Raw genomic sequence first — 68,996 nt, forward strand, 5'->3', positions numbered from 1 at the left:
ACACAATTCACTGTCCTTGGACCAAGCTTGCGCTTTTTATTAATTGGTACATTGACTTTCGCCATGCACCCCCAAGTGCGCAAGTATGAAAGTGATGGTTTTCTCCCAACCCACTTCTCATAAGGGGTTTTCTCTTCTTTGCCCATAGGAATTCTATTCAGAACATGACATGAAGTCAGGACTGCCTCCCCCCACCATGCCTTAGATAAACCACAAGTGTCTAACATGGCATTCACCAGGTCAGTCAACGTACGGTTTTTCCTTTCAGCAATCCCGTTTGACTCGGGTGAATAGGGAGGAGTCCTCTCATGAATAATGCCATGTTCTGCACAGAAATCGTCAAAGACTTTGGGAAAGAACTCGCCACCACGATCTGATCTAAGACGTTTGATCTTTCTCTCTAGTTGGTTTTCAACTTCAGCCTTATAGATTTTAAAGTAGTCTAAAGCCTCATCTTTAGTTTTTAGCAAGTATACATAGCAAAATCTAGACGCATCATCAATCAATGTCATGAAGTATCTCTTACCACCTTTTGTCAACACACCATTCATCTCACAAAGATCAGAATGTATGAGTTCTAGTGGTGCCAGGTGTCTCTCCTCAGCAGCCTTATGAGGCTTTCGAGGTTGCTTCGACTGCACACAACTATGGCACTTAGAACCTTTGACTATGGTGATATTCGGAATTAAACTCATGGTTGCAAGCCGAGACATAGAGCCAAAATTAATATGACACAAACGAGAATGCCAAATACTCGCAAGATCATCAACATTAGCACAAATATGGTTCACAGACTTATTATTGAAATCTAACAAAGAAAAGCGGAACAAGCCTCCGCAATCATAGCCTTTACCAATAAATTGTCCAGACTTGGACACAACTAATTTATTGGACTCTAAAACTACCTTGAACCCATCTCTACATAGAAGGGTTCCGCTAACGAGATTCTTGTGTATAGAAGGGACATGATGCACGTTCTTCAGCTGCACGATCTTTCCCGAAGTAAACTTCAGATCCACCGTGCCAGTGCCATGAACAGAAGCATGTGACCCATTCCCCATTAGCACGGAAGAATCCCGGGCGCCCTGATAAGAAGAGAACAAGTTGATGTCAGAACACACATGAACATTAGCACCAGTATCAAGCCACCAGCTAGGTGATTGAAATACTGAGAAGATGAAAGGTAAATTACCATACCCTTTGTCTTCCTCATTGCTAGCGACCACTGTGTTGACATTGCCCTTTTTGCCACGGCGATCCGCTCGATCGGGACAATCCTTGGCAAAATGACCCGCCTCGCCACATGCGAAACATGTCAATTCAGCCTTGTTCTTCTTCTTCTTGAAGTTGGTAGTTTTGTTGGGCTTGTTAGATTTTGGCTTTCCTTTGCCCTTGTTGTGGTTCTTCTGAACCATGTTGGCGCTGGAGTGGCCCTCGCCTCCTTTAGATCCCGTGTCCTTAGCCCGAGCTTTCTCCTCAACATCCAGAGACGCTATCAGATTTTCAACTGATATCTCCTGTCTCTTATGTTTCAGAGCTGTGGCGAAGTTCCTCCATGTAGAAGGCAACTTTGCAATAATGCATCCGGCCACAAATCGGTCAGGAAGGACTATCTTAAGGTGGTCGAGCTCCTTGGCTATACACTGTATTTCATGAGCTTGCTCTACAATAGAGCGATTATCAACCATCTTATAATCATGAAAGCTCTCCATGATATACAGGTCACTGCCAGCATCTGATGCACCATACTTAGTAGTAAGTGCATCCCACAACTGTTTCCCGTCTGTGTACTGCATATTCGCATCAACCAGACGGTCAACAAGGGCGCTAAGAACGGCTCCCGTGAACATAGTATTGGCATGGTCGTACTCTTTCTCCTGTTCAGGAGTCAGTGGACCCTCAGGTCTGCCTTTACTAACATGGAAGACATTCATAGCAGTAAGCCAGAGCGTGGCCTTGACTTGCCATCTCTTAAAGTGCATACCATTAAACTTTTCTGGCTTCAGCGCGTCGGCAAAAGCAGCCATAGAAAAACTAGGAAATTATCTACAATAAGGTTTTTGGATTGTTGAATAATTAGACAAATTCCAAATTAAATTCCGAATATAAATCATGACCAAATCAGAAGAACTGAAACAAAAGCCAAATCAGATGATGCGTACTGATTAGACTTACTGATTGTTGGCGCGCGCCAGGATCAGCTGGGTCGACGATGTCAGAAGATCACGAGCAGTCGCGTGAAGACGCTTCCCAAAAACCTTATTCGCCCTCTCCCGGTGCAGGATCTAGAAGACGAAGGGTTCCGGAGACCTGCTCTCCTGATCGCAGATGCACCTCTGCGGTCGGGACGAAGGGAACTAAAAGGTGGCTCAGCTATGAAGAGAGGCGAAAGCGAACTGGGATCTGGGGATGAATTGGAGGCTGGCTGCCGGGCTCCTTTTATAGGGCCGAGTCCGCGACCCCCGTGCTTATCCACCCACGAAAATCTCGCAATCAGTTGAGATTTTGTAGCGATCGGTTAGGATAAACGTAACAGCCAAGAAACCAAAAAATCAAACGGCAAAAGGTAGCCGCGCCCCCGCAAGGCGAGGGGCCGGATTTCGGCGGACCATTCACGCGCATGTCGTGCGCCCGCGCCCTTCGCCCCGCCCCGGCCCGGCCAGGCGAGCGAGCGCGCGCGCGCGTGTGGCTCTCCACACTCTCTCCTCTCATCCATGACTTGGTGAGTGAGTGTGGCTTCCATATTTAAGTTAGCTCTACTCCACAAGAGCTAGCAATATGGTGCTATTGGTTCCACCTATCCCTTTGCCATCCACTTATATGGGCTTTTGAGATTTTCCTGGGATTTATTTGAATAACTTAATTGGGCCAAGCCCATAAATCCTAACACCTTCGCCGCCACCCCCAGTCCGAGACCGAGGCGAATCCTCTGCCCGTCGTCCAGAGCCTCTTCTAACACCACCACGACGGCGCACGAACACCCTAGGGGCTGTATGCGGCCATCGACACGAGTGCGCACCAGCTTCACCATCTATAGCGCTTCGCATGAGACCTCGGCCGCAGCCATCGACTCCCGGCCAGCAGCTTCCTGCCCTCGACACGTCCCGTTCCCTGAGCTTAGGACATCACCGCCATGGACAAGGACAACAGAGGGGCCCGGCAGACCGCCAAACCCATTCTGCTTTCAGGCCCTAGCCTCGGCGCTGCCAGATCGTCAAGCAAAAACACCACCACCAGCTGCAGTGAAGCCGGCGCCGGTGCCTGTGCCTGCACGGAAGAAGGTACTGGCTAAGAAGGGAGCAGCGGCGGCGATGGGAGGTAGCAAAGATGCGGGGAAGCAGGAGGATGTGCACAGGTTGCGGATTCTGGACAATTGCTACATGCAGTATAGATTTTTGAATGCCCATGCAGAGGCTGCGGCGATAGCCAAGAAAGATGTTGCTGAGGTTTGAACTATTTAATATCTAACTAGTTCCGCTTTCACTATTTCACTTTTATTGCAAGGTCGAGTTGCAGTGATCATGTCATTTTATTTGTCATTTGATATATATACAGAAAACAATATATGGACTCTCGGAGAGGATTGCTAATATGCAGAAATATGTTGCACAAAAGAAGGCTGAACTGGAGTGTCTAAAGAGGATGGAGAAGGTGCACTTTGTTGTTGATAGTCAGGTATGACAGTGTTGTGTTCATATGTTTTTTTTTGAAAAAACCCACATGCTTGTTCAAAACCTGGAAGTATTTTGATTTACCTCATCATGGAGGAGAAGACATGCAATGGACTTTTGTTTTTCAGAATACAGAGTTAGTCACACACGTTTGTCTAGAACATATGGTTTAAACTTTAAAATCCATGCTTAGCATAAATGTGATCCAAACCAACTAATATTACTGAGAACTTTAAATCATTTTTTGTTGAGTCTAGAGGGACAGCATGCACTCATATAGTCATATCCCTAGTTAATCACAGCTTCCTCAAGTCATGTAACACCTTACTTTCTCCAAATTCAAGGATCGTAAGTAAAATTGTTGTGGTTTGGATCAGCAGTTGCACATGAGGCAAGCACACTGTGGGCCTTGCACACCAGGAACATAGCTAGAGGGTTTGCTGAGGAGATAATATGTTGATATTTGCTTTTTGGTTGGCAGGGCTTTGGTTTACTTGATTCTTTGGGATCAAGATGGTTAGATGTTGAACTTGTTTTCTTATACCTTATGCGCTTGTGAGATAAAGCAAGAATGAACAAAATTTTATAGTTTCTCCCTTGTTTTTTTTATTCTATTCTATCGAAAGTCGCACTTTATTATCTATATCAGCATTTATAGGAACTTGGCCGATACGGAACAAGATTCCCACGAGTCTGTCTACTGCCAATATTCTTACTATCAACTGCATATGTAATCGATAAACCTATATGCATCTATCACTGACTGTAAAGTAAAAGTTAAATCTAAACTAAAACTTACTTTTAACGGCTAGTTTCATGCCATAAAATTGACATCAATGTCTTCTGGAAGGCTATAAATTGAAGACTTCTGCATTTAAGTGGTAAAACATCTTAATTTGTCATAGCATATTAAGTTAATAACTTGTCCTTTCTAAACCATCAGGTGCCTTCTTTACAACAATGGTGTGAACTTGAGAGAGAACATATAAGTTGCCTTTCATCAGGAACAGTTGCCCTCTGTGATGCTGCATCACGTGTACCGATCCTAGGGAACATTAAAGTAAGCTTTAATAGTTACTAAGGGGGTGTTTGTTTGGGATTATAATCTGGGCAGATTATAATCCCAAACAAACACTCCCTAAGTAACCGCTTGGCATTTTAGTTTGATCCAGTTTTTCTATTTTGGTTCAAAATATCATCAATTGTTTCCTTGTGTTGTACATGGTCTGTCGGCTTATCCTTGTGACAACATTTCAGGCCAACACTGGAGAAGTCAAATTAGCTCTTAACTCCGCTATGGAGATTATGAAACAGTTGTCTCCCTGTGTTGATAAGTTGTCAAGAAAGGTAAATATATAAATCTATAACTTTGATGTAGCACTGCTTCCTATGCTGCAATTTTTATTTAGCTTCCTTTGCGAGAACAAATTGATGTAGCCTATGTCAATATAGTATAATAAAAAGGCTTTTAGTATCAACCAAGTTAGGGTAGACATGAAATCAAACAAGAGCCATCAACAAAGAGGATATGAAGTAAGAAAATAAATGAAAAATATTAGTAGTACTACGTCAGTAACATAAGTAAAAGAGCATCAATAAATTAGGTCTTGCGAATATGGATTACACATGCTCAGTTACTCCTACACAAGGATAATTCTTTAGGTATATTGCGCTCTTTTTTTTAAGTCATTCTTTATTGGCTCCTCCATGTCTCTATATGTGTTCATCTTTACTCAGATTTACTTGCTAGGACTAATTGATTATCTTGCAATGAAGGTTGGAGAAACTGAGGATGTGGCTTCTGAACTCAGTAATGTGGTATCAGACGAGCAAGTGCTACTTCAAGAGTGTGCTGACCTCTTACATCAAGCGCACGACATACAGGTGTGGTTTCACTATTGCTTTGATCTGGGTAAACTTAGTTAGTTCTGTTCTATCGAAATCCTATGCGAAGAAACGCTTAGGTTTCTCGACATGCTATGCTGAACTGACAGTGTTAGGCATTCCCCAACTGTGTACGTAGGCGATGGAAGACAGCCTCAAGAGCCAAGTGATGCAGCTGACCAAAAACAAGACATGAAGGCAGTGATCTTGTAGGACAGTTGACCAGTGGAGGTACATAATGGTTTAGCTTGCAGTGCATATTGGATGAGGTGCAGCTGTTCTTGGATATTTTGGTATAAGGAACAAAATAGTTGTTGATGGTAGTTATAATCAATTTTAGCTGATGTAGAGGGGCGCATATCATATTGATATACAAGACTGAGAAAGGGATTGGCCGATCAAGAAATAGTGATTTGGCTGTGGTAGGGCGTTTGTCTTGTCTATAGTATTTGTAGTGTAGAAGCACATGTAGTTTGCTATATAATAAAAGAATAAATAGCACAGAGATGTTTATGTTAGAAACCAAACGATCCTCACACTTCGAAGCGTATCTGAAATTCTTAATCATGCGTATGTTCTTGAAGTACAAAATTGGACGATATATGAATAATGTTCGGGCATTTTGGAGCATCAGTAGTAGACGTAAGAGTGATTGTGAATTGTGATTCAGCTAGCTCCCAGTTCATCAGTCATTCAGTCTACCTTTGTGGCCTGTCCGTGATGGAGACTTGGGGAGTATTTAGCACAAAGCTTCTCGTGTACGTACCTACCGATAGTATGCGGTTTTTTTTTCTCTTGCAGGTTTTTATTAGACGAAAAAAAGAGCAAGTGCCAGCCCAGTTTTGAAAAACGAAAAGCGAATCCAAAAATCATATAACTGATGAAAGTTGGTCAAATCGACCTCATCACTAACTCAATTTCTTACTTACACCGAGCTAACCTGATCGAATCTAAAAACTCAACTAGTAACTTTCTAGACGGAACCCAAAACGTTGATGGTGAGCACTAGGGTTTACTCACGCGCATTTCAGGCCATGCTCCGTGCGCAGTTACCTGGGCTTCAATTCTTGCATAGCCCAAGGATCAAATCAACAGTTGGGCTTCTATATAGCATTAGATAGTTCTCTTGAATTTTGAAGGATAATGCAGAATATTAGGGCATGTTTGTTTGGTAGTTCAAAATAAGTTAGATTATATAATCTGGATAGATTATAGTCCCAAACAAATAAGCTCTTAAACACAGCCATTAGTCATAGTTAACATGAGTTTTGAACCATTGCACGCGTCAAATCATGTTGAGAGAAATCGCACTAATATAAAAAACATCGCACACGTCAAATCATCTTGAATTACTTGATCAAGTTCACTATAAAAATATCAATATTTTTGTTATCAAATAAGCATCATTATCATGAAATAAAATTTATAGTTGTATCTATTAAATGTCATCAATATTAGTAATTTTATTTTTAAATCCGTCTGAATACATGGTGGTGCAAATCCAACCGGCTGTCGAGATACTTTAAGCCCTTTTGGAACGTGGGATATTTTCATGTTTCCTGTGTTTTTTCTGAGAAAATGAACCGATTTTTATAAAATCTCTATATAGTTTCTATGAAATTTATGAGTCCCAAAGGACGCCTAAACATTAACTAGTACCACGCACATGCACTGCCGGTGAAAGCCTGAAAGCAAGCGTACTAAAGAGCATCTCTCCTGGAACATCAAATAGTCCGTACCTTATATAATCTGTACTTGTTTTTTCAGGATGGAAAGCTCAGCGAAACATGGCGAGGAAGCCACACCATTCCCACTTGTTTTGAGGACGGGGCGGCAACAGGCGGCAGCCGCGTCTAGAGATGGCAATGGGTACCTGAAACCCAAAAATCGGTGGGTTTTTACCCCATTAGGATACGAGTTTGGATCAATTTTCATACCCATGAGTTTATTAATGGGTATAAATCTATACCCGGCGGGTTTATGGGTACGAGTTTGTTCCTATAGTACCCAAACCCGTGAACCCGTGATTTTTTAAACCCGACCAAACCTAGTGCATATTGTCATTTTATTTTATAAACGAACAACAAACTTGTTGTCGGCGTTTCGAGACCGGGGGGTCCCTAAACCGACGAGTGAAATGTCGCCGCGTGCCCCAGCCCAGATGGGCCGGCGCGAGGCCGAGCGCGAAGGGGGAAGTGAGGTGGCCGGAGATGGGCGTGAGAGAGGTGGAAATCCCGCGGCCTTCGTGTTCGTCCCGCGCCCAGGTCGGGTGCGCTTGCAGTAGGGGGTTACAAGCGTCCACACAGGAGAGGGAGCGAGCGGCCTCGCGCGAGCGCCTGTCTCGTCCTCGTCCCCGCGCGGCCAACCCTCTCTAAGAGGGCCCTGGTCCTTCCTTTTATAGGCGTAAGGAGAGGATCCAGGTGTACAATGGGGGGTGTAGCAGAGTGCTACGTGTCTAGCGGAGGAGAGCTAGCGCCCTAAGTACACGCCATCGTGGCGGCCGGAGAGATTTTGGCGCCCGGTTTGTGTGATGTCGTGGCCGTCGGAGGAGCGCCGGAGCCTGGCGGAGGGACAGCTGTCGGGGCTGTCGAGTCCTTGCTGACGTCCTCTTGCTTCCGTAAGGGGGCTGAGAGCCGCCATCGTCAGGGAGCGTGCGGGGCGCCATCATTGCCTATCTGGCAGAGCGAGCCAGATGGGACGCCGGTCTTGTTCCCCGTAGCCTGAGTCAGCTTGGAGTAGGGTAATGATGGCGCCTCCCGTTGACGTGGCCGGCCTGCGCCCTAGGTTGGGCGATGTGGAGGCTCCTCCGAGGTCGAGGTCGAGTCCGTCTTCCGTGGCCGAGGTCGAGTCCGAGCCCCTAGGTCGGGCGAGGCGGAGGCCGTTGGCTGAGGCCAGAACGGAGTTCGAGTCCTGGGGTCGGGCGAAGCGGAGTTCGTCGTCTTCTGGGGCTGAGCCCAAGTCCGAGCCCTGGGTCGGGCGAAGCGGAATTCGTCGTCTTCTGGGGCTGAGCCCAAGTCCGAGCCCTGGGTCGGGCGGAACGGAGTTCGCCGTCTTCCGGGGCTTAGCCCAAGTCCGAGCCCTGGGTCGGGCGGAGCGGAATTCGTCGTCTTCTGGGGCTGAGCCCAAGTCCGAGCCCTGGGTCGGGCGGAAAGGAGTCCGCCGTCTTCTGGGGCTTAGCCCGAGTCCGAGCCCTGGGTCGGGCGGAGCGGAGTTCGCCGTCTTCCGGGGCTTAGCCCGAGTCCGAGCCCTGGGTCGGGCGGAGCGGAGTTCGCCGTCTTCCGGGGCTTAGCCCGAGTCCGAGCCCTAGGTCGGGCGGAGCGGAGCTTCCTATGGTGCCTGCGGCCTGGCCTGACTGCCTGTCAGCCTCACTCTGTCAAGTGGCACCGCAGTCGGAGCGGCGCAGGTGGCGCTGTCTTTCTGTCAGGCCGGTCAGTGGAGCGATGAAGTGACGGCGGTCACTTCGGCTCTGTCGGCTGAGGGGCGCGCGTTAGGATAAAGGTGTCAGGCCACCTTTGCATTAAATGCTCCTGCGATTTGGTCGGTCGGCATGGCGATTTGGTCAGGGTTGCTTCTTGGCGAAGACAGGGCCTCGGGCGAGGCGAGATCCTCCGGGGTCGGCTGCCCTTGTCCGAGGCTAGGCTCGGGCGAGGCGTGATCGAGTCCCTCGAATGGACTGATCCCTGACTTAATCGCACCCATCAGGCCTTTGCAGCTTTATGCTGATGGGGGTTACCAGCTGAGAATTAGGAGCCTTGAGGGTACCCCTAAGTATGGTCCCCGACAGTAGCCCCCGAGCCTCGAAGGGAGTGTTAGCACTCGCTTGGAGGCTTTCGTCGCACTTTTTTTTGCAAGGGGACCAGCCTTTCTCGGTTGCGTTTTGTTCCGGTGGGTGCGCGCGAGCGCACCCGCCGGGTGTAGCCCCCGAGGCCTCGGAGGAGTGGTTTGACTCCTCCGAGGTCTTAATGCCTCGCGCAATGCATCGGCTGGTCTGGTCGTTCCCTCATGCGAGCTGGCCGTAGCCCGGGTGTACGGTCGGGTCCCAAGTTCTCGGGCTGGTATGTTGACGCTATCAACGGTTTGGCCGGAGCCGGGTTTGCGAGAGCAGCCCCCGAGCCTCTACACAGGGCGAGAGGGCGATCAGGGACAGACTCGACTTTTTTACATACGCCCCTGTGTCGCCTTTCCACAAGGAGGAGGGGGGGAGAGCGCCATGTTGCCCTCGGTGGGCGCCGAACATGGTGTCTCGGTGAGCTGCAGGCGGGTGATCCGAGCAGACGTTCGTGCCCCATTCGTTAGGGGTCGGCTAGAGGCCCAGAGGCGCGCCCAAAAGTACCTGCGGGTGATCTGCCGGACCCGGTCCCCTAGCGACGGGGTCCGAGGGCTCGATGCCTCCCTCTGATGGGATTCCGTTACAAGATCGTTCCCGCTGGTCTCGGAAATGTCCTAGGGTACCTCGGGAGCGCAGCCCGAGCCTTGGTTATGTATCGAACGTACCCATGGTCATCCCTCGCTCTGTGTCTGAGGCGGCTGTGAACCCTTCGGGGGCCAGCCTTCGAACCCCTGATCAGTAGTGGGCGCGGAGCCCGAGTAGCCTGAGGCGGCCGTTGAACCCTTCCGAGGGGCCGGCCTTCGAACCTCTGACCAGTAGTGGGTGTGGAGCCCACGTGCTCTGAGGCGGCTGTTGAACCCTTCCGAGGGGCCAGCCTTCGAACCTCTGATCAGTAGGGAGGCTCGAAGCCTGGTTCCTTCACGGGGAAGGATCCTTTTCGGGGTATCCCCCTTTCCCGGTCCCTGTTGCAAGAGAGAGAAAGAGGAAAAAAGGAAAAGGATACGAAATCGAACGACGTGGCATACCTTTTTTTGACGCGGTCATTATGGCGAAGGCGAAGCGTCGCTCGCTTCTCCTGCCAGAGGCGCCGCCTGTCCCGCCGCGGAGTTAATGCGACAGGGCGAGTGGTTCGCGGGGCGGCCGTTGCGCGTGCGCGAGCCATTCGAGGAACGGCTGTTTCGCTTCGTGTTTTTTGAATCCCGCGACCGGTCCGGGCGGAACGTTGAACTGGTCTCGCCTTGGTATTTATATACTCGGGGGAGGGTCTGGCGATGGTTCTTTGCTCCGCTTCCTGCCTCCCTCTTAGGTTTTCGCAACTCGAGAGACTTAGCCAGAGAAAAGGAAACCGCCCACCCTGTCCTTTGCGCCGCCACCCCTTCTGCTTGGTGATGGCCGACCGGGTGACCATCATCTCGCCGCGTGACCCATGGCCTTTCTCCATAGTGACGACGGGTGATCTGGAGGATCTTGTTGCTGAGGGTTTACTTCGTCCTCTCTCTGATGAGAGGCGGCCGGAATGGATTCCCCCCGTGAGCGGAGCCGCTCCGTCCCCACCGCCGGGGTACATCGTGAGCTTCGTCTCCTTCCACGAGCGAGGATTTGGTGTGCCGGCGAGCCGCTTTATGCGGGCGATCCTGCACCACTACGGGGTGGAGTTGCACAACCTCAGCCCCAACTCCATCTCGCAGGCCGCCATCTTCGTAGCGGTGTGCGAGGGGTACTTGGGGATCGCCCCCCACTGGGACTTGTGGACTCATCTCTTTTTCGCGGAGCTTTTCGCTTCGCCGACGGGGGAGAGAAAGGTCCGCGCGGCAGTGCGGGCCGGCGGCTGCATCCTTCAGCTGAGGCAGTCGCGGGCGTCGCTGTATATTCCTGCCATCCTTGCGTCCTCGAACAAAGGGTGGCAGCGCCGGTGGTTCTACCTCCGGAATGACGGCGAGTTGCTCCCGCCGTTTTCCCAGCGAGTAGTCACCGTCGCTACCGATGCTTGGCGCCACGGGACCCCGCACGAAAGACAGAAGAACCTCGAACCCCTTCTCAAGGCCTTGGAGGCGTTGCGGAAAGGGGAACTCACCGCCGCGGGAGTGATTGCCGCCATCCACCGCCGGAGGGTGCTTCCCTTGGCGGAGCGACGGTTGCCGCTCTGGGAGATGACACCGGAGGCTAACTTGGAGGGCTCGCGGATGTCCTCGGATCCTCTTCCCTTCGACGTTCTCCACGGGCGGGTGGTCGTCGCGTTGGGGAAACCGGACCCCAGCGCCTTCTCCCAGCCTTTGATGCGCCCTGACCAAGGGTGCGTGACTCTGGTGAGTGTCCGCTCCTTCCTTCCTCTTGCATCGGGTTGCCCCTGGTTCTTACGGTCGGGATTTCTATCCGTCTTCAGGAGGTAGGGTGGCACAAGCCTTCCCTGCCATGGGTCCCGCAGGATGCGGTGGACCGAGCAGCGCGGCGGGTTGCCGCGGAGGAGAAGAAGAAAAAGAAGGACGCGGAGAAGGCCCGGGCCCGTGAGCGGATGCGGGCTCGAGATGCATTGGAAAAGCTCCATCGTCGGCAGGAGAGGGAGGGGCTCCCGAGGGAGCCGTCGCCGGAAACGCCTGATGACAACGACGATGATGAAGATGATGACGAGGAAGACGACATGGCTGCCCGCCTCGGCTTCAGCCCTGGCTTGAGGTTAGGCCAGGTCAGTCCCCGGAGTCGGGACGCCGAGGTCCCGGCCCGAAGAGCGGGGGCAGACCGAGAGGGTACTTGACCCCTCGGCTGGGGGAGTTGAGGCGACCCCGGGGAGCCAGGCCGAGGCGTCTGTTCCCCGAGAGCCGTCGCCCACGCCGGCAGCGCAGGAGAGCGACCCTCAGGTCGCCGTGGCGGTGCCTGGGCAGTCCGCCTCCCGGGCGTCCAAAGCACCCAAAGCAAGGGTGGTGCCGAAGCTGCCGGCGAAGCGGACCTCGGCGGCGGCTTCGGGGGTCGAGATCCGAGAGACCTCCCCTCAGGCACGGTTGATCATGGCCCGGAGCGGGTAAGTATCTTGGAACGTCTTCGTCCTGGCTTTTCATTCGTATGTCCCGACCGTGATTTTTCTTTCCTCCTCAGCAAGCGAAGCCATGGCCTGACCGATCTGGCTCCCCGAAAGGCCCTTAAGACGGCGTCGGCTTCCGCAGCCGGCGCCGCTCCGGGCCTTGCCGTTCAGCTGACCTTCTCGCAAGGCGCTCCACAGCAGGGGGCTCAGGCGGCACCAGTCGCCGTGGAGCGAGTTCCCAAGGTCGGCTCTTCTGCCGAGGCGGCCATCGTGCTAGGGGAGGCGGCTGACGCGGACGTGGCCCCGGCCCCACCGGACGTGCCGGCGGTGCTGGCACCTGTTGCTACTGAAGCCGCTGCCGTCCCAGTCGGGGAGCGACCTGTCGCTGCCGACGCTGAGACGACCGAGGTGTCGGCGCTTGGTGCCTCGGAGGAGGGGGGCGTGGAGACGCGATCCGTCCCGCCGAGCGGCAGCCTTGTCGCTGCGCGGCGGAGCTCCAAGGGTCGGCGCCAGTTGCTCCGGTTCCGGACCCGCGAGGCCTCAGATCCCTTCTTCGTTCTCGACGATGAGCGGGAGGAGCAGTCCTGGGACGAGCTCCGCGAGTGTGCCGAAGCAACGGTGGGGTCGCTCCAGTCGTCGCTGGAGGTTTTCTGCAGGGACGTCCCAAAAATCCTCCAGGTAACGGTTTCAGGCATACCTTTTCTTTTTTGTGACCAAGGCGTCTTTCGTAATGCCCCGCTTCCTTCCCTCAGGATCCGACGAATCTGAGCGCCGCCAAGTCGTCGTTCATCCGCCACGAGGTCGACGTCTGGGGCTCGATGCGATCCCTAAGGACCTTGCTCACCGGGGCTACTGCGCGCCTCTCTCAGCAGGGCGCCGAGGCGGCGGACCTTCGGTTGCTCTGCACCAATCTAAGAGCCGAGGCGGCAGCGGCACGCGTGGAGGCGGCAGCGGCGCGCGCAGAAGTGCAACGACAGCAGTCGGAGTTCGACCGGATCGTCGATGAGCGGGACCAATCTCGGGGCCGGGCTGCCGAGGCCGAAAGCCGGGCTGGAGCCCTTGCACCCGACCTAGCCGTAGCCCAGGTCGCAGCCTCGGAGCAGCGTGCTCGAGCCGGAGGTACGCCTTGGCCATTTTCGGTTTTCGTTTCAGCTTGTTTCCTCCGCTTGTGTTTGAGATCTTTCGTTCTGGCTGTTCGCAGAGCTCGAGTCCGCCCTTGATGAGTCTGCCAAGGCGCTTGCCGAGGCGCTTGCCGGGGCGGCCGAGCAGAGGGAGGCCGACCACGCGGCCATGTCCGAGGCCGTCTCGGACTTCTGCCGGGTCCTTGGCTCCGGCGACGTCCCCTCAGGAAGCTCCCCTCAAAGTCGCCTGCAGGCCTTGGGCGATCATGTGCGCGGCAGACTCCGCGAGGCGCTACACCATGGCGTCAGGCGGGCCTTCGCCGTGCTCGCTTCCCACTACGTCGTGGACCTGGAGCGGGTCAGCGAGGGGTATTGCCTTCCTGATGAAGATGAAGCCACCCTGGCAGAAGTCCAGAGGCTCGATGCGGCCGCCGCGGGTCCAAGCGCAGTGCTGGCGACCACCTTCAAGGCAGAGATCCTCCCGCCTGCGCCGTCGTCCGAAACTGGGATGGACTTTGCCGAGGGCGGGGACGAAGCCGAAGGCGCGGCTCCTTCCCGTGGCGACGCCTAACTCTGTCGGAGCAGCTTCTGTTGGATGCACGTGTGTCTTTCTGCGGCCGCTGAGGCCTGAACACTTTATTACCGTTGCATAAAGTCGTGCTCCTTTCCCTTTCATTTTGTGTGTCCGGCCCCGCCTGTCAGTAGCAGGGTGGCTTCCCCAAGTAGGGGTCACTTTTCGTGGTGGGTGACGAGTGAGGTGTCCGTAACCCGGAGGCATAGGAGTCCCTCGGCTCAGTCAGCCTTGCCACTTACATGCACCCGCGTTCGCTCCTTGGGGTCCTGCTTCCGACATAGCCGGGGGAACGCAAAAGCCTTTTCGATTGAAAATTTTGACGCAGAGGGGTTCCCCCCTTTTTAGCCCCCGAGGGAGGGTCGGGCTCTGCCGAGGCAAGGCTGACCCTTCCTTGATGACTAAAACTTGCATGGGGGCAAGGTAAGCGAACAACTTGAAAGCATCTTAAGGGTAGAGGCGACGTAGCTGTTAGACGTTCGAAGTGTTGGTGCAGAACTCGCCTTGACTGTCGGTCAGTTCGTTTGTTCCGGGCTTCAGAACTTTGGCGATGACAAGCGGCCCTTCCCAGGGGTGCGTGTAGCCCCCGTGTGTCTCCAACAAGGGCTCGGGGTGCGGTGGTGGAGCTCCTTCCCATCCCCCAGCAAGACGAACGACTTGGCGCGCCACGCCAACCGCCGAGCTTTGGCTCGGTCGAGGGGTAGCTCTCCTCGGTGGAGATATTGCAGGTACGGGGTCTGCCAGCTTCGATTAGGCGTGACCCCGCTTCGCTCTTCCTCGACGCGCAGTGTCTTGCCCTCGGGTGCCGAGGGTGCCTCGGGCCGAGCTGAGGGTGCCTCTGGCCGTGCCGATGATGCCTCGGACTGAGCCGAGGGTACCTCGGGCTGGGCCGAGGGTGCCTCGGGCTTGGGCGTGTCGTCGATTTTGACGGAGGGTTGATGCAAATCTCGGGAGAAGACGTCCGGGGGAACCGTTGTTCGCCCCGAGGCTATTTTAGCCAGCTCGTCCGCAGTCTCGTTGTAGCGCCGAGCGATGTGGTTGAGCTCGAGCCCGTAGAACTTGTCTTCCAGGCGCCGAACCTCATCACAGTAGGCCTCCATCTTCGGGTCGCAGCAGTGGGAGTTCTTCATGACTTGGTCGATGACGAGCTGCGAGTCACCGCGAGCGTCGAGGCGTCGAACCCCTAGCTCGACGGCAATCCGCAACCCGTTGACCAGAGCCTCGTACTCAGCCACATTGTTGGACACTGGGAAATGGAGGCGTAGCACGTAGTGTAGGTGCTTCCCGAGGGGCGAGATGAAGAGTAGGCCTGCGCCGGCTCCTGTCTTCATCAGCGACCCGTCGAAGAACATGGTCCAGAGCTCCGGTTGGATCGGAGCTGTTGGTAGCTGGGTGTCGACCCATTCAGCCACGAAGTCCGCCAAGACCTGAGATTTGATGGCCTTCCGAGGGGCGAACAAGATTGTTTCGCCCATGATTTCCACCGCCCACTTTGCAATCCTACCCGAGGCCTCTCGGCAATGAATGATCTCCCCCAGGGGGAAGGATGACACCACAGTTACCGGATGAGACTCGAAGTAGTGTCGCAACTTCCGCCGTGTCAGGATCACCGCGTACAACAGCTTCTGAACTTGTGGGTAGCAGATCTTGGTTTCGGACAGTACCTCGCTGATGAAGTAGTCTGGCCTCTGAACGGGCAATGCATGGCCCTCTTCTTGCCTCTCGACCACAATCGCGGCGCTAACCACCTGAGTGGTCGCGGCGACGTAGACCAAGAGGGCTTCTCCGGCAGCTGGGGGCACCAAGATAGGCGCCTTCGTGAGGAGCGCCTTCAGGTTCCCGAGGGCTTCCTCGGCCTCAGGGGTCCAAGTGAAGCACTCGGCCTTCCTTAAGAGGCGGTACAGAGGTAGACCTCTTTCGCCGAGGCGTGAGATGAAGCGGCTCAGAGCCGCGAGACATCCCATGACCCTCTGTACGCCTTTCAAGTCCTTGATGGGCCCCATGCTGGTGATGGCCGCGATCTTCTCCGGGTTGGCTTCGATGCCCCGCTCGGAGACGATGAACCCCAAGAGCATGCGTCGGGGCACCCCGAAGACACACTTTTCAGGATTGAGCTTGACGCCTTTTGCCTTGAGACATCGGAATGTCACTTCAAGGTCGGAAAGGAGGTCGGAGGCTTTCCTTGTCTTGACTATGATGTCATCGACGTAGGCCTCGACCGTGCGGCCAATGTGTTCGCCGAACACATGGTTCATGCACCGCTGGTACGTCGCGCCCGCATTCCTCAAGCCGAACGACATGGTGACATAGCAGTACATGCCGAAGGGTGTGATGAAAGAAGTCGCGAGCTAGTCAGACTCTTTCATCCTGATTTGGTGATACCCTGAGTAGGCATCGAGGAAAGACAGGGTTTCGCACCCAGCAGTGGAATCCACGATTTGATCGATGCGAGGCAGAGGGTAGGGAACCTTCGGACATGCTTTGTTCAGACCAGTGTAGTCTACACACATCCGCCATTTCCCCCCTTTCTTTCTCACAAGCACAGGGTTGGCAAGCCATTCGGCATGGAATACCTCTTTGATGAACCCTGCCGCCATTAGCTTGTGGATCTCCTCGCCTATAGCTCTGCGCTTCTCCTCGTCGAATCGGCGCAAAGGCTGCTTGACGGGTCGGGCTCCGGCTCGGATGTCCAGCGAGTGCTCGGCGACATCCCTCGGTATGACGGGCATGTCCAAGGGACTCCACGCAAAGACATCGGCGTTCGCGCGGAGAAAGTCGACGAGCACTGCTTCCTGTTTGGGATCGAGCCCGGAGCCGATCCGGACTTGCTTGGACGCGTCGCTGCTGGGGTCGAGGGGGGCAGACTTAACCGTCTCCGCTGGCTCGAAGTTGTCGGCATGACGCTTCACGTCTGGCACCTCCTTAGAGAGGCTCTCTAGGTCGGCGATGAGGGCCTCGGACTCGGCGAGGGCCTCGGCGTACTCCACGCACTCCACGTCGCATTCGAACGCGTGTTTGTACGTGGGGCCGACGATGATGACCCCGTTGGGGCCCGGCATCTTGAGCTTGAGGTAGGTGTAGTTGGGGACGGCCATGAACTTCGTGTAGCATGGCCTCCCCAGTACCGCGTGGTAGGTTCCTCGGAACCCGACCACCTCGAACGTCAGGGTCTCCCTTCGGAAGTTGGAGGGTGTTCCGAAGCAGACGGGAAGATCGAGTTGTCCGAGGGGCTGGACGCGCTTCCCGGGGATGATCCCATGGAAAGGCGCAGCGCCCGCCCGGACCGAGGACAGATCGATACGTAGAAGCCCGAGGGTCTCGGCGTAGATGATGTTGAGGCTGCTGCCTCCGTCCATGAGGACCTTGGTGAGCCTGACGTCGCCGATGACGGGGTCGACGACGAGCGGGTATTTCCCCGGGCTTGGCACATGGTCGGGGTGGTCGGCTTGGTCGAAGGTGATGGGCTTGTTGGACCAGTCTAGGTAGACTGGCGCCGCCACCTTCACCGAACAGACCTCCCGGCGCTCTTGCTTGCGGTGCCGAGCCGAGGCGTTCGCCGCTTGCCCACCATAAATCATGAAGCAGTCGCGGACCTCAGGGAACTCTCCTGCCTGGTGATCTTCCTTCTTGTCGTCGTCGCGGGCCCTGCCACCCTAAGCGGGTGGCCCGACCCTGTGGAAGTGGCGCCGAAGCATGACGCACTCCTCAAGGGTGTGCTTGACGGGCCCCTAGTGATAGGGGCACGGCTCCTTGAGCATCTTGTCGAAGAGGTTGGCACCTCCGGGGGGTTTCCGAGGGTTCTTGTACTCGGCGACGGCGATAAGGTCCGCGTCGGCGGCGTCGCGTTTCGCTTGCGACTTCTTTTTGCCCTTCTTCTTGGCGCCGCACTGAGTTGACGCCTCGGGGGCATCTTCCGATGGGCGGCCCTGGGGCTGCTTGTCCTTCCGGAAGATAGCCTCGACCGCCTCCTGGCCGGAGGTGAACTTGGTGGCGATGTCCATCAGCTTGCTCGCACTGGTGGGGGTCTTGCAACCCAGCTTGCTCACCAGGTCGCGGCAGGTGGTGCCGGCGAGGAACGCGCCGATGACATCCGAGTCGGTGATGTTGGGCAGCTCGGTGCGCTGCTTCGAGAATCGTTGGATGTAGTCCCGGAGAGACTCTCCCGGCTGCTGTCGGTAGCTTCGGAGGTCCCAGGAATTCCCGGGGCGCACGTACGTGCCCTGGAAATTGCCGGCGAAAGCTTGGACTAGGTCGTCCCAGTTGGAGATCTGCCCCAGAGGCAGGTGCTCCAACCAGGCGCGAGCGGTGTCGGAGAGGAACAGGGGGAGGTTGCGGATGATGAGGTTGTCATCGTTCGTTCCACCCAGTTGGTAGGCCAGACGGTAGTCCGCGAGCCGCAGTTCCGGTCTCGTCTCCCCCGAGTACTTTGTGATAGTAGTCGGGGGTCGGAACCGGGTCGGGAACGGCGCCCGTCGTATGGCCCGGCTGAAGGCCTGCGGACCGAGTGGTTCGGGTGAGGGACTCCGATCCTCCCCGCTGTCGTAGCGTCCCCCACGCCTAGGGTGGTAGCCTCGGCGCACCCTCTCGTCGAGGTGGGCCCGACGATCGCGGTGATGGTGCTCGTTGCCGAGGCGACCCGGGGCCGTAGGCGTTGTGTTGCGCGTGCGCCCGGTGTAGACCGAGGCTTCCCGCATGAATCGGGAAGTCGCGACATGATGTTCCGAGGGGTACCCCTGCCTTTGGGAGGCGGAGCTCTCGGCCCGCCGGACCGCGGCGCCTTCTAGGAGATTCTTGAGCTCTCCCTGGATTCGCCGCCCCTCGGTGGTTGATGGCTCCGGCATCGCGCGGAGGAGCATTGCTGCTGCAGCCAGGTTCTGGCCGACCCCACTGGATGCGGGTGGCGGCCTGACCCTGACATCGTCGGCGATGCGGTGTTGGAAGCCCTGGGGTAGATGACGCATTTCTCCGGCCGGAGGCTGGCCCGCCCATGCCTGCCCGATGTCCCGACGAATTGGCTCAAGCGCTCCTGCTCCCTCGTCGAGCCTGGCCTGCACCCCGCGGATTTGCTCGAGCTGTGGGTCGTGACCCCCCGCCGGAACGGGGACCACAGCTAGCTCCCGTGGGATGTCAACGCGAGGCACCGGCCTAGGGAGATCACCGTCCTCCGGCATGCCGAGATGGTTGCCTTCGGAGGGACCCCCTAGATCGACGTGGAAACATTGGCGGCTTGGGCCGCAGTCCTCGTCGCCGAGGCTACAGCTACCGTCGGAACAGTCGGAAAGGCAGCAGTCGCATGCGGTCATGAAGTCCCGCGTGGCACTAGGGTTGCCAAGTCCGGAGAAATCCCAACTGAAGCTAGGCTCGTCGTCTTCCTCGGACCTAGAGGGCCCGTAGGTCGAGACGTCCGTCAGCCGGTCCCAAGGTGACCGCATACGAGACCCTAGAGGGTTCAGATTCGCCTCGGCGAGAGCGTCCGCCAAAGCGAAGCCGCTAGGCGGGTCGAGGCTGAATCCGAAAGGCGTGGGATGGGAATCGGTCAGTACCTCTTGGTCGACGGGCGGTGATGAAGTCACGTCGGGGACTGACTGCACCGTCGTCTCAGGTACGAGGGTGACACCCAGCAAGCCTTTCGCGAGCGTGCTGGCGTCGTCCGTTTGCTCGGGATTGGCGTGTCGCGGGGAGACAGCGCTCGTCTTTGTCTCAAGCGCGAGGTCGATGCCCGGCGTGCCCCCCGTTGGGGTGCTGGCGTTGTCGACTCGCTCGACAGCCGATGAGGCGCTGCCTCCTGCTTGGCCTTGGTTGCCCCGCCTCCTCCTCCGTCGGCGGGGAAGAGGACGGGGTGAGCTCGAAGGTTGTTCTTCCACCACGCGGGGAAGACGTCGTCGATTCCGCCACCGGCGGGCGGACTGTCGGCCGCCATTGTCGCTGTCGCCTGGCGGTGGAAAGAGTATCATGTCGTAGCTGTCGTCGAGGGACATGAACTCAAGGCTCCCGAAACGGAGCACCATCCCGGGCCGGAGAGGTTGCTGGAGACTGCCCATCTGGAGCTTGACGGGAAGCTGTTCGTCAACATGCAGCAGCCCCCTACCTGGCGCGCCAACTGTCGACGTTTCGAGACAGGGGGGTCCCTAAGCCGACGAGTGAAATGTCGCTGCGTGCCCCAGCCCAGATGGGTCGGCGCGAGGCCGAGCGCGAAGGGGGGAAGTGAGGTGGCCGGAGATGGGCGTGAGAGAGGTGGAAATCCCGCGGTCTTCGTGTTCGTCCCGCGCCCAGGTCGGGTGCGCTTGCAGTAGGGGGTTACAAGCGTCCACACGGGAGAGGGAGCGAGCGGCCTCGCGCGAGCGCCTGTCTCGTCCTCGTCCCCGCGCGGCCAACCCTCTCTAAGAGGGCCCTGGTCCTTCCTTTTATAGGCGTAAGGAGAGGATCCAGGTGTATAATGGGGGGTGTAGCAGAGTGCTACGTGTCTAGCGGAGGAGAGCTAGCGCCCTAAGTACACGCCATCGTGGCGGCCGGAGAGATTTTGGCGCCCGGTTTGTGTGATGTCGTGGCCGTCGGAGGAGCGCCGGAGCCTGGCGGAGGGACAGCTGTCGGGGCTATCGAGTCCTTGCTGACGTCCTCTTGCTTCCGTAAGGGGGCCGAGAGCCGCCGTTGTCAGGGAGCGTGCGAGGCGCCATCATTGCCTATCTGGTGGAGCGAGCCAGATGGGACACCGGTCTTATTCCCCGTAGCCTGAGTCAGCTTGGAGTAGGGTAATGATGGCGCCTCCCGTTGACGTGGTCGGCCTGCGCCCTAGGTTGGGCGATGTGGAGGCTCCTCCGAGGTCGAGGTCGAGTCCGTCTTCCATGGCCGAGGTCGAGTCCGAGCCCCTAGGTCGGGCGAGGCGGAGGCCGTTGGCTGAGGCCAGGACGGAGTTTGAGTCCTGGGGTCGGGCGAAGCGGAGTTCGTCGTCTTCTGGGGCTGAGCCCAAGTCCGAGCCCTCGGTCGGGCGAAGCGGAATTCGTCGTCTTCTGGGGCTGAGCCCAAGTCCGAGCCCTGGGTCGGGCGGAACGGAGTTCGCCGTCTTCCGGGGCTTAGCCCAAGTCCGAGCCCTGGGTCGGGTGGAGCGGAATTCGTCGTCTTCTGGGGCTGAGCCCAAGTTCGAGCCCTGGGTCGGGCGGAAAGGAGTTCGCCGTCTTCCGGGGCTTAGCCCGAGTCCAAGCCCTGGGTCGGGCGGAGTGGAGTTCACCGTCTTCCGGGGCTTAGCCCGAGTTCGAGCCCTGGGTCGGGCGGAGCGGAGTTCGCCGTCTTCCGGGGCTTAGCCCGAGTCCGAGCCCTGGGTCGGGCGGAGCGGAGCTTCCTATGGTGCCTGCGGCCGGGCCTGACTGCCTGTCAGCCTCACTCTGTCAAGTGGCACCGCAGTCGGAGCGGAGCAGGCGGCGCTGTCTTTCTGTCAGGCCGGTCAGTGGAGCGGCGAAGTGACGACGGTCACTTCGGCTCTGTCGGCTGAGGGGCGCGCGTCAGGATAAAGGTGTCAGGCCACCTTTGCATTAAATGCTCCTGCGATTTGGTCGGTCGGCGCGGCGATTTGGTCAGGGTTGCTTCTTGGCGAAGACAGGGCCTCGGGCGAGCCGGAAATATGTTCGCCGCTGGAGGGGGGCCTCGGGCGAGACAGAGATCCTCCGGGGTCGGCTGCCCTTGTCCGAGGCTAGGCTCGGACGAGGCGTGATCGAGTCCCTCGAATGGACTGATCCCTGACTTAATCGCACCCATCAGGCCTTTGCAGCTTTATGCTGATGGGGGTTACCAGCTGAGAATTAGGAGCCTTGAGGGTACCCCTAATTATGGTCCCCGACACTTGTTATTTCTTATTTACTTCATAATTTTTTATCAATTGGTGAATGTATCAATAGTCGGTGAGAGTGTTGCTTGCTTGCTATTATAGTTTTTACTAGTGTTATATATGTGGTGGATGGATAACTTAGTGCAATGTCACTTAATTATACAACTTATTATTTATATTTCATTCTCTCTACTAATAATTTTTATACCAAATCATGAACTCGTTGTTCATTACATAGATTTTGGATCATGATACCATTAATCATTACAATACTTATTGATTATGAGAAGAACAAGTATATTGGAGATGAAACCCGCGGCTAACCCATGTGTACCCGCTAACCCAATGGGTACGGGTTTGGGCAAAATCTCAAACCCGTCATGGGTACGGGTTTTTTAATGGGCATAGATATTTTTCACGGGTACGGGTTTGAAACGGCAAAACCCAGCGGGTTTGTACCCATTGCCATCTCTAGCCACGTCACTACTCTTATATACCCACTGTCAACTCTTTATAAGAAATCCATATCAACATCTATCCTATGTGGCAACAAATTAAATAAAGGGAGAGTATATATGCTGCTATCTATAAACCTAGAATAAGCCTATACACAGAAATCGAGGTGGTGCAGAGAGTACGTACTAGTACACAGAAGCTCTATAGTGGCGGTCCTAGAGCTATTTGCACTGGCGTTTTTCAGTGCTGCCAATACTAGGGGTAGAAATCGACCTTTTTCACAGGCGGTTGATTGCCAACCGCCAGTGTAAATCTCTACTAATCCTTAAGGGTGGTGCGAGGGCGTCCACCATCACCGTGCCCCCGCCCGGTCCCGCGCATCCCGCAGCCGTGCCCCCTGTGTCGCCCTCAGCTCCCGGAAAACCTAGCGCGTTGTAGCCGCCATCAACGCCTCCGCACAATCCCCTGCCCGCTCGGCCGCGCAGCCTTGGCGCCGTGACCGCCGCCTCTGCTCCCTCCTCCACCCCGCGCGCGCCCCGCGACCTCCGCCTCCCCCTCCGTCATCCCCCATCCATGCGCCTCGCCGAGAATCCCGCCGCCCACGCCCGCCCCCTCCGACATCAACGCCAACGGCGGCTTCCTGTCGTACGGGAACATGGAGAGCTACGCGATGTGGGTGGCGACCGGTGTGGCGTCGGCCTTCTTCGCGTCCCTCGAGCGCTGCTCCTGCATCCACCTCCACACCGTGGAGGACGACGGCGACGAGGAGGAGGAGGACCTCGAGGAGGCCCGCCGCTCCTTCTCCCGCCCGATCTCTGAGTACTACTACGACCGGTGCGGCTCCTCCGCCTCCGTCGCCAAGATGTGACCTGACCGGACCGCGCCTCCCTCTGCCCAAGAATGCGTGGTGATACGATCCGTTTCTTGATCTATGATGTGCTCTTGCTTGATTCATTGGGTCTCTAGCCAAGAAGATGAAGAACAACACCCCGTGTCCCGTCTAACAGTTGATGAGATATGTGACTCCCCGTGTCCCGTGAGTTGCTGATGATTTCGTTCCCCTTTCTTTTAATCTTTCCCCCCTTATTATGGGGTCCCAAATTGATGCGGAGATCTCGAGCGACTCTGCAAATTTCAGATGAGTGGTCATTTCAAGATTCAATGTTCAATATCCCGACAGCTGTCGATACTAACATCTATTCAGTTCCAAACACCACAGCTCACTTACTGCCACACAATTCTGCCCAGAGTGCATCCTAAGTTTTTTTTAGCTCACTAGGTAGGGATCGATGAACCCAATGGAGTGTTCTGAATCATAGTGACGCGTAATGCAAAAAGTCCATGATGATGGTTGTTCTTAAGGGTCTTTGGTGGATACAGTATCGGGTCCTAGGCTCGCAGACGAATGCATCGCAAACCTATTTTATCGGCTATGGTTGATTGCCCTAATGTGTTTTGGTACAAGTTTGCAATAGTTTAATTCCACAGAAGTATTCAGATGTTAAGTGAGTACAGCTTGTGGCCTATCTTATGATCATACTCATGTGTACTTTAGTTTATGAGAAGCCGCAACGATTTTTTTAATGTCATAATATTCTAGGCTCTTGTTTTTTGAGATACAATTAGTTCATTGCACCTAACATATTTTGTTTTTAAGAAAGAAATCTTCATTTGATGGTTTAGATCCATGTAAAGGGAGGAGCATGCTTGTGGCTACACCTATACTATTATATGTATTCATCTGTCATGTTGCTGAACTCCTGTTGTCAATTGCAGAAGGAAATTCCTGCTTGAGCCAATTACAGAAGGCCCTGATATTTGCCAAATTGATGGCTGTAGTGTTAAATTGGAATACAAGAGGAGGCAAGTCAAATATGGTTTGTTTGACAGTACGTTACTAACTTACTCTACTATATCTGCATGAGAAAGGATGAACCTTGTTTGCATGTATACTAATTAATGTGTGATTAAGATTTTATTTAATTATGACAGCAAACGTGACATGCCATTACAATTTAGTTTATGCAAAAAAAGTAAGTTGCTTACAGTTTTTAATTATATTTTGGTATTCTTATCACTTATCAGCCATCCTGATTGCAAGCTGGTTGTTATCCATGATGACTATAGCTTAACTTCCAAGCTGCCAAGGGAGAGAACTTCTGTTGTAACGGTACTAAGAAACCCAGTTGATCGTGTATTTAGCACATATGAGTTCTTAGTTGAAGTTGTAGCTAGATTCCTTGTGCACCCAAACTTAACTTCTGTGAAGTTAATGAGTACCCGTGTGTTAACAAATTGTTGTGTTGTCCGAACTTTAGATATCTGGCCTTTGAAGTACTTGGTTCCATGTATGAGGGAAGATCTGTTTGCCAGGGTATGCCTGTTACTTCAGTTTAGCCTTTGGTTTCAATTTGCACTTTATAGAATTATACTGGCAGAAAATAATAGTTCTCTTTTCATAGAAATTTCCCAGTACATATTGTCATATCAAACTGACCAATTTATATGTTCACTGTTCAGTGATTTTGTTGCAAAACTGTACCAGTATTGTGTTATGTCTCATGTGTATTTATACGTTATAATGTTATACATTCTCGCACAAGCAGAACTATAGTAAACATATAAATACATTTAATTGCTACATGGAGTACAAGAGACAGTACCTTGTCGGCTCCCCTCCACAGGACAATTCGCCGTCTCATCCCGACTTTGTCGTCTGCCCACCCCGCCCCATTACCCCATGGAGGCACTATGGAAGCAGGCCTCTAGGCTCAAGAACCATTTATGCTTGTCTCTTGAAGTAACATGTAGCACATGGAGAGCATGAATTAAATCAAGAGTTTAATTTGATGCAATTGCCAGGGATGATTTTGAGTATATAATTCAAGTAAACTCTATTCGTCCTAACTACTGTTATTGGCATTTTTGCCTCTTGCTTCTCAATTATGATACCTTCTGAATTCTCTTTTTTCTGTTGGATTTAAGCAAGATGCCATAAAGCAAACATATGAAAGGTCGGTCAAAGCTGCTCAAGATTAATATCACCCTGATTTAGTTCTCAATTTCCCATGCAGCGTCCACGTACTATCTTGTGTGGATTCTGTGCTCCGTATCGCCTCCTACCAGGCCTTTTTAGCTCTTCATCAGGTTACAAATTTTTTACCTTGCTTCTTCAGCTTGGCTCAGTCTACTTATGTTTCAGATTATCTTGCAATAATTGGATGCTGTTTTTGGCTAAGTTAGAAGCCCTGTGCAGGTTGGCTCAGGCTTCTTATGTTTCAGGCTGAAGAGGCATTCCAGCGAGAAGATCTATCGGTGCATATTGGTTGTTTGACAACCAGAATGTAATGGCAAGAAATTACCCTTTGCACAGTGTGGCATGTGCGGATGTGCCATGGCACATCAGGTGCATTTAGAAAGACTGTAGATGGGAAGTGGGTTCATGCTTTCTGTGCTGAGGTAATTATTGAAAGGGAATTAGGCTTACACCTAGTTCCTAAATAATTTTGGTGGTTGAATTGCCCAACACAAATCTTTGGACTAACTAGTTTGCCCAAGTATATAGATTATACAGGTGTAAAAGGTTCACACTCAGCCAATAAAAAGACCAAGTTTTGGATTCAACAAAGGAGCAAAGGGGCAAGCGAAGGCACCCCTGGTCTGGTGCACCGGACTGTCCGGTGTGCCACCGGACATGTCCGGTGCACCAGGGGTGTAAGGAAAATGGACCCCGGGCCTTTTGGCTAATTGAGTTTTGGTGTTTGATGAACAACACAATCCGTGAACTAATAAGTTTCCTAGTGTTTGTGTTTGTAGTTCACAGGATGCGAAGAGAATTGGACCAAGGCAATGAGGATGCAACACCTCAAAAGAAGACATAAAAAGATGCACAGGAGTCCAATACTCAAGAACAAAGAAGCCCGAAGAAATCAGCGAAGAAATCCTAGAAAAGGGCTGTCAGCCAGCGCCTGGTGGCGCACCGGACACTGGTGTCCGGTGTGCACCGGACTGTCCGGTGAGGCACCGGACAGTCTGCGCAGAGAGGCCGCAGAAAGGCGCTCTCTGGCTGTAGCACCGGACTGTCCGGTGTGCACCGGACTGTCCGGTGTGCCAACGGGCAGAAATGCAACGGTCGGATCCAACGGTCGACTGCTACAGGCGCCAACGGTCGGCTGACGTGGCGTGCACCGGACATCTACTGTTCAGTGTCCGGTGGTGCACCGGACTGTCCGGTGCACCCGACGACAGAAAGCTGCTGCTTTCTGTCCAATGGCTAGTTGGGGGTGTGGAGGCTATAAATACCACCCCAACCGGCCATTCTCAAGTGTGAGAGCCCAAGCAACATACCAAGGCATATATTGCACATTTCCAAGAGCTCAAACACCCAAGTGCTTAATAGAATCACTCGGTGATTAGCGTAGGTGCTTTGCGAAGTGCTTAGGTTAGTTAGACCGCTTTAGCGCTTGCTCTAGGTGAATCCTAGTTAGTTGAGTGAGTTTAGATAAACCTCACAACCCCTCGGCTCTTGCGCGAGTCGTTGTAATCGTACCGAGTGGGGCGAGAGTCTTGCGAGACCGTGACAACCGCGTTTGTGTCACGGCCGCCACCGTGTACCGGAGGGAACGAGGCCCGCGGCGTTTCGGCCGGAAGCTCGATAGTGGAGACGGCGGGGAGCGTCCGAGAGGAGCCGGAAGCGGAGCACCACTTGCGCGTGGAGAAGGCTCGCGGCTCTCTACGGAGTTACTCGACCGTGGTGCTTGGCCCTCGCGTGGGCTTCCCTTTGCGTAGGGGCACCAACGAGGATTAGTCGGGACCTTGCGCGGTTCCGGATACCTCGGTAAAAATACCGGCGTCATCCACGAGAGTTTGCTTCTCTACTTAGCTCTTTACATTCCGCATTTATATTAAGCATTTAAGTTTCAATCTTATTGTCATACTTATTTAGTGTAGATTGAAACTTAGCCTTTGCGGTAGAGATAGCAACACTTAGACAAAACCTAGTTTGCACATTCTAGTTTTGATTATTTGCATAGGTTTTGCTCTAGGGATTTAATTGTGGCCTAGTTTAGTAAAAGTTTTAGAAGTCCTAATTCACCCCCCCTCTTAGGCGTCACCCGTTTCCTACAAGTGGTATCAGAGCCGGTTTGGCTCATTTGAAACGTTTTAGCTTCATCGCTAAAAGAGCCGACGCTTTTTAGAGGAAGGGATGGATACCCATAGGCCACCACACTTTGACGGCACTAACTTCCCATATTATAGTGCTAGAATGGCTTGTTACCTAGAGGCTGTTGATCTAGGTGTTTGGAGAGTCACTCGTGACGGGATGAAACCCCTCAAGAATCCCGAGAAACCCACCACGAGTGAGGAAAAAGAAATCCATTTAAATGCTAGAGCCAAAAATTGCTTGTATGAATCTCTTAGCATGGATATTTTCAACCAAGTATTTACCTTGAAAACTGCTAATGAGATTTGGCTAAAATTGCATGAGCTCCATGACGGCACATCCAATGTCTGTGAGCAAAAACATTGCCTAGTCTTAAATGAGTATAATTCTTTTGCTATGAAAGATGATGAGCTTGTTAGAGACATGTATTCTCGCTTGAATCTAATAATCAATGAGCTCAACTCTATTGGCATTAATAAGCTAGGTGATGCGGACATTGTGAGGAAGATTATCTCCCTGCTACCACAACAAAAATATGGAAGCATCATCACCATCCTTCACAACATGGAGGACTTGAGCAACATGACCCCGACTATTGTGATTGGGAAAATCGCGGCCTTTGAGATGTCGCGAAAAATGTGTCGGGGAGAGGAGCCAACTTCCTCAAGGCCATATGCTTTTGCATGTGATGAAAGGAAGGGCAAAAAGAAGGCTCCCACTCCAAGTTCCTCAAGTGAAGAAGAGGAAGAAGAAGAAAGTGATGATGATGAAGATAATCAACCATGCTCATCATCCTCTGAGGACGAAGAAACAATCCGACGCGTCGGAAAGGTAATGGGGATGATCCGCAAGATTAATCTAATGGGTGTGCCCTTGCAGGTCGAAGATCTTCTCTTTAACATTGACAGGAAAAAGCAAAGGAAGAGAGGATGCTTCGCATGTGGGGAGAAGGGCCACTTTAGGGACAACTGTCCAACTATGGCCGAACCCAAAAAGGAGAGGAGCAAAGGCAAGGCGCTAACAAGTGTTAGAACTTGGGATGATTCTTCAAGTGAAGAAGAACCTCCAAGGACGCGCAGTCACCGATCCTCATCACGCTCATCACGGTCATCACACAAATGCCTTATGGCAAGAGGTAACAAAAGCATTCCATCCTCTAGTGATGAAAGTAGTAGTGATGATGAAGGCGAGGGAAAGGCCTCTCTAGATGAGCTTGCGGAAGCCGTAGAATTTTTCCAGGATGTTTGCACTAAGCAAAAAGCTCAACTTAAAACCTTGAAAAGTAAGTTGATTAGCTCCCAAAATGATTACAAAGGTTTGCTAGAAAAATTTGAAACTTTTGCAAACTCAAATAGTGAGCTGTCAACTAAAATTGAGCTATTAGAGTCTAGTGCTCCATCCATTGCTACTGATGATGGCCTTATTAAAAAGAATGAAAAACTTAAGGCTAAGTTAGCTAGCTCACAAGACACTATTGAAAATTTGCTAGAGAAAATGGAAATTCTTAGCATACACAATAATGAGCTAACTACTAAGCTAGAAAACATTGGTAGCACCCCAGGAGCATCTTTTGTTGAAATTCCTGAAATTATTAAAAAGGATGCTTCTACTTCTTGCTTTGATTTAATTAATGATTCTAACCCCTGCAACCAAGTTCTTGTTGAGAATATTGTTGTAGAAACATGTCTGGATGAGGTTGCAAAGGAAAATGAACAATTAAGGCAAGAAGTGGCTCGCCTTGGCAAGGCTTTGTATGATAAGAAAGGCAAAGCCAAACAAATCCGACCTCCACAGGATAACACCACTGCGGGAGTGAACAAGCCTATGGAGGAAGAAACTGTGATTTGTAGGTTGTGCCACAAGGAAGGCCACAAGTCTTTCCAATGCAAGGCGATGACCGGGGATAAACAAAGGCAAAAGCTCAAGCAAAAGCCATCAAGCAAAATCTCCAACACCTACATCAAAAAGGTGAACAAAAAGGATGCTACACCATATTTGATCAAGAAGAAAAAGAACGGAAAGGTGATAGCAATCAAGGCTAACAAGCAAGCCAACAAAGGAAAGGGGGCCAAACGCATCTGGGTGCCAAAGGAGATAATTTCAACCATGAAAAGCACCAAGAAGGTTTGGATCCCGAAAGGGAAGTGAGTGGACCGAAGGTCCTCGGGAAATTTGGAGACTTGGCAAAATTGGGATGTATATCATGGGATACATCATATTGGATCAAGTTTATTGCCAAGTGGGTTAGTATAAATCTTGGACCCAAATTTCCCACCCATGACTAAGGTAACTAGTTTTATTGTATTCTTTGTTTTTACAATTGGTATCTATTTATCTTTTATCTTGTTTACCTTTCTTGCCTAGTATTACCTTTGTTATGTACTTTTGTTCAAAATCATGCATACTAGGTAAATCATATGGTAGGATTGCTAGTTTTTACTTCATATACTTAAGCAAACCTACATGGCTTAAAATGATTATTTAAGCACGGCACATAGCTTTTATATCACTCCATAGTAAATGATGCATCAATTAAATTTTTTTTTTGATTTCTACAAAGTGTATCATTTAACTTATATGTGCCAAAGTTAGGATTATGGATAATTTGCCCCTCTTGATAAAAAATCAAAGTGCATGTCTCCTACAAGTATTCAAAACTTGTATGCACACCTTTAGGGGGAGGTTACTCTATAATCTAACACTTTGAGACTAACACCTTTTCAAGTCTATTTCATGTGATAGTCTCATTGTAAGGAAAATGAAGTCCCCGGAGAAAGACAACAATCTTCCACTGCAAAATCTCCAAGAACTCTCATGTCTCTCAAGCTCGCCATTGATCTTCAATTGGTATCTTTTGAGACTACATTCAGTATCATTTACATGTCTTCTCCAATATTTGATTAGACTATATTTCATATCATATACTTCCTTGTTGCTAAAAATGCATAAGTGGTTAACTCATATTCTGTTACCTATGCATAAGGGAAGTTAGTCTTTTCAAATCATGTCTTGCACCTCTAATTTTCACATGCTTTTTCCTAAGTAGAGGATCTCTGTCAGGGGGAGTATTTCTTCATCTCTAAAGGGGGAGAAAAACTCTTTCCAAAGGAGAGTACTCATTTAGGGGGAGTAATCTTTTGAGAAATTCCTACACATGGTATCTTTCATGGTCTACAAGTGGTATCTTTCATGGCTTAATTTAATATCCTTCTTGTGATATCATTTGTTGAGGGCAAGCTTTTATTTACTTCCTACATGCTTTTAATGTCTTCCTTTTCGGTGGTTGATGCCAAAGGGGGAGAAGTTTAGGGACCAAAGCAATGAAAACTATATCAAACACCAAACACCACCAATTTAAAATTTTATATCTACAAATGGTTTTTCAAGTGGTTTTGGTTATTTGGTCCAAAAATAGGAAGTAAGTGAATTATGGAGTTAGGAGGAGGCTTAAGTCCATAATATCACATTGTGGGACAATCATGCATCTTAGCAAGTAAAATGCATATTTTCATTCAAATACTTGTATTATTTGCTTGCTTTGGTTGTGTTGTCATCAATCACCAAAAAGGGGGAGATTGTAAGGAAAATGGACCCCGGGCCTTTTGGCTAATTGAGTTTTGGTGTTTGATGAACAACACAATCCGTGAACTAATAAGTTTCCTAGTGTTTGTGTTTGTAGTTCACAAGATGCGAAGAGAATTGGACCAAGGCAATGAGGATGCAACACCTCAAAAGAAGACATAAAAAGATGCACAGGAGTCCAATACTCAAGAACAAAGAAGCCCGAAGAAATCAGCGAAGAAATCCTAGAAAAGGGCTGTCAGCCAGCGCCTGGTGGCGCACCGGACACTGGTGTCCGGTGTGCACCGGACTGTCCGGTGAGGCACCGGACAGTCTGCGCAGAGAGGCCGCAGAAAGGCGCTCTCTGGCTGTAGCACCGGACTGTCCGGTGTGCACCGGACTGTCCGGTGTGCACCGGACTGTCCGGTGTGCCAACGGGCAGAAAGGCAACGGTCGGATCCAACGGTCGACTGCTACAGGCGCCAACGGTCGGCTGACGTGGCGTGCACCGGACATCTACTGTTCAGTGTCCGGTGGTGCACCGGACTGTCCGGTGCACCCGACGACAGAAAGCTGCTGCTTTCTGTCCAACGGCTAGTTGGGGGTGTGGAGGCTATAAATACCACCCCAACCGGCCATTCTCAAGTGTGAGAGCCCAAGCAACATACCAAGGCATATATTGCACATTTCCAAGAGCTCAAACACCCAAGTGCTTAATAGAATCACTCGGTGATTAGCGTAGGTGCTTTGCGAAGTGCTTAGGTTAGTTAGACCGCTTTAGCGCTTGCTCTAGGTGAATCCTAGTTAGTTGAGTGAGTTTAGATAAACCTCACAACCCCTCGGCTCTTGCGCGAGTCGTTGTAATCGTACCGAGTGGGGCGAGAGTCTTGCGAGACCGTGACAACCGCGTTTGTGTCACGGCCGCCACCGTGTACCGGAGGGAACGAGGCCCGCGGCGTTTCGGCCGGAAGCTCGATAGTGGAGACGGCGGGGAGCGTCCGAGAGGAGCCGGAAGCGGAGCACCACTTGCGCGTGGAGAAGGCTCGCGGCTCTCTACGGAGTTACTCGACCGTGGTGCTTGGCCCTCGCGTGGGCTTCCCTTTGCGTAGGGGCACCAACGAGGATTAGTCGGGACCTTGCGCGGTTCCGGATACCTCGGTAAAAATACCGGCGTCATCCACGAGAGTTTGCTTCTCTACTTAGCTCTTTACATTCCGCATTTATATTAAGCATTTAAGTTTCAATCTTATTGTCATACTTATTTAGTGTAGATTGAAACTTAGCCTTTGCGGTAGAGATAGCAACACTTAGACAAAACCTAGTTTGCACATTCTAGTTTTGATTATTTGCATAGGTTTTGCTCTAGGGATTTAATTGTGGCCTAGTTTAGTAAAAGTTTTAGAAGTCCTAATTCACCCCCCCCTCTTAGGCGTCACCCGTTTCCTACAAGGGGGACTCAGACTCAAACTCGCCACCTTCGGGAATTTCCAGAGGCACTCGCGCTATAATTCACCGGACTGTCCGGTGTACACCGGACAGTGTCCGGTGCGCCATGGAGAAGCGGCCTCAGGAACTCGCCAGCTTCGGGAAAATCCAACGGCTAGTCCGCTAAAATTCACCGGACTGTCCGGTGTGCACCGGACTGTCCGGTGCGACTCGGGTGCAACGGCTACCTCCGCGCCAACGGCTCCCTGCAGAGCAATAAATGCGCGCGCAGCGCGCGCAGGAGTCAGAATTGCCCATGCTGGCACACCGGACAGCAAACAGTACATGTCCGGTGTGCACCGGACACCCAGGCGGGCCCACAAGTCAGAAGCTCCAACGGTCAGAATCCAACGGCAGTGATGACGTGGCAGGGAGCACCGGACTGTCCGGTGTGCACCGGACTGTCCGGTGCGCCATCGAGCAGACAGACTCCCAACGGCCACTTTTGGTGGTTGGGGCTATAAATACCCCAACCACCCCACCATTCATTGCATCCAAGTTTTCCACTTCCCAACTACTACAAGAGCTCTAGCATTCAATTCTAGACACACCAAAGAGATCAAATCCTCTCCAAACTCCACACAACGCCATAGTGATTAGAGAGAGTGATTTGCTTGTGTTCTTTCGAGCTCTTGCGCTTGGATTGCTTTCTTCTTTCTTGATCCTTTCTTTGCAATCAAACTCACTTGTAATTGAGGCAAGAGACACCAATCTTGTGGTGGTCCTTGCGGGAACTTTGTGTTCCAAGTGATTGAGAAGAGAAAGCTCACTCGATCCGTGGATCGTTTGAGAGAGGGAAGGGTTGAAAGAGACCCGGCCTTTGTGGCCTCCTCAACGGGGAGTAGGTTTGCAAGAACCGAACCTCGGTAAAACAAATCTCCGTGTCTCACTTGCTTATTCGCTTGGGATTTGTTTTGCGCCCTCTCTTGCGGACTCGTTTCTTATTACTAACGCTAACCCCGACTTGTAGTTGTGTTTATATTTGCAAATTTCAGTTTCGCCCTATTCACCCCCCCTCTAGGCGACTTTCAATTGGTATCAGAGCTCGGTGCTTCATTAGAGCCTAACCGCTCGAAGTGATGTCGGGAGATCACGCCAAGAAGGAGATGGAGACCGGCGAAAAGCCCACTACAAGCCACGGGAGCACTTCATCGGAAGAGTCCCGCACCAAGAGGAAGGAGAAGAAGAAGGACTCCTCCAAACGGAAGGAGAAAAAGTCTTCCTCTTCTCACCACAAAGAGAAGAAGGAAAAGTCTTCTTCCCACAAGCCGCATCGGAAAGGCGACAAGCACAAGAGGATGAGGAAGGTGGTCTACTACGAGACCGACACTTCATCAACATCGACCTCCGACTCCGATGCGCCCTCCGTCACTTCTAAGCGCCAAGAGCACAAGAAGTATAGTAAGATCCCCCTACGCTACCCTCGCATTTCCAAACATACACCTTTACTTTCCGTCCCATTAGGCAAACCACCAACTTTTGATGGTGAAGATTACGCTAGGTGGAGCGATTTAATGCGATTTCATCTAACCTCGCTCCACAAAAGTATATGGGATGTTGTTGAGTTTGGTGCACAGGTACCGACTGTAGGGGATGAGAACTATGATGAGGATGAGGTGGCCCAAATCGAGCACTTCAACTCTCAAGCAACAACAATACTCCTCGCCTCTCTAAGTAGAGAGGAGTATAACAAAGTACAAGGGTTGAAGAGCGCCAAGGAGATTTGGGATGTGCTCAAAACCGCGCACGAGGGAGACGAGCTCACCAAGATCACCAAGCGGGAAACAATCGAGGGGGAGCTCGGTCGGTTCCGGCTTCGCAAAGGGGAAGAGCCACAACACATGTACAACCGGCTCAAGACCCTGGTAAATCAAGTGCGCAACCTCGGGAGCGTAAAGTGGGATGACCATGAGATGGTTAAGGTTATTCTAAGATCTCTTATTTTCCTTAACCCTACTCAAGTTCAATTAATCCGTGGTAATCCTAGATATACTAAAATGACCCCCGAGGAAGTTATCGGGAATTTTGTTAGTTTTGAGTGCATGATCGAAGGCTCGAGGAAGATCAACGAGCTTGATGATGCCACCACATCCGAAGCTCAACCCGTTGCATTCAAGGCAACGGAGGAGAAGAAGGAGGAGTCTACACCAAGTCGACAACCAATAGACGCCTCCAAGCTCGACAATGAGGAAATGGCGCTCATCATCAAGAGCTTCCGCCAAATCCTCAAGCAAAGGAAGGGGAAGGACTACAAGTCCCGCTCCAAGAAGGTTTGCTACAAATGTGGTAAGCCCGGTCATTTTATTGCTAAATGTCCCATATCTAGTGACAGTGACCGAGGCGACGACAAGAAGGGGAGAAGAAAGGAGAAGAAGAGGTACTACAAGAAGAAGGGCGGCGATGCCCATATTTGTCGGGAGTGGGATTCCGACGAAAGCTCAAGCGACTCCTCCGACGACGAGGACGCCGCCAACATCGCCGTCACCAAGGGACTCCTCTTCCCCAACGTCGGCCACAAGTGCCTCATGGCAAAGGACGGCAAAAAGAAAAAGGTTAAATCTAACTCCTCCACTAAATATGAATCTTCTAGTGATGATAATGCTAGTGATGAGGAGGATAGTTTGCGTTCCCTTTTTGCCAACCTTAACATAGCTCAAAAGGAAAAATTAAATGAATTAGTTAGTGCTATTCATGAAAAGGATGACCTTTTGGATTCCCAAGAGGATTGTCTAATTAAAGAAAACAAAAAACATGTTAAGGTTAAAAAGGCTTATGCTCTTGAAATTGAGAAATGTGAAAAATTATCTAGTGAGCTAAGCACTTGCCGTGAGATGATTGACAACCTTAGAAATGAAAATGTTATTTTAAATGCTAAGGTTGATTCACATGTTTGTGATGTTTCAATTCCCAATCCTAGAGATAACAATGATAATTTGCTTGCTAGGATTGAAGAATTAAACATTTCTCTTGCTAGCCTTAGAGTAGAGAATGAAAATTTGATTGCTAAGGTTAAAGATTTTGATGTTTGCAAAGTTACAATTGCCGATCTTAGAGATAAAAATGATATACTTCGTGCTAAGATTGTTGAACTTAATTCGTGCAAACCCTCTACATCTACCATTGAGCATATTACTATTTGTACTAGATGTAGAGATATTGATGTTGATGCTATTCATGATCACATGATTTTAATTAAGCAACAAAATGATCATATAGCTAAACTAGATGCTAAAATTGCCGAGCACAACTTAGAAAATGAGAAATTTAAATTTGCTCGTAGCATGCTTTATAATGGGAGACGCCCTGACATTAAGGATGGCATTGGCTTCCAAAGGGGAGACAATGTCAAAATTAATGCCCCTCCTAAGAACTTGTCTAACTTTGTTAAGGGCAAGGCTCCCATGCCTCAGGATAACGAGGGCTACATTTTGTACCCTGCCGGCTATCCTGAGAACAAAATCAGGAAAATTCATTCTAAGAAGTCTCACTCTGGCCCTAATCATGCTTTTATGTATAAGGGTGAGACATCTAGTTCTAGGCAACCAACCCGTGCTAAGTTGCCTAAGAAGAAAATTCCTAATGCATCAAATGAACATAGCATTTCATTTAAGACTTTTGATGCATCCTATGTTTTGACTAACAAATCCGGCAAGGTCGTTGCCAAGCTTGTTGGGGGCAAACACAAGAGGTCAAAAACTTGTGTTTGGGTACCCAAAGTTCTTGTTTCTAATGCCAAAGGACCCAAAACAGTTTGGGTACCTAAAGTCAAGAACTAAATTTGTGATGTAGGTTTATGCATCCGGGGGCTCAAGTTGGATACTCGACAGCGGGTGCACAAACCACATGACAGGGGAGAAAAGGATGTTCTCCTCATATGAGAAAAACCAAGATCCCCAAAGAGCAATCACATTCGGGGATGGAAATCAAGGTTTGGTCAAAGGTTTGGGTAAAATTGCTATATCTCCTGACCATTCCATTTCCAATGTTTTTCTCGTTGATTCTTTAGATTACAATTTGCTTTCTGTTTCTCAATTATGTCAAATGGGCTACAACTGTCTTTTTACTGATATTGGTGTCACTGTCTTTAGAAGAAGTGACGATTCAATAGCATTTAAGGGAGTGTTAGAGGGTCAGCTATACTTGGTAGATTTTGATAGAGCTGAACTCGACACTTGCTTAATTGCTAAGACTAACATGGGTTGGCTCTGGCACCGCCGACTAGCCCATGTTGGGATGAAGAATCTTCACAAGCTTCTAAAGGGAGAACACATTTTAGGATTAACAAATGTTCATTTTGAGAAAGATAGGATTTGTAGCGCATGCCAGGCAGGAAAGCAAGTTGGTGCCCATCATCCACACAAGAACATCATGACAACCGACAGGCCACTGGAGCTCCTACACATGGACCTATTCGGCCCGATTGCTTATATAAGCATCGGCGGGAGTAAGTACTGTCTAGTTATTGTGGATGATTATTCTCGCTTCACTTGGGTATTCTTTTTACAGGAAAAATCTCAAACCCAAGAGACCTTAAAGGGATTCTTGAGACGGGCTCAAAATGAGTTCGGCTTAAGGATCAAGAAAATAAGAAGCGACAACGGGACGGAGTTCAAGAACTCACAAATTGAAGGCTTTCTTGAGGAGGAGGGCATCAAGCATGAGTTCTCTTCTCCCTACACCCCTCAACAAAATGGTGTAGTGGAAAGGAAGAATCGAACTCTATTGGACATGGCAAGAACCATGCTTGATGAGTACAAGACACCGGACCGGTTTTGGGCCGAAGCGGTCAACACCGCCTGCTACGCCATCAACCGGTTATATCTTCACCGAATCCTCAAGAAGACATCCTATGAACTCCTAATCGGTAAAAAGCCCAACATTTCATACTTTAGAGTTTTTGGTAGCAAATGCTTTATTCTTGTTAAAAGAGGTAGAAAATCTAAATTTGCTCCTAAAACTGTAGAAGGCTTTTTACTTGGTTATGACTCAAACACAAGGGCATATAGGGTCTTTAACAAGTCCACTGGACTAGTTGAAGTCTCATGTGACGTTGTGTTTGATGAAACTAACGTCTCTCAAGTAGAGCAAGTTGATCTTGATGAGATAGGTAATGAAGAGGCTCCATGCATAGCGCTAAGGAACATGTCCATTGGGGATGTGTGTCCTAAGGAATCCGAAGAGCCTCCAAGTGCACAAGATCAACCATCCTCCACCACGCAAGCATCTCCACCAACTCAAAATGAGGATGAAGCTCAAGTTGATGAAGGGCAAAGTCAAGAAGATGAGCCACCTCAAGATGATGGCAATGATCACGGGGGAGATGCAAATGATCAAGAAAAGGAGGATGAGGAAGAACCAAGGCCGCCACACCCAAGAGTCCACCAAGCAATCCAACGAGATCACCCCGTCGACACCATCCTCGGCGACATTCATAAGGGGGTAACCACTCGATCTCGTGTTGCACATTTTTGTGAACATTACTCTTTTGTTTCCTCTATTGAGCCACATAGGGTGGAGGAAGCACTTCAAGATTCGGATTGGGTGGTGGCGATGCAAGAGGAGCTCAACAACTTCACTAGGAATGAGGTATGGCATTTGGTTCCACGTCCTAACCAAAATGTTGTAGGAACCAAATGGGTCTTCCGCAACAAGCAAGATGAGCATGGTGTGGTGACAAGGAACAAAGCACGACTTGTGGCCAAGGGATACTCCCAAGTCGAAGGTTTAGATTTCGGTGAAACCTATGCACCCGTAGCTAGGCTTGAGTCAATTCGCATATTATTGGCCTATGCTACTTACCATGGCTTTAAGCTTTATCAAATGGACGTGAAAAGTGCCTTCCTCAACGGACCAATCAAGGAAGAGGTCTATGTTGAGCAACCTCCCGGCTTTGAAGACAGTGAGTATCCTAACCATGTTTATAGGCTCTCTAAGGCGCTTTATGGGCTCAAGCAAGCCCCAAGAGCATGGTATGAATGGCTTAGAGATTTCCTTATTGCAAATGGCTTCAAAGTCGGAAAGGCCGATCCTACACTCTTTACTAAAACTCTTGAAAATGACTTGTTTGTATGCCAAATCTATGTCGATGATATTATATTTGGGTCTACTAACGAGTCTACATGTGAAGAATTTAGTAGGATCATGACACAGAAATTCGAGATGTCTATGATGGGGGAGTTGAAGTATTTTCTAGGATTCCAAGTCAAGCAACTCCAAGAGGGCACCTTCATTAGCCAAACGAAGTACACTCAAGACATTCTAACCAAGTTTGGAATGAAGGATGCCAAGCCCATCAAGACACCCATGGGAACAAATGGGCATCTCGACCTCGACACGGTAGGTAAGTCCGTGGATCAAAAGGTATACCGGTCGATGATAGGTTCTTTACTCTATTTATGTGCATCTCGACCGGACATTATGCTTTCCGTTTGCATGTGTGCAAGATTCCAATCCGACCCTAAGGAATCCCACCTTACGGCCGTAAAACGAATCTTGAGATATTTGGCTTATACTCCTAAGTTTGGGCTTTGGTACCCTCGGGGATCCACATTTGATTTGATTGGTTATTCGGATGCTGATTGGGCGGGGTGCAAAATTAATAGGAAGAGCACATCGGGGACTTGCCAGTTCTTGGGAAGATCCTTGGTGTCTTGGGCTTCAAAGAAGCAAAATTCGGTCGCTCTTTCCACCGCCGAAGCCGAGTACATTGCCGCAGGTCATTGTTGCGCGCAATTGCTTTGGATGAGGCAAACCCTGCGGGACTATGGTTACAAATTAACCAAAGTCCCTTTGCTATGTGATAATGAGAGTGCAATCAAAATGGCCGACAATCCCGTCGAGCATAGCCGCACTAAGCACATAGCCATTCGGTATCATTTTCTTAGGGATCACCAACAAAAGGGGGATATCGAGATTTCTTACATTAACACTAAAGATCAATTAGCCGATATCTTTACCAAGCCTCTTGATGAACAGACCTTTACCAAACTTAGGCATGAGCTCAATATTCTTGATTCTCGCAACTTCTTTTGCTAAATTGCACACATAGCTCATTTATACTTTTGATCATATATGCTATGACTAATGTGTTTTCAAGTCTATTTCAAACCAAGTCATAGGTATATTGAAAGGAAATTGGAGTCTTCGGCGAAAGACAAAGGCTTTCACTCCGTAACTCATCCTTCGCCATCGCTCCAATAAAAGGACCTTGTCTTTGGGGGAGAGAGTAAGAGCCCAAAGCTAAAGGACCGGATTTCGTCTTTGGTATAATCTTAACTCATTTACTTATGACCAAAGGGGAAGATAGTACTTCGAGGGCTCTAATGATTCCATTTTTGGCGATTCATGCCAAAGGGGGAGAAAGTATGAGCCCAAAGCAAAAGGACCGCACCACCACCAATTTCAAAAACTTAGTGCTTTCCAAAAGTATTTATCAATTGGTATCCTATTGTGTTCAAAAGGGGGAGAAAGTAGTATTTCAAAAATGGTATATCAAAACCCTCTTGAACACTAAGAGGAGTATCTCATTTAGGGGGAGTTTTTTGTTTAGTCAAAGGAAAGGCATTTGAAACAGGGGGAGAAAATTTCAAATCTTGAAAATGCTTTGCAAAACTCTTATTCATTTACCTTTGATTATTTGCAAAAGATCTTTGAAACGGATTTACAAAAAGAATTTGCAAAAACAAAACATGTGGTGCAAACGTGGTCCAAAATGTTATATAAGAAAGAAACATTCCATGCATATCTTGTAAGTAGTTATATTGGCTCAATTCCAAGCAACCTTTACACTTACATTATGCAAACTAGTTCAATTATGCACTTCTATATTTGCTTTGGTTTGTGTTGGCATCAATCACCAAAAAGGGGGAGATTGAAAGGGAATTAGGCTTACACCTAGTTCCTAAATAATTTTGGTGGTTGAATTGCCCAACACAAATCTTTGGACTAACTAGTTTGCCCAAGTATATAGATTATACAGGTGTAAAAGGTTCACACTCAGCCAATAAAAAGACCAAGTTTTGGATTCAACAAAGGAGCAAAGGGGCAAGCGAAGGCACCCCTGGTCTGGTGCACCGGACTGTCCGGTGTGCCACCGGACATGTCCGGTGCACCAGGGGGACTCAGACTCAAACTCGCCACCTTCGGGAATTTCCAGAGGCACACGCGCTATAATTCACCGGACTGTCCGGTGTACACCGGACAGTGTCCGGTGCGCCATGGAGAAGCGGCCTCAGGAACTCGCCAGCTTCGGGAAAATCCAACGGCTAGTCCGCTAAAATTCACCGGACTGTCCGGTGTGCACCGGACTGTCCGGTGCGACTCGGGTGCAACGACTACCTCCGCGCCAACGGCTCCCTGCAGAGCAATAAATGCGCGCGCAGCGCGCGCAGGAGTCAGAATCGCCCATGCTGGCACACCGGACAGCAAACAGTATATGTCCGGTGTGCACCGGACACCCAGGCGGGCCCACAAGTCAGAAGCTCCAACGGTCAGAATCCAACGGCAGTGATGACGTGGCAGGGAGCACCGGACTGTCCGGTGTGCACCGGACTGTCCGGTGCGCCATCGAGCAGACAGACTCCCAACGGCCACTTTTGGTGGTTGGGGCTATAAATACCCCAACCACCCCACCATTCATTGCATCCAAGTTTTCCACTTCCCAACTACTACAAGAGCTCTAGCATTCAATTCTAGACACACCAAAGAGATCAAATCCTCTCCAAACTCCACACAACGCCATAGTGATTAGAGAGAGTGATTTGCTTGTGTTCTTTCTAGCTCTTGCGCTTGGATTGCTTTCTTCTTTCTTGATCCTTTCTTTGCAATCAAACTCACTTGTAATTGAGGCAAGAGACACCAATCTTGTGGTGGTCCTTGCGGGAACTTTGTGTTCCAAGTGATTGAGAAGAGAAAGCTCACTCGATCCGTGGATCGTTTGAGAGAGGGAAGGGTTGAAAGAGACCCGGCCTTTGTGGCCTCCTCAACGAGGAGTAGGTTTGCAAGAACCGAACCTCGGTAAAACAAATCTCCGTGTCTCACTTGCTTATTCGCTTGGGATTTGTTTTGCGCCCTCTCTTGCGGACTCGTTTCTTATTACTAACGCTAACCCCGACTTGTAGTTGTGTTTATATTTGCAAATTTCAGTTTCGCCCTATTCACCCCCCCTCTAGGCGACTTTCAATTATAAATAATAAAATCCTTTTAATGGCTTTTTTGTTAGGTCCTATAATTTTTCAAATATTTCGCAGTGGTTGTTGGACACCAAGTATGTAAGGGGACAAGATAAACCTGTAGAAGGAACGGTATGTAACTGTTTGTTACTGTGGCTTTCTTTTTAGTTTTAGTTCATCATAAGTAATAGATCATTAGCAGTTGTTTTTTGCTGTTAAATTGTGATTATCTGATTCTGTTATTGTGACATTTCATTCGTATCGTCTCATTTTTTTGGCTGTTCAATGCTTTTATCAGGAAACCCTTGTAGAGGGAAAGGACACTTGTGTCTGCCTCCACAATGTTGGCGGGTGCTTAAGGGTACATTATTCTCCATTCCTTCTTATCTAACCTATACATGGAATATTGACCACCGAGAATCTTGCTAAATTTGTCACTTCCAATATGCAGTGTAGCAGTGGGGATTGCAACATTACTTTCCATCCTACTTGCGCTAGAAGTTGTGGTTTTTACATGAACACAAAAGGGTTTGGTACTACACCACAACACAAAGCATACTGTGGCAAACACAGCGTACAACAGAAAGAGGTAAGGGGGTACTAAGCTATTTTTGAAGTAATAGGTCACTAGGATCTGTACGATGCTTATTTTGTTATTACTTCTGTCTCTTACCATCTTTCTGGAAATTCTGTGCAGGCTGATGCACAACAATATGGACCTGAGGAGCTCACGAGCATGAAACGAATGAGGATTAGCATGCCAGATTTACATTATATTGTTTCCCTGTGTTTGGTAGCATAAGAATGTTTGCACAATTACTAGAAATTTAATGCAAATATTTTTATAGAATATTTCAAATGCTCGAAGCATTTGGACATCTACATTTAGTTGTCGTTCTATTTTATTCAATCACTAAATCATGGCCATTTGTGCTCTTCAACTATTTATACAGCTTAACATTTGCTTCAAACAACAGCTTGTAATGTTCTCTTTTGAAGTATCAGATGCAAGAGCTCATTAATCACTGCCACTTATGAAGAGATCAGTCTGAAATCAACATAGTATCTTTAGCTACCTTGTAAAAACTCTGTGGTTTGGGTATATGTTGTGCTGCCACAACATTTCATGGGGCAGATCTCATCAGTCATTATAGTACTGATGGTTGCAATGTAATGGTGAAATAGCTAGATTAAAATAACAAAATTTATGTATGGGTAGGATCACAAATGGATTCCGAAACATTTTCTTATAACAATATAACACACATATGTAGATAAATTATCATGTTATTATATGGTTCCGTTGCAACGCACGGGCACTCACCTAGTAACACTATAGATATCTACTATAGATACATTATTGCAAGTATATAGATGACATAGATATTGCTATCTATACCACTGCGGCTGCCCCTCATAGATGTTTTCCGATCGGTGACGAACTGACGACATTGGCACTTACTATGGCAAAAATGATTCGTCTTGGAAATTGACTTCTCTAGTAGTGTTAATGGCAAGCATCTATACTTACATGTCGCTTCACAAGCTTTCATTCATCCATAATCATTCACATGAATACATATTTTTGTCCAATCATAATTGTGTCCATCTTAATGCATGCCAAACATTGCTATCATACGAAACAAAACTTGTGGTTGGAAAACAAGTCTCCTACTAACTCAAACCACAAGGCAGTAGTGTAGACAACCAGACACATGAGTCATATCACATACGACACGATAAACTTTTGGGTATGTTGCACGTCTTTTACACGGCACGTACAAGACAACGGAATTAAGAGTGATGACTATTGTAGTAAATCAAATGTGCTAAAATCCTCTCTAATACCAAACGTAACTAAAAACATGAAGATTAGTGGACGTTTTACATGATCATATTATAGAGTTGTGCCACAAAATCGTACGTCTCTTTGCATCAGATCGATTGCATGGCATCGTCCTCAATTAAGCTGACCTATCAATAAGGTTCGCAGATTCGGTCTTCGATCTATCTCGAGTGAACAGATGGTGAGTGCCCGTGCGTTGCAACGGAACCATATAATAACATGATAATTTATCTACATATATGTGTTATATTGTTATAAGAAAAATGTTTCGGAATCCATTTGTGATCCTACCCATACATAAATTTTGTTATTTTAATCTAGCTATTTCACCATTACATTGCAACCATCAGTACTATAATGACTGATGAGATCTGCCCCATGAAATGTTGTGGCAGCACAACATATACCCAAACCACAGAGTTTTTACAAGGTAGCTAAAGATACTATGTTGATTTCAGACTGATCTCTTCATAAGTGGCAGTGATTAATGAGCTCTTGCATCTGATACTTCAAAAGAGAACATTACAAGCTGTTGTTTGAAGCAAATGTTAAGCTGTATAAATAGTTGAAGAGCACAAATGGCCATGATTTAGTGATTGAATAAAATAGAACGACAACTAAATGTAGATGTCCAAATGCTTCGAGCATTTGAAATATTCTATAAAAATATTTGCATTAAATTTCTAGTAATTGTGCAAACATTCTTATGCTACCAAACACAGGGAAACAATATAATGTAAATCTGGCATGCTAATCCTCATTCGTTTCATGCTCGTGAGCTCCTCAGGTCCATATTGTTGTGCATCAGCCTGCACAGAATTTCCAGAAAGATGGTAAGAGACAGAAGTAATAACAAAATAAGCATCGTACAGATCCTAGTGACCTATTACTTCAAAAATAGCTTAGTACCCCCTTACCTCTTTCTGTTGTACGCTGTGTTTGCCACAGTATGCTTTGTGTTGTGGTGTAGTACCAAACCCTTTTGTGTTCATGTAAAAACCACAACTTCTAGCGCAAGTAGGATGGAAAGTAATGTTGCAATCCCCACTGCTACACTGCATATTGGAAGTGACAAATTTAGCAAGATTCTCGGTGGTCAATATTCCATGTATAGGTTAGATAAGAAGGAATGGAGAATAATGTACCCTTAAGCACCCGCCAACATTGTGGAGGCAGACACAAGTGTCCTTTCCCTCTACAAGGGTTTCCTGATAAAAGCATTGAACAACCAAAAAAATGAGACGATACGAATGAAATGTCACAATAACAGAATCAGATAATCACAATTTAACAGCAAAAAACAACTGCTAATGATCTATTACTTATGATGAACTAAAACTAAAAAGAAAGCCACAGTAACAAACAGTTACATACCGTTCCTTCTACAGGTTTATCTTGTCCCCTTACATACTTGGTGTCCAACAACCACTGCGAAATATTTGAAAAATTATAGGACCTAACAAAAAAGCCATTAAAAGGATTTTATTATTTATAATTACCTCAGCACAGAAAGCATGAACCCACTTCCCATCTACAGTCTTTCTAAATGCACCTGATGTGCCATGGCACATCCGCACATGCCACACTGTGCAAAGGGTAATTTCTTGCCATTACATTCTGGTTGTCAAACAACCAATATGCACCGATAGATCTTCTCGCTGGAATGCCTCTTCAGCCTGAAACATAAGAAGCCTGAGCCAACCTGCACAGGGCTTCTAACTTAGCCAAAAACAGCATCCAATTATTGCAAGATAATCTGAAACATAAGTAGACTGAGCCAAGCTGAAGAAGCAAGGTAAAAAATTTGTAACCTGATGAAGAGCTAAAAAGGCCTGGTAGGAGGCGATACGGAGCACAGAATCCACACAAGATAGTACGTGGACGCTGCATGGGAAATTGAGAACTAAATCAGGCTGATATTAATCTTGAGCAGCTTTGACCGACCTTTCATATGTTTGCTTTATGGCATCTTGCTTAAATCCAACAGAAAAAAGAGAATTCAGAAGGTATCATAATTGGGAAGCAAGAGGCAAAAATGCCAATAACAGTAGTTAGGACGAATAGAGTTTACTTGAATTATATACTCAAAATCATCCCTGGCAATTGCATCAAATTAAACTCTTGATTTAATTCATGCTCTCCATGTGCTACATGTTACTTCAAGAGACAAGCATAAATGGCGATCAAGGAGAAAACATATAATACATATATAATAACTTCTACCTACATTGCTGCTGCATTTAGTGGTGCAGCGAGCCATGGCGCCTTGCCCTCGGAGTAGACCCTGCACCTTGCACTCGGCTAACGTCCAGGTGCGTTCGACAAGCTCCGTAGTGTAAGTGTGGTTCTCATTCCATTGTAATGGTGAAGAAGTTTCTGAGAACATGTTTGTTAAGGATACCACTACAATAAATTCAGTATAGGTACTTGAACATGTACACATTTTAACTCGACCAAAAAAAGCATCATGTAATTAAGGAGGGGTGGGGCGAGAGAGTATCTTTATAAGCCAAACCCTCAATGAAGTCACTCGGCATGCCATATGGGTAGAGCAAAATAACAAGCTAGTGAAGCATGCCCTGCTCATCCAACTTTAGCTTCTTTACCCCTGTCAGCTCTTAATAGGATGCCTTGCCAAGTTTCACCCCTCTCTTTCCCATAGCAGCAGGAAGATCCTACATAGACTCAATAGACAGAACATAATAGAGAATAGAACATTGTTATTAAAACGTCGCTTAAACGTCGTTTAAGCGTTAAAACGTGATTAGCAGTTGGAACGTCCAAGCGTTTTAGGTAAGCCGCGTAGAACGTCCGTTTCGAGCGTTTAAGCGTCGCTTAAGCGTCCTAATCGTGTTTTAGGACGTTTTATGCGTGCTGAGGACGTTCTACCCGTTCTGGGCCTTTCCTGGGCCTTTAGGTTTTCCTCTAGGTGTTGGACGCACGCCACCCTCCTCTCTCCTCTCCTCCAACGGCTCAGCTGGCCGCCGCCCTCCTCTCTCGGTCTCTCCTCTCCTCCAACAGCTCAGCCGGCCGCCGCCCTCCTCTCTCGATCTCTCTTCTTCTGGCTCCAACGGCTCAGCTGGCGCCACCGCCCTCCTCCCTCCTATCCTCCAACATCTCCGGCGCGTCTCTCCTCTCCTCAGCCGCGGAGGCAAAGCCGGCCGCTGACCGTGGAGGCACAACTGACCGCCGGCCGTGGAGGCACAGCAGACCTGCACCACCGCTGGCCGCCTACCCCACAGCAGATCTGCACCCAAGACCAGCAACCAGCCAGCCATCCTCTGCGGCTCCACTCTGCCAGCGCCCAAGACCAGCACTAGCAGCCAGCCATCCTCCACCTCCACTACTCTCCATTTGATCATTTGGTGAGTACTGATTTTGCTCACAGTGAATCAGTCAATCTCTATTTGCTCAACCATATTGGTGAGTACTGAACTACTGATTGTGCAACCATATTGCTCACAGTGAATTTCAATTTGGTTTGTGAACTCAAGTACTCAACTTATGTATGAACTTATTTTATATTTGAACTTCTATGTGAAGTCTGAAAAGACGTTTCAACGTTCGTTTAAACGTTTAAATGTTAAAAAGTTGGTTCATAACGTTTTAAGGTTTTACCGTTTTAATAACCATGGAATAGAACATACCGGTATTTTTGTTTTATCAAATACAAACGATAGCTTCACAACATACTATAGAAAAAAAACATTATACAAACTCAACTCCAACTTTTGTACAGGAAAATAAAAGGCATGGTCTGAGTGATTCTTATCTTCTGCCATCAGCAATAAAAAGGCACAAAAGTGAGATTATATGGCCAGGGCATCCTGTAGAACAATTCTATCATGTCCACCATTATGGTTACAAATGCGGATCACGGTTTGCGAGAGGAGGATAAGGGCATGACTAACCTGCCGAGCGACCTGGTTCTTGAGCCTAGAGGCCTGCTTCCATAGTGCCTCCATGGGGTAATGGGGCGGGGTGGGCAGACGACAAAGTCGGGATGAGACGGCGAATTGTCCTGTGGAGGGGAGCCGACAAGGTACTGTCTCTTGTACTCCATGTAGCAATAAAATGTATTTATATGTTTACTATAGTTCTGCTTGTGCGAGAATGTATAACATTATAACGTATAAATACACATGAGACATAACACAATACTGGTACAGTTTTGCAACAAAATCACTGAACAGTGAACATATAAATTGGTCAGTTTGATATGACAATATGTACTGGGAAATTTCTATGAAAAGAGAACTATTATTTTCTGCCAGTATAATTCTATAAAGTGCAAATTGAAACCAAAGGCTAAACTGAAGTAACAGGCATACCCTGGCAAACAGATCTTCCCTCATACATGGAACCAAGTACTTCAAAGGCCAGATATCTAAAGTTCGGACAACACAACAATTTGTTAACACACGGGTACTCATTAACTTCACAGAAGTTAAGTTTGGGTGCACAAGGAATCTAGCTACAACTTCAACTAAGAACTCATATGTGCTAAATACACGATCAACTGGGTTTCTTAGTACCGTTACAACAGAAGTTCTCTCCCTTGGCAGCTTGGAAGTTAAGCTATAGTCATCATGGATAACAACCAGCTTGCAATCAGGATGGCTGATAAGTGATAAGAATACCAAAATATAATTAAAAACTGTAAGCAACTTACTTTTTTTGCATAAACTAAATTGTAATGGCATGTCACGTTTGCTGTCATAATTAAATAAAATCTTAATCACACATTAATTAGTATACATGCAAACAGGGTTCATCCTTTCTCATGCAGATATAGTAGAGTAAGTTAGTAACGTACTGTCAAACAAACCATATTTGACTTGCCTCCTCTTGTATTCCAATTTAACACTACAACCATCAATTTGGCAAATATCAGGGCCTTCTGTAATTGGCTCAAGCAGGAATTTCCTTCTGCAATTGACAACAGGAGTTCAGCAACATGACAGATGAATACATATAATAGTATAGGTGTAGCCACAAGCATGCTCCTCCCTTTACATGGATCTAAACCATCAAATGAAGATTTCTTTCTTAAAAACAAAATATGTTAGGTGCAATGAACTAATTGTATCTCAAAAAACAAGAGCCTAGAATATTATGACATTAAAAAAATCGTTGCGGCTTCTCATAAACTAAAGTACACATGAGTATGATCATAAGATAGGCCACAAGCTGTACTCACTTAACATCTGAATACTTCTGTGGAATTAAACTATTGCAAACTTGTACCAAAACACATTAGGGCAATCAACCATAGCCGATAAAATAGGTTTGCGATGTATTCGTCTGCGAGCCTAGGACCCGGTACTGTATCCACCAAAGACCCTTAAGAACAACCATCATCATGGACTTTTTGCATTACGCGTCACTATGATTCAGAACACTCCATTGGGTTCATCGATCCCTACCTAGTGAGCTAAAAAAAACTTAGGATGCACTCTGGGCAGAATTGTGTGGCAGTAAGTGAGCTGTGGTGTTTGGAACTGAATAGATGTTAGTATCGACAGCTGTCGGGATATTGAACATTGAATCTTGAAATGACCACTCATCTGAAATTTGCAGAGTCGCTCGAGATCTCCGCATCAATTTGGGACCCCATAATAAGGGGGAAAAGATTAAAAGAAAGGGGAACGAAATCATCAGCAACTCACGGGACACGGGGAGTCACATATCTCATCAACTGTTACACGGGACACGGGGTGTTGTTCTTCATCTTCTTGGCTAGAGACCCAATATATCAAGCAAGAGCACATCATAGATCAAGAAACGGATCGTATCACCACGCATTCTTGGGCAGAGGGAGGCGCGGTCCGGTCAGGTCACATCTTGGCGACGGAGGCGGAGGAGCCGCACCGGTCGTAGTAGTACTCAGAGATCGGGCGGGAGAAGGAGCGGCGGGCCTCCTCGAGGTCCTCCTCCTCCTCGTCGCCGTCGTCCTCCACGGTGTGAAGGTGGATGCAGGAGCAGCGCTCGAGGGACGCGAAGAAGGCCGACGCCACACCGGTCGCCACCCACATCGCGTAGCTCTCCATGTTCCCGTACGACAGGAAGCCGCCGTTGGCGTTGATGTCGGAGGGGGCGGGCGTGGGCGGCGGGATTCTCGGCGAGGCGCGTGGATGGGGGATGACGGAGGGGGAGGCGGAGGTCGCGGGGCGCGCGCGGGGTGGAGGAGGGAGCAGAGGCGGCGGTCACGGTGCCAAGGCTGCGCGGCCGAGCGGGCAGGGGATTGTGCGGAGGCGTTGATGGCGGCTACAACGCGCTAGGTTTTCCGGGAGCTGAGGGCGACACAGGGGGCACGGCTGCGGGATGCGCGGGACCGGGCGGGGGCACGGTGATGGTGGACGCCCTCGCACCACCCTTAAGGATTAGTAGAGATTATGTTGCACGTCTTTTACACGGCACGTACAAGACAACGGAATTAAGAGTGATGACTATTGTAGTAAATCAAATGTGCTAAAATCCTCTCTAATACCAAACGTAACTAAAAACATGAAGATTAGTGGACGTTTTACATGATCATATTATAGAGTTGTGCCACAAAATCGTACGTCTCTTTTGCATCAGATCGATTGCATGGCATCGTCCTCAATTAAGCTGACCTATCAATAAGGTTCGCAGATTCGGTCTTCGATCTATCTCGAGTGAACAGATGGTCTGGTGTATTTTAAGATCAGATAAATTTGGGTTTTTGACATCTCATGTGTCTTAATATGGTTATTCCTTTCACGATCGTGACATTATTGTTGTCGACAATGATGCACGTTTTGACTATTTTCTTTCATATGTCGTCCTAATCTCTTGTAGGCCTTCATAGACGACGACATCCACATGCATCTAAAATTATTATGTTTATTTAAAGTTGATCGATGTTCCTAAAGCTAGGTTCTTTCGTGGGTAAACAGATATATATCTGTTGTTGGTTATTAGTTGTGTTGAACCAAAGTAGGAGACGGAAGCAACGCGGTCCACTGGTTGTGGTCGTTGATTAATTACATGATTATGATTGGCATATATGTAGAAAATGAAAAGGGAACATATGTTCAGTTTTAAATCTGTGTCAGAAAAAATATCTGAAAACAAAAAATAGTCACGTACTGGCGCCATTTTTTGTGATCGCCATGGAAATATCTAGACCTGCTGCGCACACCATGCGTGTGCATAAGTTTGTAGGGGATAAACTATGCTTGTCATGATGATTATGAAAACTTTTTTTAAGAAAAAAACTGTTGGAACAGATCACACAGGGAACACGTACGCAGTCGAGCCGAAAACCACGTAGGACGATGGGTGCTTTGGTTGCATGCAATTGATTGCCTTTGCGACAGCCTAATGAATCGTGGCCATTTCTCATGTAGATATTATTTCATCCTGGTCCCTGTTCAGCTAATGACGTTATGTTTCCAAAAGAGCCTAGTATTATTGCGAGAAAATTAATCACATCCACTCTCATCAGGTCTTATCTTGAAGCACCCATCTCTCTCTTTTTTTCAAGGGCGAGAAAGAGGTCAATACCAAAAGCGTGCCTACTTTCTTCTGCTACAAAATTCCCCAAACCACACCCGCGAAATTTTTTAATTGAACAAAGAAAAGAAAAGCGAGATGAAAAGCACGGACGTGAGGTAAATAAATAAATATGCTGTTTGGTTTATTCGATAACGTTAACTTATGTTTGTTTAAGTCTAACTGTAATAATATACCATATTATAAATTGATATTGGCCTATTTAAATTTATTGTCATTGTTACTCGAGTGTCAGTCGTTACTGTTGTCATTTATATTATATTTCGTGAATGCATCAAAGAGTTTACGCTACATGATCTATGGTTAGGGAGGAGTCTGCGTACGGAGGAGAGGAGGGTCTCAGTGGCCAGCAAGAGAAGAGAATGGACACGAAGCATGGCAGATGGTGGGGGCAAAGCAGTCCATTCACAGGACCACCCCCGATCCCATGGGCATCAGCCATCAGCTATGCATGGCCACCCCACCCCACCACAGCAGCTTTTAAAGATAAACCAAATCCGCTGTCGTCCCTGCCCTGCATCGCAACTTGCTCACAGGACACAGCCGATAAGCAGCGGCCAAAACAGAAAGCGCGATTTGTTTGATCGCTTCCTCCTCCACTACCACTAGCTAGCCTGCCGCCGTCCGCCGTGCAGTGTGCGAGCTCCGCCCGCCGGTGCCGGAGGCAGAGGAGGAAGGTGAGCTGCCGCTGTTGTTTTCTGTCCCCGACTTGGAATTCATTTCTGCGTCGAGGAAGCTTTTTCTCAAATCTGCATCGCGTATTTTCCGCAATGTCCTTTTTTCGCAGAACAAAAAAGCCGTTTTTTCCTTTCCTGTTAGTTATTGGAGTCAGTTAGGAATGTTTTTCTGATGATGTTGGTTTGGTCCTTTCCTCGTCCTGAAAAGCTGCCTCTTCTTCTGCCCTTTGTCCAGTTCCCTCTCTGAAAAAATCGCAGATTTCTGTTAGTATCATCACCAGTTCGCCATCATCTCCGCTCTGTGGGGGCAGAAGCTCCGCTTCGTTCCAAGAAAGGCCCCCGCGTCTTCCTCCGCAAAACCTCCCGGGTCATCTCATATCCTTGGCGCTGGCCGAGAGGCTCCTCTCGTTGCCTGCCGGCGCACTGGCGCAGGTAGGTCGCGCCATTGCCGTCACCCCAACTGCCCCCCACACCCGGGTTCTTTCGGTCTCGTGCTTTAAAAGATGGTCTTACTCTTATAGGGGGACCTTAATTGCCACAAATTCTCCAAGGTCGGAAATGATTTCCAATGTTAACTGAAAATAAGTTGCAAACTTCCTCAACGGTGAGGAGGCTGGCAACTGGCTGGACATCAAGTGATCGAGCCACTGGAAATGTTTCTCTGTCAATAAGTTTCTCTCTTTTTTATATAAAAAAGTGTCCAGAACCACTGGTCTGTGGCTTGCAATTCTTTAGTCACGGTTTGACTGCCTACATGTGCCTAAAACAACACACCAATTTCGCCATCCATCCATTCATGTGACTGCTCGCAGAACTAACGAGCTAAGATTCCTCCCCTCACCGGCGCTTGTTCCCATGGTCTCCCAACACCGAGCCGCCAATTATTCCCACTGTCCCCTCACCACGAGATGCTGCCCTTGTGCTCTGCATGCAGATGCAGGTGCTGCCGAGGAAGAGGAGGCGCTCCGGGTCCTGGCTTCTAGACGTTGTGAACCAGATCTTGGTGCGGTTGCCCGAGTAGTTTACTCGTCTAGAGGAGGGGTTTGGTTCTCGACCCGATTCGGTGGGGGCTTCGCCACTGGGATAGGGGGACAGTTTGGCCTGCTGGATCTTTATCGCCAGTTGTTGGTTCTGTCCTTTCCATTGGGCTGGTACTTTCTTGACGGATTGGTTAAGCGCTGTCTGTGGGGTTGTTGTGCTGCTCCTCCCTTCATCTCGTTTTGTGGTGATTGGTGGGGGGAGGAGGAAGAGCTAGGAGGATTCTCTCTCTTGTTCTTGGGTCAGTTCTTGGCACGGCAGGATGAAGTATATGAAGCTTGGATCAAAGCCGGATGTCCTTCAGACGGAGGGGAGCAATATCAGGTTAGTTCATTCGTTCCTGCCTTAGCACCACATTTCTTTCAGATTATATACAGAGACATGCATCTTCCATTTTCCACTGGAAATCCTAGACTTTGTTCTCATTGATTTACTCTGCTTCACCGCTGCTGGTCATGTTGCACTGAATTTATCTTGGTGGTTCTGGGATAGAAATTTGAAGATCCATTTCACTTGATAGGAAATAGGTCTCAGCAGTTCTAATTCAGTATTCTTAACATATTTGTTCTAATTCGGTTTTCATTTAAAAGAAAATTTATATCAATGGAGTTGCTCAAGGGGCCAAATCATACTGGTAAACTGGATCAGCTGGAAAGAAGTTTAGTTCTGTAGTTTTTCTGTGCTCTGTTTCTTAAATGAGAAGGAAAGGAAGTGACGATATCCATGCGGGCTTTTTCTTTGCTTTCTATTTGTTTGAGTTTAGAAATTAGCATAGCACATCCAATAATTATGAAGTGTGTAAAATTAGTGTTATGAATTAGAACAACACTGAAACTAAATTAAAACTAGTTCCATCTTCACAAAGCTATATGGCTGACAGCTGTGTTTTATATGTGGCTTGTGTGCAAGTTGGTGCCTCCCATTTTAACAACCAACATGAAACCCATGGTCTGGAATACTAGGAAGCGCATCTGATGATGACATGCAGATGGCTAACTGTATTACTGATCTTGTTTATACGCTAAGCTGTCCTTGATTCTTTTCAGTGGCATATGTTCTTAAAGTTCTTATGTACTTTGGAGGCTTGTGACGATCTAACCATAGGAGTGCCTTTCTCTAGTTTGCTTTGTGTTTTACCTTTTGGATGAGTGGATTGGTTGGTGGCATTGTGGTCCATCAAGTAAATTTAATTCATGGAGCTCAATAATTTCTCTTTTCCTTTGATAGAACCAAGTTTTTAATCATCTATGTTGGACCACATATCAGTTCAAATTAGTTATACCTGTCATACACACTGCTGGTATATCTGACTATCTGAGGTTGCTTTTGCCTTTTTCTAGATTTCCTTAAGGTACTTGGGCAAAAGCCTAATGTTCTGTCACTGTCATCTCACCTTTAGCTGATTCGCTGAGCGATGATTTTGCTTCATTGCGTCATTTCAGCCCTGCATTATTGCAGTATAAGGATTTATCTAACAATCACCTTTGCTCTACTTGCATCACTTAGCTTTCAATGCTAATGTTTTGTAATCATGCTCTTCAGGTTTGTCGCGACAGATTTGGCAACAGACGTTGTTATATTGATTGGGGATGTCAAGTTTTACCTTCACAAGGTATTGAATTCTTTATATTCCGCACATTATTAGCCTCAGCATGCATTGAACAAGAGTAGACCTTATTGTGGTAGAGCTATATTTTGTGCCACCTGAAAATCTTAGGTGTGGTTATGAGTACCATTGATTGGCACATCACATCCTGCTCCTTTTACTTGCTCAAAAAGAAAAAGCACCCTACTCCCCTTTGTTTGCATGTTCTGCCAATTGTGTCTGAGTTATAACTAAATACAATTGCTCAGCAACTGGTTCATATCTAATGCAGCATAGTTGTGTCAAACAACTAGCTTACATGTTTTTTTATGTACAAAGGGAAAATAATCGCATACCCTGCAAAATTCTTTTTCAGTTCCCTCTTCTATCAAAGAGTTCACGCCTGCAAAGATTAGTTGCTTCAATCAATGAGGAGAAAAATGACGAAGTGGATATCTCTGACATCCCTGGTGGGCCTTCAGCATTTGAAATATGTGCTAAGTTCTGCTATGGCATGATTGTGACACTCAATGCGTATAATGTCCTCGCCGCCCGGTGCGCAGCCGAGTACCTAGAGATGTTCGAGACCATTGACAAAGGAAACCTCATATACAAGATCGATGTGTTTCTGACATCAAGTGTGTTCCGCACCTGGAAGGACTCGATCATAGTTCTACAGAGCACAAGGTCACTGGTACCTTGGTGTGAGGATTTGAAAGTGATCAGCCACTGCATCGACTCTATCGCGTCGAAGGCGTCGATTGATCCATCAGAGGTTGAGTGGTCATACACTTACAACAGAAAGAAACTCCCGTCTGAGAACGGTATCGATTCGCATTGGAATGGTGTCAGGATGCAACCTATGGTCCCTACTGACTGGTGGGTAGAGGACCTCTGTGAGCTTGAAGTGGACTCGTACAAGCGGGTGATCATGAGCATCAAGGCAAAGGGAAGCACGCCAGCTGTTGTCGTCGGAGAAGCATTGAGGGCCTACGCGTACCGACGGCTGCTTGGCTCCCTGGAAGACGCTGTGAGCAATGGAGTTGATTGCGCAAAGCCTCGTGCAGTTCTTGACGCTATTGTATCTCTCTTGCCCGCTGAGGAAGGCTCGGTGTCATGTGGTTTTCTTCTTAAGCTGCTGGGAGCTGCATGTTTGCTGGAATCTGGTGAGTCGTCCCATCGCAGTAACTTGATCAAGAGAATAGGCGCACAGTTGGACGGTGCTTCAGTTTCAGACCTTCTCATTATACCACCAAATACTGATGAAAACGATACATACAGCATAGATCTGGTCATGGCAATAGTGGAGGAATTCATGTCGTTACAGAATAGCGACAGTGGCAAGGAGAAATTTCAAGATGATGAAGAGATCGTGGAGACTGAGAACGTGGCATCGGTTTCCAGCACGTCAAAGCTGGCAGTTGCAAAGCTGATCGATGGATATCTTGCTGAGGTTGCCAAGGATCCCAACCTTCCTCTTCCGAAGCTGACCGCGCTTGCTGAAATGGTGTCTTCCCTACCCCGGCCAACGCATGACGGCCTCTACCGTGCCATTGACATGTATCTGAAGGTATCTCCTCGTGTTTCCGATCCACCAAAGTGATCGCGTTGTAGGGAGTCTGACTACCTGACACGTACTGATCTCCATGCCTACAGGAGCACCCCAGCCTGTCGAAGAGCGAGAAGAAGAAACTATGCGGGCTGATGGACTGCAAGCAGCTGTCGCACGATGCGTGCATGCACGCCGTGCAGAACGAGCGTCTCCCCTTGCGTGTGGTCGTGCAGGTTCTCTTCTTCGAGCAGGTCCGGGCGTCTGTCGCCTCTGCGAGGAGTGACCCTTCTTCAGCTGAGCTTCCATCTGCCGTTCGCTCGCTTCTTCCCAGAGAGAACGGTAACTCTGTTGGCAGCTCCAGGTCAGCTGCCACGACGACAACGGAGGAGGACGGATGTGGGGTCCCGACGTCGAGTGACGTCAACTCGTTGAGGTCAACAAGGCTCGCCAACAACAGCGGCGGAAGCGAGAGGAGCAGTGGCAGCAGCGACATCAACAGGAGCGCCGCGGGGAGGGGGGCAAGGGGGATTCTGATGCCGAAGAAGATGCTGAGCAAGCTCTGGTCTGGGAAAACGAACGCCGGTGAGAACAGCAGCTCAGACACGTCGCAGAGCCCTGGGTCCGTCAACAACCCGGAGGAGGTGAAGTCCACGCAGTCAAGGATCACAAGGCGCTCGGTATCCTAGTCGCGGAGGGGTAACCGCGGTCACAGCCTAGTTTTGTTCTTGCTCTTGATTTTTGCCTTCACTGGAGAGTAGTGGCAATCTAAAAAATGTGGAGTTACTGGAGTAGGTTTGGTCATTGATGATGTTTTCAGCCATGTTCCATGGGAACTTTTTACATACAAAGAAAGTATAGGTTGTTATAATTGATGTATTTTTGCTGGCAAAATCATAGTGTTTTAGTTTGCTTTTTACGGCCACCGGCCAAGCCCGGCACGATTAATTTCAAGGGCTGAAGACAGAGTGAAGTAAATGCTTTATGATGTGATTGGATTTGTTAGAGCAACTATAAAGAGACTCTCTCTAGCCTTTCTAATTGTTAAGAATAAAAATATTGGTAAAAGAATATACTTTAGTAACTTTTTAAATGGTTATCTAAATATAGTCATCTTTAGTTCTGAATTTGTCGCTAGTCAAAAATAAAAAACGATCAAAAATAGAAAACGAGAATAAATCTCTAGAATACGAACAAGATATAGAAATCTATTGAAGAGTGAAAAGGTATACAAAAAAGTTATGCAAATAACTCTCCATATGATAATTTAGAGATAAAAATAGAAAAGACTCTTGGAGATGCTCTTAGAGTACGATACTTAACCTTGTTTGCCATATTTATGACACAAGCATCTATGAGGACTAGATCCACTTAAGCCCACCACAAACGAAAAACATCAAGACTAACTCAAATTAGAAGACTAACATGATATGTGAGAGTTGCCTATCTTATATGTTGTACTCCTAACCATCAATTTTTGTGAGACGAAACATAATAGAATTTGAGCAATGTTTCATATTCTAGGTATTTTTCAACTCTTCTTAGTTCTAGTTGTGTGCCTGTGACTAATATCAGATTTATATCATTTTGCATCCCGTTATTATGGTCTATTTCTCTACGTTATGCTGAAACATGTGGTAAAACAAAACAACATATACCTTTTGAGACCATATTGGTACAAAAGTTTTCGTTGATAGTACCTTTTAGAGCCTAGCTCAAACTGCATGGATGGAAGGTATGAACCATTCACACTTTAAGCTAGTCCTCTCTGTTTGGGTCTAGACGACTAGAGGGGGTGCATGACCTAAATGAAATGTTTTATAAATTCATAAATACTATTAGAATAAAGTTGATTAGAAAAAAAAGTAACATAGAAATGTATACTTGCTCTAGCTCTATGCAAGCCCCCTAAACCATTCTAGTAGCTTGCTCTAGCTCTACTAAACAAACTTACTAACTAGCAAGAGATAACAAACAACAATCAATGTCGAAGATTATTCGATAGTGAATTTATAGGATATGTCACGTAATCGAAAGCTACAACTAAAGACACGAGACACGAAGATCTAGATCTTCCACCCCCACAAAACATGATGCTCTAGCAGAAGAACCGCAACAACGGGTACAAAAAAATATTGTAACCTCGCCAAACACGTTGTTTGCCATTGAGGCTCAAAACGAGCTCCTGATGCAGGACTACTAAAAGCTCCTTGTTGGTGCTACTGTTGTGCTTGGAGCATAGTCCAACTTCTAGTCTTAGAAGAAGAGAGACCCCTTTAAAACAAGGTGTCATGGAACGATAATAAGGGGACAAGAGAGGGGAAATTCAAAAGGTCACCATAGAACGACATCAATGATAGTAGTCTCAATGGTCATTGTCGGAGAGAAAACTCCAGCGAGGTGGTGGAGTGCACCCACCTAATCCTAAGAATAGGGGGCAACCTAGGGTTTACTTGATTAGAGGAAGGAACACCAGAACACACAATGGTTTAGAGTGGTTCGAGCCGCCGGAGCTGTTGGTGTTTTGGGTCCGACCGCGCACCCAGGGTTGCCCCTCGAGGTGCTTTTTGGAGTAGGACGATGTTACCGACTATAGCTTGATGGTTCGTGCCGGATGCACGAGAGACAGTAGACAATCTTGTACAGGTTCGGGCCGCTTTGAGATGCGTAGTACCCTACGTCCTGATGTGGATCTTTTATGTGGTGGGTTACATGGGAGTTCTCTAGTACCAGAGATGCTAGAGAGCTGAGTAGATGGCTAATGAGTGAGTTGTGTTCGAGGGGGTGCCCCCTAGGCCTTATATACTCGACCGTGGGGCGTTACATGCGGATATGATAACAACGTGCGACTAAGTAATAGTGAACCGACTGAGCTTATCTTCCTATTATTCTGCCGACTTATTATCATTCAGCTCCGACGCCTGAGGCCGCAGCGCGGGAGAAACGGATCACTACTGTGGATAATGCTTGAATTCATTGGGCCGCCTGGGCTCGAGTTGATCCAATCTTGCGCCGATCCATTCTGCCACACATTCCTCCCCAGGCCCACGAAGGGATGGCCTTGCGAAACAATGGGCCCAAGGCCTTTCACGAGGTCTTCTAGCCTTCTAGTGGACTCGGGGGATATCTGTCCCCCACAAGCCCCCAATCTTTGAGTTGATTTTGAAATAATCGGCCCAAAGATTCTAGGTCCAGCTTGTAGTTTTTGATATTGGTAAGGAATGCTTTGAAAATAGGCCTGTCGATTTGTTGCTTCTGAACTCTAAGTAACTCGGTAAAAACGATCTTTCGTTATCCTCTCATGTCATTATTCATCGGTCTTCACTTTATTCTTCAGAAATCGGTGCTCTGTCTTGGGTTTGTGCTTTGGAGATCAGCATTCTGCTCTCTGGGGTTCAGGATTTATTGGGTGCACCGGAGGTGCACCCAATGGGTGTAGCCCCCGAGCTTTGAGTGGATTACTGAAAATAATCCACTCAAAGGTCTTCACCTCATGCTTTTTTAGGAGTCATCTTTACCTTCATCTCATGCTTTTTTAGGAATCATCTTTACCTTCATCTCATGCTTTAGAAATCAGCATTTTATCGTTAGTTCATGCTTTAGAGATAAGCATTCTATCTTTTGGGGTTAATGATTCATTGGGTGTAGCCCCCGAGCTTTGAGTGGATTACTGAAAATAATCCACTCAAAGGTCTTCATCTCATGCTTTTAGAAATCATCCTTTTATCTTCGTCAAATTCCTTGGAATTCAGCATTATATCATCAGCTTTATGCTTTAGAGATCAGCATACGGTTTTGCCTTTGAGATCAACAACGCGGTCTACCCATGTCCTGTTAGGTTTGAAATTTATTTGATCTGCGACAGATTGGACGTCCGGTAGATGGCTCTTGGCTGGTCTTCACTTCGCTTCGTGCTTCAATGCTTCTGTTGATTAGACTTGTACTTCAACAACTATTTTTGGCTTTCCTTCGATCTCTATCGATATCTTCCTTCTGTCTTGATACATTCATTGTGTATACTGTATGGATGTGACTGCTTGGGAAAATCTATTGAAAATTCCTGGGCGTCCCCCCAATGGGTGTAGCCAAGGGACGGGTTGGTGCGCTGAGTGTTTAGCAAACTGCCCCTGAGTAGTAACTTGACATGACCGCGGGGTGTAATCATATCTTCCAAGCAGTTGACTTGAGTCCCAATGGGTGTGACCCTGCTGATGCTGATCCCAATGGGTGTGACCCTGCCAGAGCTGATCCCAACGGGTGTGACCCTGCCAGAGCTGATCCCAATGGGTGTGACCCTGTGCCATTTATTGTCCGTATTGTTGACGAGTACGAAGAAGAAGAAGAGGAAGTCCCATTAATTCGGAAGAACAGTCGGCGTTACAGAGTCAGCGGAGGGAGTATCGATATTCCTTCTCCAGCTCTGTCTGCTCTTGTTGGTCTGCAAGAATTATCCATAGCAAATTTTGATTAGGCTCTCGAGGATGTTGTTCCTGAAGATTTGCTGTCCGAGCCAACTGATGGTGATATGATGGACGTCTGCTCTGACATTCCAGATGTGAGATTAGAGGTATCCCGGGCAGCGTCTCGTGCATCATCGACCTTGGAAGGCGGTCTTCGGAGCCAAGAGGTTGGTCAAGGTCGTTCAATTCCCATAGAGGTGACTGAGAATCCTTCAGCCTTAGAGGTGGTTGTTGCAGAGAACCCAGTCCTCAAGGGTGGTGCCAGCGGTTGCCCAGCCCCCGAGGGTGTTGCCGGTAATGATCCTGCTTGGGTGGGTAGCGCAAGCTGCAACCCAGCCCCCGAGGGTGTTGCCGGTGATGATCCGGCTCCGATGGGCAGTACGGGCTGCAACCCAGCCCTTGAGGGTGTCCGAGCGGGCTCCCCTTCTCATACCTCCATGGATGTCCACATCGGGTCTTCTCCACCACATTCTGGTGGCGTACTAGTAGCGCATGCTTCAAGTGAGGGAGTCGCCTTAGAGGTCGGCGCACCGAATGCTGGAGTTCTGATGCCTGTTAGTGGTGTTGAATTAATCCCTGGTGATGTTCTTCAGATTGCCCCGGTTGATATTCCTTCATCGAGCCACCACCTAGCTTCTCGTGACTTGGGATTTCTGTCATTCTTCTCTAATCTTCAGGTAATTTGGCTTTTCCTGTTCTAGCAATACTCCTGGCAAATTACTGTCTTTGTACTCATTTGTTTTTAATATCCGGCTTTGGTCGACGAGATGGCTGGTCAATTGAGATCACAAGGTGCCCCTATCCCAGAAGGAGCTCTGTTTCTAACGCAATGGAATCCGTTGCTGCTTCAGAAGCAGATATTTGATTTGAAAATGACAAATGCTGGTTAGTGTCTTTGTTTCTTCCTTGGCTACTTGATTAGTCTGTTTTTAACTGTGTGTCCTTCTTCAACTGTTTTTTGTTAGATATGGCCCGGTGGTACTCTGAACTTGAGGAGAAGTATTCCCAAGGTCAGATCGGTCTGGCTCGGGTTTCTGCTTCCTTAGATGATGCCAATTCATTGAATTCCTCTCTTAGTGCTCAGCTTGACTCTGAAAGGGCGGCTAACGAGGTAAGCTTACTTGACTTTCTCTGCTGTGTTTTTACTGCTTACTGGATGCTTGAGAGCTGATTCTTGTCTGTAGGAGGAGAAACATGTACTTGCGGCTTCTCGCGATAACCTTGATAGGTTGTATCGCGACGCCAGCATTTCTCTGACTATCTTGGAGAGGAGCCACCGTTTTACCATGGCAGATTTGGATCATCACCGTCACGAGCTGCAAGTATCCCAGGATGAGGTCCTTCGTCTTAGGCGGTTGGTGTCGAGCAAAGACTTCGTCATCAAGGATCTGCGCGCCTCCAAGAGATCAGTCGTCCAGGAGCTAGAAGCTGCTCGACTGGCTACCAAGGTTGCCGAAGACAATTCCACCATTCTGAAGGCTCAGCGCGGCAAGGCTATGGATAAAGCCATTTGCGCGGGGCAGATCTTGATGAGAAGGCCGGACATGGTTGTTCCTGATGATATAGTTGCCGATGTCAAAGCTGCTCTTGACTCCTCGAGTCGCCCTTCTTCATCAGTTGCTCCTAAGAAAAACATTGCCAAGTAGAAATACTGAATACATTCATGAACTATATGTGTATGTGATCAATGTGCCCAAATACTCTGTTAGAACGTGTTCTTGGTACTGGATGCTATTTTTGTTTTTCTGTTGTTGGAATTCAACAGTTGTTATGATTGCAGAAGTAAATGCAGTGTGCTGGTTTTGAAACTTTTCCCTATTTTATGAGGCATAGAGATCGCCCTAAGATGAGTGATCGTAAGCATGTTTATACTAGGTCGAGTAGGCGTGAGCATGTTGCACCGCCTTAAGTCGATTGCTCTGTTAGTAGGGTATAGTGGTCACCCTAAATCGAGTAGGCGTGAGCATGTTGCACCGTCTTAAGTCCCTGCCGACTTAAGCCGATTGCTCCGTTGGTAGGGTATAGTGGTCACCCTAAGTTAAGTAAGCGTGAACATGTTGCACCGTCTTAAGTCACTGCCGACTTAAGCCGATTGCTCCGTTGGTAGCGTATAGTGGTCACCCTAAGTTAAGTAAGCGTGAGCATGTTGCACCGTCTTAAGTCACTGCCGACTTAAGCCGATTGCTCCGTTGGTAGGGTATAGTGGTCACCCTAAGTCGAGTAAGAGTGAGCATGTTGCACCGTCTTAAGTCACTGCTGACTTAAGCCGATTGCTCTGTTGGTAGGGTATAGTGGTCACCCTAAGTCGAGTAAGCATGCAGATTGATAATAAACAGTTCGAGTGCCCTTGAGAATGAAGTCTTTTTATTGATGATGTATTTTCCGATTACATAATACAATGCTGTCCCGATAGCTTTTGAAATCTAGCTAGGGGTAAAACTTCCTGAGATGCTCTATATTCCATGAATTCCCTATTTCTGTGCCATCCATTTGAGTAAGTCAATATGATCCTGACCGAGTGACTTCTGCTACCATGAATGACCCTTCCCATAGTGGCGACAATTTGTGTCGTCCTTCCCCGTTAGAATTCGGCGAAGGACCAAGTCACCCACTGCGAAGGATCGATGTCGTATGGCCTTATTATGATAGCGCCTCAGGGTTTGCTGGTACCTAGCTGACTGAATTATTGTATTCAATCGTTCTTCTTCCAATATATCAATATCCTCCAGTCTAGTAGCTTCTGCCTCATATATGCTTTCGAAGACCAGCCTTGGTGCTCCAAACCTGAGATCGGCAGGTAGCACTGCCTCTGAACCATAGACCATGAAGAAGAGAGTGTTTCCATGCAAAGCTCGACTAGGTTGAGTTCTTAGGCTCCAAACCACATACGACAACTCTCTGATCCACTTTCCTGTGAACTTTTCATTCTTGTCGAAGACTTTCTTCCTGAGTGCTTCCAATATCATTCCATTAGCCCTTTCTACCTGACTGTTGGCTCTTAGGTGTGCTACTGACGCATATTTGATCTGGATGCTTCTTTGTTTGCAGAAATCAAAGAATTCCGAGCTAGTGAAATTGGATCCCAAGTCAGTTATAATGCTATGCGGTATTCCGAACCTGAATATTATATCTTGTATGAATTCCACTGCCTTAGCTGAAGTCAGAGAAGAAATGAGTTTGTACTCTATCCATTTAGTGAATTTGTCAATGGCGACTAGCACGTGAGTGTATCCTCCCTGAGCTTTCTTGAAGGGTCCAATCATGTCCAGTCCCCAACACGCAAATGGCCATGTTACGGGTATGGTCTGTAGTTGCTGTGCTGGTAAGTGCTGCTTCTTTGACAAGAATTGGCAAGCTTCACACCTCTGGACTAACTCGACTGCATCACTTTTTGCTGTCGGCCAGTAGAAACCAGACCTGAAGACCTTCCCAACCAGAGTCCTGGATGCTGCGTGTATCCCACACTGTCCGGCATGGATCTCATCTAATAGTTGCTTCCCAGTAGCCGAAAGAATGCACTTCATGAGGACTCCTGTTGCGCCCCTTCTGTACAGTGCCTCCCCAATGAGGGTGTAGTGAGCTGACTGCCTTGCGATGCGTTCTGCTGCAGTTTTGTCATCCGGCTCCTCTTCATTCTTTATATATCTGATGATTGGCTCCCTCCAGTCATTAGAGTCTGACTCTGGCTGGCTCAGAACATTGCACTCTTCTGCCCGATCTAAGGAAATACTCGGGCGTGGTACTTCTTGGATGAAAACTCCAGGTGGGACCTGGGTCCGACTGGATCCTAGTTTCGACAACGCGTCTGGTGCCTGAAAGGGAAATAGGGTCAAACCTTTTCCTAAATAATTTTGGTGGTTGAATTGCCCAACACAAATAATTGGACTAACTAGTTTGCTCTAGATTATAAGTTCTATAGGTGCCAAAGGTTCAACACAAACCAATAAAAAGTACAAGAAAGGGTTCAAATAAAAAGAGCAAAAGGCAACCGAAGGCTGCCCTGGTCTGGTGCACCGGACTGTCCGGTGTGCCACCGGACAGTGTCCGGTGCACCAGGGAGAATCACTCCGAACTTGTCACCTTCGGGTTTCTGGAATTTTCCTCCGCTATAATTCACTGGATTGTCCGGTGTAGCACCGGACTGTCCGGTGTGCCAAGCGGAGTAATGGCTACAGCGTCAATGGTCGACTGCAAAAGTGAACAGTGAACATTGAATAGTGTCGACTGCACGCGCAGAGTCAGAGCAGGCGCCAGATGGCGCACCGGACAGTGAACAGGACCTGTCCGGTGCACCACCGGACTGTCCGGTGGCCCACATGTCAGAAGCTCCAACGGTCGAACCCTAACGGTTGGGTGACGTGGCTGACGCACCAGACAGTGTCCGATGGTGCACCGGACTGTCCGGTGTGCCCGTCGACATAAGCCTTCCCCAACGGCCACTTTGGTGGTTGGAGCTATAAATACCCCCAACCACCACACTTTAAGGCATCCAAGTTTTCAGCCAACACATTCAATACAAGAGCTAGTGCATTCAATACAAGACACAAATAGAGTGAATCAAAATCTCTCCAAGTCTCAATTCCACTCAAAGCAATAGTGACTAGAAGAGAGAGTTTTGTTGTGTTCTTTTGAGCTCTTGCGCTTGGATCGCTTTTCTTCTTCCTCTATTCTTGCTTCCAAGTTCTTTGTAATCAAAGCAAGAGACACCAATTGTGTGGTGGTCCTTGCGGGGACTAAATGTCCCAATTGATTGAGAAGAGAAGCTCACTCAGTCTAAGTGACCGTTTGAGAGAGGGAAAGGGTTGAAAGAGACCCGGTCTTTGTGACCACCTCAACGAGGAGTAGGTTTGCAAGAACCGAACCTCGGTAAAACAAATCATCGTGTCATCCGCTCTTATTTGCTTGTGATTTATTTTCGCGCTCTCTTTCGGACTCGATTATATTTCTAACGCTAACCCCGACTTGTAGTTGTGCTTAAACTTTATAAATTTCAGATTTGCCTATTCACCCCCCTCTAGGCGACTTTCAATTGGTATCAGAGCCTGGTACTTCATTAGAGCCTAACCGCTCGAAATTATGTCAGGAGCTCACGCCAAGAAGGAGATGGTGACCGGCGAGAAGCCCGCCATAAGCCACGGGAAAGCTCCATCGGGACAGTCCGGCAACAAGAAGAGGGAGGAATCACCTCCCCGCATCAAGTCGCACCGGAGTGGCGACAAGAAGAAGAAAATGAAGAAAGTGGTCTACTACGAGACCAATTCTTCGTCGCCTTCCACCTCCGGCTCCGATGCGCCGTCCGTCACATTTAAGCGCCATGAGCGCAAGAAGTTTAGTAAGATCCCCTTACGCTATCCTCGCATTTCCAAACACACTCCTTTATTTTCCGTCCCACTAGGCCAACCACCGATTTTTGACGGTGAAGATTATTGTATGTGGAGTGATAAAATGAGGCACCATCTAACCTCACTCCACGCTAGCATTTAGGACATTGTTGAGTTTGGTGCACAGGAACCATCTGTGGGGGATAATGGCTATGACTCGGATGAGGTAGCCCAAATCCGGCACTTCAACTCCCAAGCCACTACTATACTCCTCGCCTCTCTAAGTCGAGAGGAGTATAATAAGGTGCAAGGGTTGAAGAGTGCCAAAGAGATTTGGGACGTGCTAAAGACCGCACACGAAGGAGACGAGGTGACCAAGATCACCAAGAGGGAAACGATCGAGGGGGAGCTCGGTCGATTCATGCTTCACCAAGGAGAGGAGCCACAAGCTATATACAACCGGCTCAAGACCTTGGTGAACCATGTGCGTAACCTCGGGAGCACCAAATGGGATGACCATGAAATGGTCAAGGTTATTCTTAGATCACTCGTTTTTCTTAACCCTACTCAAGTTCAATTAATTCGTGGTAATCCTAGATATAAACTAATGTCTCCCGAGGAAGTGATAGGAAAGTTTGTGAGCTTTGAACTAATGATCAAAGGCTCCAAAAAAATCATAGAGCGAGGCGCCACCTCCACACCCGAGGTGCGACCCGTTGCCTTCAAAGCAACGGAGGAGAAGAAAGAAGAGTCTACGTCAAGTAGGCTCCCCATCGACGCCTCCAAGCTCGACAATGAGGAGATGGCTTTAATCATCAAAAGCTTTCGCCAAATACTCAAGCAAAGGAGGGGGAAGGACTACAAGCCCCGCTCCAAGAAAGTTTGCTACAAGTGTGGTAAGCCTGGTCATTTTATTGCAAAATGTCCATTATCAAGTGATAGTGACAGGGGCGACGACAAGAAGGGGAGAAGGAAGGAGAAGAAGAAGTATTACAAGAAGAAGGGTGGTGATGCCCATGTTTGCTGGGAGTGGGACTCCGATGAGAGCTCCACCAACTCCTCCTCCAACAAGGACGCCACAAACATCACCGTCAACAAGGGTCTTCTCTTCCCCAACGTCGGCCACAAGTGCCTCATGGCAAGGGATGACAAAAAGAAGGTAAAATCTAGAGCCTCCACTAAATATGCAACATCTAGTGATGAGGAGAACTCTAGTGATGATGAGGATAATTTATTTGCCCTTTTCGCCAACCTAAACATGCAACAAAAAGAAAAATTAAATGAATTGATAGGTGCCATTCATGAGAAGGATGAACTCTTGGATAGCCAAGAGGACTTCCTTATTAAAGAAAACAAGAAGCATGTTAAGGTTAAAAATGCTTATGCTCAGGAAGTAGAAAAATGTGAAAAATTGACTAGTGAGCTAAGCACTTGCCATGACACTATTTCCAACCTTAGATGTGAAAATGCTAAATTGATTGCTAAGGTTGAAAAATTAAATGTTTGTGGTGATTCAATTGTCAGTCTTAGAAATGATAATGCTAGTTTGATTACTAAGATTGACAAGTTGAATGCATCTCTTTCTAGCCTTAAAATTGAGAACGAAAAATTAATTGCTAAGGCGAAAGAATTAAATGTTTGCAATATTTCTATTTCCAATCTTAGAGATGAGAATCCTATTTTACATGATAAAATTGATGAATTAAATGCTTGCAAACCCTCTACATCTACTATTAGTCATGTCTCTATTTGCACTAGATGTAGAGATGTTAATGTTGATGCTATCCATGATCACATTGCTATGATTAAACAACAAAATGATCATATAGCAAAATTAGATGCTAAAATTGCCAAGCATGAATTAGAGAATGAAAAATTTAAATTTGCTCGTAGTATGCTTTATAGTGGGAGACGCCCTGGCATTAAGGATGGCATTGGCTTCCAACAGAAAGGCAATGTCAAACTCAATGCCCCTAAAAGATTGTCCAATTTTGTTAAGGGCAAGGCTCCCATGCCTCAGGATAACGAGGGCTATATTTTATATCCTGCTGGTTATCCTGAGGATAAGATTAGGAGAATTCATGCTAAGAAGGCTCATTCTGTTTCTCACCATGCTTTTATTTATAAGAATGAGGCTTCTAGCTCTAGGCGTTCTACCCATGTTAAAATGCCTAAAAAGAAATCTCCTATTGCATCAAATGATCATAACATCTCATTTAAGACCTTTGATGCTTCATATGTTTTAACTAACAAATCAGGCAAAGTAGTTGCCAAATATGTTGGGGGCAAACACAAGGGGTCAAAGACTTGTGTTTGGGTACCCAAGGTGCTTATTTCTAATGTGAAAGGACCCAAGACCATTTGGGTACCGAAGAACAAGGCCTAAATTTTTTTTGTAGGTTTATGTATCCGGGGGCTTAAGTTGGATCATCGATAGCGGGTGCACAAACCACATGACTGGGGAGAAAAAGATGTTCTCCTCCTATGAGAAAAACCATGATCCCCAAAGAGCTATCACATTCGGGGATGGAAATCAAGGTTTGGTCAAAGGACTTGGTAAAATTGCTATATCACCTGACCATTCCATTTATAATGTTTTTCTTGTAGATTCTTTAGATTATAACTTGCTTTCAGTTTCTCAATTATGTAAAATGGGCTACAACTGTCTTTTTACAGATTTAGGTGTTACTGTCTTTAGAAGAAGTGATGATTCAGTAGCATTTAAGGGAGTGTTAGAGGGTCAACTATACTTAGTTGATTTTAATAGAGCTGAACTCGACACTTGCTTAATTGCTAAGACTAACAAGGGTTGGCTCTGGCATCGCCGACTAGCCCACGTTGGAATGAAGAATCTTCATAAGCTTCTAAAGGGAGAGCACATTTTGGGACTAACAAATGTTCATTTTGAGAAAGACATGATTTGTAGCGCATGTCAAGCAGGAAAGCAAGTTGGTGTTCATCATCCACACAAGAACATCTTGACGACCGATAGGTCGCTTGAGCTACTCCACATGGACCTATTCGACCCGATAGCTTACATAAGCATCGGCGGGAGTAAGTATTGTCTTGTAATTGTGGATGATTATTCTCGCTTCACTTGGGTGTTATTTTTGCAGGAAAAATCTCAAACCCAAGAGACCTTAAAGGGATTCTTGAGACGAGCTCAAAATGAGTTCGGCTTAAGGATCAAAAAGATTAGAAGTGACAACGGGACTGAGTTCAAAAACTCACAAA

At 48.1% G+C, this 68,996-nt stretch overlaps 5 protein-coding genes and 2 long non-coding RNA genes across 16 annotated transcripts; 6 read left to right on the top strand and 1 right to left on the bottom strand.

Annotated features, from left to right (window-relative positions):
* Positions 1-2,874: 2,874 nt before the first annotated feature.
* Positions 2,875-6,073, top strand: LOC103643739 (protein ENDOSPERM DEFECTIVE 1). The gene is made up of 6 exons (XM_008666914.3): positions 2,875-3,446; positions 3,556-3,675; positions 4,615-4,731; positions 4,929-5,018; positions 5,448-5,555; positions 5,695-6,073. The coding sequence occupies exons 1-6, from the start codon at positions 2,994-2,996 to the stop codon at positions 5,749-5,751; spliced, it is 945 nt and encodes a 314-aa protein (XP_008665136.1). The 5' UTR covers positions 2,875-2,993; the 3' UTR covers positions 5,752-6,073.
* Positions 6,074-14,504: 8,431 nt separating this feature from the next.
* On the top strand, positions 14,505-23,312 carry LOC109942167 (uncharacterized). Its single transcript, XM_020543829.1, has 2 exons — positions 14,505-14,515; positions 22,956-23,312. Exons 1-2 carry the CDS (start codon positions 14,505-14,507, stop codon positions 23,233-23,235), a joined length of 291 nt encoding a protein of 96 aa, XP_020399418.1. The 3' UTR covers positions 23,236-23,312.
* A 472-nt stretch (positions 23,313-23,784) lies between these two features.
* LOC103645481 (uncharacterized) lies at positions 23,785-25,143 on the top strand. Its single transcript, XR_004855539.1, has 4 exons — positions 23,785-24,256; positions 24,453-24,537; positions 24,686-24,741; positions 25,052-25,143. It is a non-coding gene; the product is annotated as an uncharacterized lncRNA (long non-coding RNA).
* A 283-nt stretch (positions 25,144-25,426) lies between these two features.
* Positions 25,427-42,631, top strand: LOC103643741 (nuA3 HAT complex component NTO1). 2 transcript variants are annotated; one of them, XM_008666915.2, is made up of 6 exons: positions 25,427-25,514; positions 25,611-25,826; positions 41,826-41,879; positions 42,046-42,108; positions 42,199-42,336; positions 42,445-42,631. In XM_008666915.2, the coding sequence occupies exons 2-6, from the start codon at positions 25,755-25,757 to the stop codon at positions 42,547-42,549; spliced, it is 432 nt and encodes a 143-aa protein (XP_008665137.1). In that variant the 5' UTR covers positions 25,427-25,514; positions 25,611-25,754; the 3' UTR covers positions 42,550-42,631. The 2 variants fall into 2 exon arrangements, with proteins under 2 accessions (XP_008665137.1, XP_020402858.1); XM_020547269.2 differs by having other exon boundaries at positions 25,450-25,826.
* A 1,584-nt stretch (positions 42,632-44,215) lies between these two features.
* On the bottom strand, positions 44,216-49,419 carry LOC103643742 (nuA3 HAT complex component NTO1). Of its 5 annotated transcripts, none has more exons than XR_004855540.1 (11): positions 49,263-49,419; positions 48,410-48,522; positions 48,129-48,213; positions 47,925-47,980; positions 45,821-47,614; positions 45,405-45,477; positions 45,093-45,308; positions 44,968-45,021; positions 44,739-44,801; positions 44,511-44,648; positions 44,216-44,402 (listed from the first exon to the last, which is right to left on the bottom strand). XR_004855540.1 is itself a non-coding variant. In XM_035964318.1 (5 exons), the coding sequence occupies exons 1-5, from the start codon at positions 45,162-45,164 to the stop codon at positions 44,298-44,300; spliced, it is 432 nt and encodes a 143-aa protein (XP_035820211.1). In that variant the 5' UTR covers positions 45,165-45,363; the 3' UTR covers positions 44,216-44,297. The 5 variants fall into 5 exon arrangements, 1 of the variants encoding a protein (XP_035820211.1); XR_004855541.1 differs by lacking the exon at positions 49,263-49,419 and having other exon boundaries at positions 45,821-47,420; positions 47,505-47,614; positions 48,410-48,500; XR_002749695.2 differs by lacking the exon at positions 49,263-49,419 and having other exon boundaries at positions 45,093-45,295; positions 48,410-48,500.
* LOC109943526 (uncharacterized) lies at positions 46,539-49,224 on the top strand. The gene is made up of 2 exons (XR_002266474.3): positions 46,539-46,958; positions 47,333-49,224. It is a non-coding gene; the product is annotated as an uncharacterized lncRNA (long non-coding RNA).
* A 2,100-nt stretch (positions 49,420-51,519) lies between the features above and the next one.
* On the top strand, positions 51,520-56,959 carry LOC100280174 (BTB/POZ domain-containing protein NPY2). 5 transcript variants are annotated; one of them, XM_035966331.1, is made up of 6 exons: positions 51,520-51,809; positions 52,045-52,241; positions 52,744-53,171; positions 54,390-54,459; positions 54,809-56,002; positions 56,089-56,959. In XM_035966331.1, exons 3-6 carry the CDS (start codon positions 53,110-53,112, stop codon positions 56,668-56,670), a joined length of 1,908 nt encoding a protein of 635 aa, XP_035822224.1. In that variant the 5' UTR covers positions 51,520-51,809; positions 52,045-52,241; positions 52,744-53,109; the 3' UTR covers positions 56,671-56,959. The 5 variants fall into 5 exon arrangements, with proteins under 5 accessions (XP_035822224.1, XP_035822219.1, XP_035822217.1 ...); XM_035966326.1 differs by having other exon boundaries at positions 51,595-52,241; XM_035966324.1 differs by having other exon boundaries at positions 51,595-51,809; positions 52,045-53,171.
* Positions 56,960-68,996: the final 12,037 nt, after the last annotated feature.

The sequence above is a fragment of the Zea mays genome, chromosome 1 (assembly GCF_902167145.1).
Source record: "Zea mays cultivar B73 chromosome 1, Zm-B73-REFERENCE-NAM-5.0, whole genome shotgun sequence".
In the NCBI taxonomy this organism is placed as follows: domain Eukaryota; kingdom Viridiplantae; phylum Streptophyta; class Magnoliopsida; order Poales; family Poaceae; genus Zea; species Zea mays.

Coding starts and splice junctions, on each gene's coding strand:
- LOC103643739 (XM_008666914.3), top strand. CDS start 2,994: ATGCGGCCATCGACACGAGTGCGCACCAGCTTCACCATCTATAGCGCT. Junction 3,676..4,614: donor ACTTTGTTGTTGATAGTCAG/GTATGACAGTGT, acceptor CTAAACCATCAG/GTGCCTTCTTTACAACAATG. Junction 5,019..5,447: donor TTGATAAGTTGTCAAGAAAG/GTAAATATATAA, acceptor CTTGCAATGAAG/GTTGGAGAAACTGAGGATGT.
- LOC103643741 (XM_008666915.2), top strand. CDS start 25,755: ATGTGCCATGGCACATCAGGTGCATTTAGAAAGACTGTAGATGGGAAG. Junction 25,827..41,825: donor TTCATGCTTTCTGTGCTGAG/GTAATTATTGAA, acceptor AATATTTCGCAG/TGGTTGTTGGACACCAAGTA. Junction 42,337..42,444: donor ACAGCGTACAACAGAAAGAG/GTAAGGGGGTAC, acceptor AATTCTGTGCAG/GCTGATGCACAACAATATGG.
- LOC103643742 (XM_035964318.1), bottom strand. CDS start 45,164: ATGTGCCATGGCACATCAGGTGCATTTAGAAAGACTGTAGATGGGAAG. Junction 45,022..45,092: donor TTCATGCTTTCTGTGCTGAG/GTAATTATAAAT, acceptor AATATTTCGCAG/TGGTTGTTGGACACCAAGTA. Junction 44,403..44,510: donor ACAGCGTACAACAGAAAGAG/GTAAGGGGGTAC, acceptor AATTCTGTGCAG/GCTGATGCACAACAATATGG.
- LOC100280174 (XM_035966331.1), top strand. CDS start 53,110: ATGAAGTATATGAAGCTTGGATCAAAGCCGGATGTCCTTCAGACGGAG. Junction 53,172..54,389: donor ACGGAGGGGAGCAATATCAG/GTTAGTTCATTC, acceptor CATGCTCTTCAG/GTTTGTCGCGACAGATTTGG. Junction 56,003..56,088: donor CCATTGACATGTATCTGAAG/GTATCTCCTCGT, acceptor CCATGCCTACAG/GAGCACCCCAGCCTGTCGAA.